At 48.4% G+C, this 71,662-nt stretch overlaps 3 protein-coding genes and 1 long non-coding RNA gene across 5 annotated transcripts; all 4 read left to right on the forward strand.

Annotated features, from left to right (window-relative positions):
• Positions 1-26,259: 26,259 nt before the first annotated feature.
• On the forward strand, positions 26,260-28,153 carry LOC127293029 (chitinase CLP-like). The gene is made up of 2 exons (XM_051322580.2): positions 26,260-26,704; positions 26,977-28,153. Exons 1-2 carry the CDS (start codon positions 26,379-26,381, stop codon positions 27,965-27,967), a joined length of 1,317 nt encoding a protein of 438 aa, XP_051178540.1. The 5' UTR covers positions 26,260-26,378; the 3' UTR covers positions 27,968-28,153.
• Positions 28,154-29,621: 1,468 nt separating this feature from the next.
• On the forward strand, positions 29,622-30,904 carry LOC127346923 (chitinase CLP-like). Its single transcript, XM_051373165.2, has 2 exons — positions 29,622-29,672; positions 29,829-30,904. Exons 1-2 carry the CDS (start codon positions 29,622-29,624, stop codon positions 30,771-30,773), a joined length of 996 nt encoding a protein of 331 aa, XP_051229125.1. The 3' UTR covers positions 30,774-30,904.
• Positions 30,905-44,991: 14,087 nt separating this feature from the next.
• LOC127293030 (uncharacterized) lies at positions 44,992-47,694 on the forward strand. Of its 2 annotated transcripts, none has more exons than XR_007845556.1 (5): positions 44,992-45,641; positions 46,145-46,318; positions 46,400-46,517; positions 46,846-46,974; positions 47,396-47,694. It is a non-coding gene; the product is annotated as an uncharacterized lncRNA (long non-coding RNA). The 2 variants fall into 2 exon arrangements; XR_007845555.1 differs by having other exon boundaries at positions 46,400-46,512.
• A 518-nt stretch (positions 47,695-48,212) lies between these two features.
• On the forward strand, positions 48,213-56,070 carry LOC127346924 (chitinase CLP-like; the record flags this gene model as incomplete). Its single annotated transcript, XM_071829032.1, has 2 exons — positions 48,213-48,785; positions 55,697-56,070. Coding segments are annotated over 2 exons (906 nt in total), but the record flags the coding sequence as incomplete, so codon positions are not given.
• Positions 56,071-71,662: the final 15,592 nt, after the last annotated feature.

Consider the following 71,662-nt stretch of genomic DNA (forward strand, 5'->3'; position numbering starts at 1 on the left):
CAGAGATTCCGGCGCCAACGTGGAACCTGCACAACACAACCAAAGTACTTTGCCCCAACGAAACAGTGAGGTTGTCAATCTCACCGGCTTGCTGTAACAAAGGATTAGATGTATAGTGTGGATGATGATTGTTTGCAGAAAACGATGAGAACAAGATGTGCAGAGATTGTATTTCAGTATAGAGAATTGGACCGGGGTCCACAGTTCACTAGAGGTGTCTCTCCCATAAGATAAACAGCATGTTGGGTGAACAAATTACAGTTGGGCAATTGACAAATAAAGAGGGCATGACCATGCACATACATATTATGATGAGTATTGTGAGATTTAATTGGGCATTACGACAAAGTACATAGACCGCTATCCAGCATGCATCTATGCCTAAAAAGTCCACCTTCAGGTTATCATCCGAACCCCCTCCAGTATTAAGTTGCTAACAACAGACAATTGCATTAAGTATTGCGCGTAATGTAATCAGTGACTACATCCTTGAACATAGCACCAATGTTTTATCCCTAGTGGCAACAGCACATCCATAACCTTAGAGGTTCTTGTCACCCCTCCAGATTCACGGAGACATGAACCCACTATCGAGCATAAATACTCCCTCTTGGAGTTACTAGCATCAACTTGGCCAGAGCATCTACTAATAACGGAGAGCATGCAAGATCATAAACAACACATAGACATAACTTTGATAATCAACATAACAAGTATTCTCTATTCATCGGATCCCAACAAACGCAACATATAGAATTACAGATAGATGATCTTGATCATGTTAGGCAGCTCACAAGATCCGACAATGAAGCACAATGGGGAGAAGACAACCATCTAGCTACAGCTATGGACCCATAGTCCAGGGGTAGACTACTCACACATCACTCCGGAGGCGACCATGGCGGCGTAGAGTCCTCCGGGAGATGAATCCCCTCTCCGGCAGGGTGCCGGAGGCGATCTCCTGAATCCCCCGAGATGGGATTGGCGGCGGCGTCTCAGTAAGGTTTTCCGTATCGTGGCTCTCGGTACTGGGGGTTTCGCGACGGAGGCTTTAAGTAGGCGGAAGGGCAGGCCAGGAAGGGGCACGAGGGCCCCACACCACAGGTCGGCGCGGCCAAGGCCTGGGCCGCGCCGCCCTAGGGTTTGGGCGCCTCGTGGCCCCACTTCGTCTCCTCTTCGGTCTTCTGGAAGCTTCGTGGCAAAATAGGACCCTGGGCGTTGATTTCGTCCAATTCCGAGAATATTTCGTTACTAGGATTTCTGAAACCAAAAACAGCAGAAAACAAAGAATCGGCACTTCGGCATCTTGTTAATAGGTTAGTTCCAGAAAATGCACGAATATGACATAAAGTGTGCATAAAACATGTAGATAACATCAATAATGTGGCATGGAACATAAGAAATTATCGATACGTTGGAGACGTATCAGCATCCCCAAGCTTAGTTCTGCTCGTCCCGAGCAGGTAAAACGATAACAAAGATAATTTCTGGAGTGACATGCCATCATAACCTTGATCATACTATTTGTAAAGCATATGTAGCGAATGCAGCGATCAAAACAATGTATATGTCATGAGTAAACAAGTGAATCATATAGCAAAGACTTTTCATGAATAGTACTTCAAGACAAGCATCAATAAGTCTTGCATAAGAGTTAACTCATAAAGCAATAATTCAAAGTAAAGGTATTGAAGCAACACAAAGGAAGATTAAGTTTCAGCGGTTGCTTTCAACTTGTAACATGTATATCTCATGGATATTGTCAACATAGAGTAATATAATAAGTGCAATATGCAAATATGTAGGAATCAATGCACAGTTTACACAAGTGTTTGCTTCTTGAGGTGGAGAGAAATAGGTGAACTGACTCAACAATGAAAGTAAAAGAATGGTCCTCCATAGAGGAAAAGCATCGATTGCTATATTTGTGCTAGAGCTTTGATTTTGAAAACATGAAACAATTTTGTCAACGGTAGTAATAAAGCATATGTATCATGTAAATTATATCTTACAAGTTGCAAGCCTCATGCATAGTATACTAATAGTGCCCGCACCTTGTCCTAATTAGCTTGGACTACCGGATCATCACAATGCACATGTTTTAACCAAGTGTCACAAAGGGGTACCTCTATGCCGCCTGTACAAAGGTCTAAGGAGAAAGCTCGCATTGGATTTCTCGCTGTTGATTATTCTTAACTTAGACATCCATACCGGGACAACATAGACAACAGATAATGGACTCCTCTTTTATGCATAAGCATGTAACAACAATTAATAATTTTCTCATATGAGATTGAGGATATATGTCCAAAACTAAAACTTCCACCATGGATCATGGCTTTAGTTAGCGGCCCAATGTTCTTCTCTAACAATATGCATGCTTAACCATAAGGTGGTAGATCTCTCTTACTTCAGACAAGACGAACATGCATAGCAACTCACATGATATTCAACAAAGAATAGTTGATGGCGTCCCCAGAAACATGGTTATCGCACAACAAGCAACTTAATAAGAGATAAAGTGCATAAGTACATATTCAATACCACAATAGTTTTTAAGCTATTTGTCCCATGAGCTATATATTGCAAAGGTGAATGATGGAATTTTAAAGGTAGCACTCAAGCAATTTACTTTGGAATGGCGGAGAAATACCATGTAGTAGGTAGGTATGGTGGACACAAATGGCATAGTGGTTGGCTCAAGTATTTTTGATGCATGAGAAGTATTCCCTCTCGATACAAGGCTTAGGCTAGCAAGGTTATTTGAAACAAACACAAGGATGAACCGGTGCAGCAAAACTCACATAAAAGACACATTGTAAACATTATAAGAATTTACATCGTCTTCCTTGTTGTTCAAAACTCAATACTAGAAATTATCTAGACCTTAGAGAGACCTGTTGCGGTCAAAACCCACCGGCGGGCACCGACGGGCAACACAGTAGAGCCGGGAACAACTTAGGGCTGCGGCTGGCCCTGGTCCCTCCGAGCGACGGCCCGCAAAGCCTCTGGTACACACGTCCGATGCTGATGCAAGGGCGTGCCACCTGACCTATACCTGGTCAGGAAGGTGATGGAGATGCCTCGCTTAATTTCCTGCATGGCATACACGTAAACATTAAATACGAGCCTCGATCGGCTCTCAGGTTATCCTGTGAATCGGCTCAAGGAGCCGATCCACCCATGATTCGTACGAGGTGCACGAATATATGGTGGTCCTGCTTGATCAAGATAAAGCTAAAACGATCTACGACGATTTAGGGTTTTCACCGCATAATCGGATCATCCTACTCACGATTGGGCCTCGCGGCCACGCACGGTGATCGTAAGCCGATCCTAGACAAGGCCTAAAAACCAACACGAGGTTGATCCCCGGAACATCCTGTCTAGGACTAGCAAACGACACCCTACGTGCCGCTGGATCCTCCAACCCTTTGTAAGGCCTAACTATTGCAGATATTAAACTAATCCTTGAGGAACAAGGAGCAACCGTAACGGATCGGATCTACTAAATAAAGATCAAGCGGGGTGCCGCCCCCACACCTAAGATAGGTGTGAGGGCGGCTAGATATGCAAGGGTTGCACTACGATAACATATGATACGAAGAACAATGCTAACCCTAACATACCTAAGATAACTACGTTGCTCGCCATCAAAAAGGCTTCAGTACGAGCAATGCATGAACAACGTAAAGCTTGTGCTGCCTAGATCGCAAGATGCGATCTAGGCAGCATGATGCTTACCGGTAGAAACCCTCGAGACGAAGGAGTTGGCGATGCGCCGAGATTGATTTGTGGTTGAACGTTGGTTGTTGTTTATTTCATAAACCCTAGATACATATTTATAGTCCGTAGACTTTCTAACGTGGGAATAATCCCAACCGTGCACGAGGCAAACTCTAACTAACCGACACGTATCCTACTATGTTACAGATACACGGGCCAACTAGCCCAAACTTTGCATATAAAGGCCGATTCACGTATTCCTTCATGTATATTCTTCAACTTCATCTTGATCGTGGCCCACATCTGACTCGGTCAAATTCTGGTGATAACACATGCCCCCCTGGTTTTGGAATTGGTAATTCCAAAATCACTCTGCTTTTTCTTCGTCGGGTCATGTCGTGGCAGAACCGTCGCAGTATCCTTCATCATGATGCCTTGCCTTCTCAACTTCTCCGCGTGACCTGGCAGTTTTCTTTTTTAGGCACCACTTCCTCGGAAACTGCTGTGGCATTGAATTTCCACTATATCTCCTTTTATTTAACCGCTCCGAACAGTTTAGTTTCGCATCTCTTTCGCATTAGCACTCCAAAAGCCCTCCTGCGCCACCATGCCTTCTTCTTCCTCTGCTTCATCGGATCTTTCCACCCAGTCCTCTTCCTCTCGCGAGCCGACGCCGGAGCCGAACCCGGCAGAGGTCCACGCAGCCAATACCCGCCGCGCCATCGAGGCCGGGGAGGAGTCTAGCCATGACTTCTCCATCTGGTCGGAGGACGACAAGTCCCTGACCGACGGGGAAAGCGACCTCCGCTTCCTCGCCGATGGGGAAACGGAGGAGGAGAGCGATGACGATCGCTTCTCCTGCGACGACTTTACCTCTCCCGAGGAGGAGGAAGAGGAGAAGGAGGAGGAGGAGGAGGAGGACGATACCCCCTCCGACGAGCCGCCGGCCAAGCGCTTCTGCCCCTGGCCGGGGAACCTCAGCGACTTCGACAGCGACGACGACGACGCTGACGAGGAGGACGAGGACAACGAAGGCCCGGTCGGCGGCCACTGGAGCAGCGACGAAGAGCCTGCCGGGAGTAGCGCCGACAGCGGGGACGACGGCGACGACGAGGGCAGCGACGGCCCGTAGATAGGACCTTTAGCATAGGATCAGTAGTAGTAGATGGGGCAATGTATCCCCTAGTACTTCCTTTTGAGGGCAATCAGCTCTTTATGTAAGAAATCTTGCTTATCAATGAAGAACTTATCCCAATTTGATTTTGCCGATTCCTTTGAGCTTAATTTAGCCGATTTCCCTTCATACTGATTTTGCCGATCTGTCCCCTTAGCCAATGCGTAATGAGCCGATAGCAACACATCGGTCCTTTACAATTCATCCTTCAATTCTTCAACTGACGACCTTGAGATCTGGTGGACAACGTAGAGTTTTCAAGAGAGCCTTTGAATTCCTCCAACCAGGCCTAATGGTCTTCTTCAAGCACTCATCATTTTGTGAAGAAGGTTGCGACGAAGGATCAGCCGATGGTATCCCCAATCGGCTCCTAAACAAAGTACCTACCAGGCCTGCTGCCCCCCGAGCCTTGCCCAAGGCGAAAATATCAGTGAGGATGCACCAAGCCGATCACCTTTCTTCCCTCGAAAGCCGATGTATCTCTTCTGACAGCACTGCTGAACTAGCACCAAGGGTTGAAAATCCTCGACAAAAAGGTTCAGGCCCCATAATCGGCTCAAGGCAGCTGAGGAAGCTCTCATTGTTTTACTCCCTCGAGGAAGCGGAAGGCCTCACAGCTGAACTGTACTTGGTGAAGATCCGTGCTTTGAACACGTAGCCAGCAGATCCTGCGTAGTTATACCAGAGTCGATGGTTGTGCATCGGCTTTGTGTCATAAATTTTTTTTTACTGGCCGACTCTTTCTATCGGCCCCCAATGTTTCACTGCACACAGGTTCATCTGCACCTGTTCATCTGATTAGATGCCCCCCGAGCCAAATCTGCCAGGTGACTGCAGATATCGGCTTTGTGGTTAGCCAAGGCACTGTATTTGCACGTCGGCTCCGCTAGGGTTCGTGTTGACTCTCATCCGCCGACGTGACCGCTGCCCAAAAGATCAATGTTGAACGTAAGCAGAACCTGTGGTGAAGATAATTTTGGCCGATTGCTGAAAATCGGCCTCCATATTGATCGAAACGCTCAATGAAGGTCTTGTAACTTTCCTTCATAGATTTTTTGGGGCCGATCACAAGGATCAGCCTCGCCACGTTTGCTCATTGGTTTGCTCCAGTTACATGGTCAGGCCGGTGGATAAGACCAGCCTAACCCTTCCCTTCGTCACGTCAATGCGTTCGCAGTCGTCCAAATTGATACCTGAGAGGGGCTCTTGGCCTGCTGCTTCCCACGCGTTCATGCCAGCCGTTGAAATTTCGGCTGAGTCATCGGCCTGGACGACCTCTACCTCATCTCCATCCCACTGTATTATGCATTGGTGCATCGTGGAGGGAATACAACAGTTGGCGTGGATCCAATCTCTTCCTAGCAGAACAGCATAGGTGCTCTTGCTGTCGACGACGAAGAACGTTGTAGGGATAGTTTTCCTTCCTACGGTCAGATCCACGTTCAGAACACCTTGTGCGTCAGACGCTTGGCCGTTGAAATCGCTCAATGTCACGTTGGTCTTGATTAGATCCGAGCTAGAGCGTCCCAACCGACGTAGCATAGAGTATGGCATAATATTGACTGCCGCTCCGGTGTCCACCAGCATCTTATTGACAGGCCTCCCATCGATATAACCTCGCAAGTACAGGGCCTTCAGATGTCTGTAGCTTCTTTCTCGTGGCTTCTCAAAGATAACCGGCCGTGGGCCGCAGTCAAGTTGTGCCACAGGTGCCTCGTCTAATCCTGGAGCACTGAACTCCGAAGGGAGGATGAACACCATGTTTGTGCCAGCCGATGTTTCATCATCGGCTTTCCTTTGCTTGGGGCGCCACTCCATTTTCCGTGGTCGACCCTCCTCATCCAGGGTCCGCTGGACCTTGGCGGCCAGATCATGCCGCGCTTTCCTTAGCGTGTGCAGGTATAGCCTTTCGGCTTCCTCCAAGCCACGCAGTCGCTGAACCCTGCGCTTTTGAGAACGGCTGAGTCCATCAGGGCACCACCTTGGACGGTGGTACCTGTCTTCTTCTTCTTCTCCCTCGTCTTCCGAATCCTCGAGATCTTCCATCCGAGGGGACTCAGCGCGTTTGCTTTGTGGTGGGAGAGGCCCTAGACGTTTGAACACGGACACGTTGGCTGCCTCCTTCTTATTCTGGTTGCATTCTGGGCAATTGCCGATTGTAGGCAATCGGCTCATTCCTGAATCCCAGCAGTGTCTGAAGAAGGGGCAGTCCCAGTGCCTATCCTCGTCGTCTCGCTCCCTCGACTTTTCCTTGGCACGGCGCTCGTACTCCTCCTCATCGCAATCATGCCAGCGATGTCTTCTGGCTTCTCTAGCCAGACGCTCCCTTTCATCATCATCGCTGGATCGTCGGCGTTGGTCATACTGACTCACGTACTTGTTGAGGAGGTGATCAGAGAGAGGTCGCTGATATCTTACATTCCTCACTTCTCCCTCTGTGATGTAGCGCTTGCCGTCGTGCCGGAGCCGATCGCGTGGAGCGGCTTCCTCTGTGTCCTTGCTACGAGAGCAGCTGCCCTCGTCTCCGTCCTTGCCAGTGTGGTGTCCAGGTTCTACCATGTTGATGCTGAACGAGGATCCCGGCTGGCAACCTTCAGGGTAAGTGCACTCCACCATGTTAACGGCGGGGAAGGGGTGGGTATCGACCTTCATGGCGTACTGGTTGAAAATCAGACGTCCTTGTTCTATCGCCATTTGGATCTGCTGACGCCACACCCTGCAGTCGTTGGTGGCATGGGAGACCGAGTTATGCCATTTGCAGTATGGCTTTCCGTTCAGCTCCTGTACCGTGGGGATTTTGAGGCCTTCGGGTATCTTCAACTGCTTCTCCTTGAGTAGGAGGTCGAAGATTTGCTCAGTTTTGGTCACGTCAAAATCAAAGCCTCTGGGCGGACCTGGTGGCTTAACCCATTTGCAGGACACGGGGGTTGCCCCCCGAATCCATTCAGCCATTGCTACTTCTTGATCTCCCACAGAGCCTTTATCTTCGTCTGCCTCAACCAGGACTACCGCACGCTTGAATTTATCCTGGTACAAGTCCGGGTGGCGCTGTTCATATGCCGACAGTTTCTGAACCATGTGCGCCAGTGAAGGGTAGTCTGCTTGAGAGGCCATGTCCTTGATTTGTGATGCAAGGCCCACCACTGCCAATTCGACTGCTTCCTTTTCAGTCACACGAACCGAATAACATCGGTTCCTAAGATTTCTGAAGCGCTGGATGTATTCTGTCACAGTTTCTCCACGCTTCTGACGTATTTGTGCTAGATCGGCAAGGCCAGACTCGGAAGCGTCTGAGTGATACTGCATGTGGAACTGTTCTTCCAACTGCTTCCAAGTCCGGATCGAGTCTGGTGGCAATGAAGTGTACCACCCGAAAGCCGATCCCGTGAGGGACTGTGCGAAGAACCTCACGCGTAGTGGATCCGACGCCGAGGCCGTTCCTAGCTGTGCCAAATATCGGCTCACATGCTCGATGGAGCTGGAACCATCTGATCCACTGAATTTGGAGAAATCAGGGAGCCGATATTTGGGTGGTAGCGGGATCAACTCGTACTCGTCAGGGTACGGCTTGGAATAGCCGATTGTCCTCCTTTTCGGCACCATGCCGAACTGGTCTCTCAGTATGGTACTGATTTGATCCGCTGTGCTGGCTGTAGGAGTAGAACTCTGAAGATTCGCCGGGGTGGCGTACTTAGCCAGCCATGCTTGCTTTTCCAGCTCTGAGCCAACTGCAGGAGCTGAGATCTGGAGGTTCGTCGGGGTGGCATATTTAGCTAGCCACGTCTGCTTCTCAAGATCTGTCGCTGACGTTCCTCCTGTTTTCCCAGAAGTCCCTGATGTTGCGGCCTGGTTCGTGAGTGCCCAGTTACCGCAGTCTGGCACATATGTGCACATGTATCCGTGAGGGATCTCCTTAGGCGCCTCCTGCAAGAACTGGCAGTCACTAGGGTCACCACCGATCTTGTAGACGATGAATGCCGGTGAATTCGGCACTTCTGGTGCTGCCCACGCACATGGCAGCGGTGGACGGGACTGGAGTGGCATCTCTCCTTGATGCGTCCCGAGAGCTGGTCCTGACGGAGAGTATTGACGACTCATGATTTCCTGGATCACTCGAAGAGCAACACGCTCCAAAGTGTTCACCAGGTTCTCAGAGTGGCGGTGTAGCGAGTGAGCCACCATGTAGTTAATCTCCTGACGAAGGGACCTGGTGCGTTCTTCTGATGGGGCAGACAGGTCTATTCCATCGAGCGCACCTTGAGGTGAGAACCCTTTCCACCTGATGCCATGTGAACGGGTCCTGTGAAAGGAGCCGATGAGGTCGGCTTCGAGGATTGCTTTGACCTCGTCATACTTCTTCTTGAGCTCGTCGGTCAGATCCTCGTACGTGACTGGGGTGTCGTCCGCCATCTGAGATGTAGATGGCGATGTGGTTGATGTAGAAGCTCGTCCCACCGGGCGTGCCAGAATGTGTTGCGGTCAAAACCCACCGGCGGGCAGCGACGGGCAACACAGTAGAGCCGGGAACAACTTAGGGCTGCGGCTGGCCCTGGTCCCTCCGAGCGACGGCCCGCAAAGCCTCTGGTACACACGTCCGATGCTGATGCAAGGGTGTGCCACCTGACCTATACCTGGTCAGGAAGGTGATGGAGATGCCTCGCTTAATTTCCTGCATGGCATACACGTAAACATTAAATACGAGCCTCGATCGGCTCTCAGGTTATCCTGTGAATCGGCTCAAGGAGCCGATCCACCCATGATTCGTACGAGGTGCACGAATATATGGTGGTCCTGCTTGATCAAGATAAAGCTAAAACGATCTACGACGATTTAGGGTTTTCACCGCATAATCGGATCATCCTACTCACGATTGGGCCTCGCGGCCACGCACGGTGATCGTAAGCCGATCCTAGACAAGGCCTAAAAACCAACACGAGGTTGATCCCCGGAACATCCTGTCTAGGACTAGCAAACGACACCCTACATGCCGCTGGATCCTCCAACCCTTTGTAAGGCCTAACTATTGCAGATATTAAACTAATCCTTGAGGAACAAGGAGCAACCGTAACGGATCGGATCTACTAAATAAAGATCAAGCGGGGTGCCGCCCCCACACCTAAGATAGGTGTGAGGGCGGCTAGATATGCAAGGGTTGCACTACGATAGCATATGATACGAAGAACAATGCTAACCCTAACATACCTAAGATAACTACGTTGCTCGCCATCAAAAAGGCTTCAGTACGAGCAACGCATGAACAACGTAAAGCTTGTGCTGCCTAGATCGCAAGATGCGATCTAGGCAGCATGATGCTTACCGGTAGAAACCCTCGAGACGAAGGAGTTGGCGATGCGCCGAGATTGATTTGTGGTTGAACGTTGGTTGTTGTTTATTTCATAAACCCTAGATACATATTTATAGTCCGTAGACTTTCTAACGTGGGAATAATCCCAACCGTGCACGAGGCAAACTCTAACTAACCGACACGTATCCTACTATGTTACAGATACACGGGCCAACTAGCCCAAACTTTGCATATAAAGGCCGATTCACGTATTCCTTCATGTATATTCTTCAACTTCATCTTGATCGCGGCCCACCTCTGACTCAGTCAAATTCTGGTGATAACAAGACCAAATATGCAAACCAAATTTAGCATGCTCTATGTATTTCTTCATTAATGGGTGCAAAGTATATGATGCAAGAGCTTAAACATGAGCACAACAATTTCCAAGTATCACATTACCCAAGACATTTATAGCAATTACTACATGTATCATTTTCCAATTCCAACCATATAACAATTTAACGAAGAAGAAACTTCGCCATGAATACTATGAGTAGAGCCTAAGGACATACTTGTCCATATGCTACAGCGGAGCGTGTCTCTCTCCCATAAAGTGAATGCTAGGATCCATTTTATTCAAACAAAACAAAAACAAAAACAAACCGACGCTCCAAGCAAAGCACATAAGATGTGATGGAATAAAAATATAGTTTCAGGGGAGGAACCTGATAATGTTGTCGATGAAGAAGGGGATGCCTTGGGCATCCCCATGCTTAGACGCTTGAGTCTTCTTGATATATGCAGGGGTGAACCACCGGGGCATCCCCAAGCTTAGAGCTTTCACTCTCCTTGATCATGTTGCATCATACTCCTCTCTTGATCCTTGAAAACTTCCTCCACACCAAACTCGAAACAACTCATTAGAGGGTTAGTGCACAATAAAAATTAACATGTTCAGAGGTGACACAATCATTCTTAACACTTTTGAACATTGCATAAAGCTACTGGACATTAATGGATCAAAGAAATTCATCCATCATAGCAAAAGAGGCAATGCGAAATAAAAGGCAGAATTTGTCAAAACAGAACAGTTCGTATTGACGAATTTTAAAATGGTACCAGACTTGCTCAAATGAAAATGCCCAAATTTAATGAAAGTTGCGTACATATCTGAGGATCACTCACGTAAATTGGCTTAATTTTCTGAGTTACCTACAGAGAATTTTGCCAAGATTCGTGACAGAAAAGAAATTTGAAACTGCGCAGTAATCCAAATCTAGTATGAACTTTTCTATCAACGACTTTACTTGGCACAACAAAACACTAAACTAAGATAAGGAGAGGTTGCTACAGTAGTAAACAACTTCCAAGACACAAAATAAAAACAAAGTACTGTAGGTAAAAACCATGGGTTGTCTCCCATAAGCGCTTTTCTTTAACGCCTTTCAGCTAGGCGCAGAAAGTGTGTATCAAGTATTATCAAGAGATGATGCATTGGCATCATAATTTCCCCCATCTGTAGTGGTGCTAAGGGCTTTGTCAATTTTAGGCCTATAATAATTTTTCTTTGGTTTAGGCACTTTAGAGACATACATAAACTTTTGCTCCTTACCCACATAAGCTTTTTCTCCGAACTTTATAGATGAAAAGGTTGAACCCAAGGTTCCCATGGCTTTTTCAAGCTCACCAATCCTATTGATTTGATCATCATGGACAGCACAAGTTCCTAGGACACTAATTCTTTCATCAATTCCTCCTAAGGATTTATCAAGTGCATCAGTTTTATCAAGTAACACCTCCAATTTAGTTTCTACACTCGGAAATTTTTTCTCTATGGTTTCCAATTTTTTCATAACATCCTCAAGAGAGATTTCAATTTTAGTTCCATTAACATGTGGTGTTCCAAATAAACTCTCAATAATACAACTAACTTCTAAAGCGGGAGCACCTAGGAAGTTACCTCCCGCGAGACAATCAAGAACATATCTATTCCAGCTAGAGATACCAACATAAAAATTCCTGAGTAGGATAGTGGTGGAATGTTTTTTAGTGCACCTATTATGGGCATCACTGATTCTATACCAAGCATCTTTTAAACATTCTCCCCCTTGTTGCTTAAATGAACGAACTTCAACTTCAGGATTACTCATTTCAGCAGTAGTGACTAAAGCAAACTAGGTAAAGTAAATGCAAGTAACTAATTTTTTTTTGATATAGCAAACAAGATAGCAAATAAAGTAAAACTAGCAACTAATTTTTTTGTATTTTGATTTAGTGCAGCAAACAAAGTAGTAAATAAAACTAAGCAAGACAAAAACAAAGTAAAGAGATTGGGAAGTGGAGACTCCCCTTGCAGCGTGTCTTGATCTCCCCGGCAACGGCGCCAGAAATTTGCTTGATGCGTGTAGTTGACACGTTCGTTGGGAACCCCAAGAGGAAGGTGTGATGCGCACAGCGGCAAGTTTCCCTCAGTAAGAAACCAAGGTTTAATCGAACCAGTAGGAGTCAAGAAGCACGTTGAAGGTTGATGGCGGCGGGATGTAGTGCGGCGCAACACCAGAGATTCCGGCGCCAACGTGGAACCTGCACAACACAACCAAAGTACTTTGCCCCAACGAAACAGTGAGGTTGTCAATCTCACCGGCTTGCTGTAACAAAAGGATTAGATGTATAGTGTGGATGATGATTGTTTGCAGAAAACAGTAGAACAGTATTGCAGTAGATTGTATTTCAGTATAGAGAATTGGACCGGGGTCCATAGTTCACTAGAGGTGTCTCTCCCATAAGATAAACAGCATGTTGGGTGAACAAATTACAGTTGGGCAATTGACAAATAAAGAGGGCATGACCATGCACATACATATTATGATGAGTATTGTGAGATTTAATTGGGCATTACGACAAAGTACATAGACCGCTATCCAGCATGCATCTATGCCTAAAAAGTCCACCTTCAGGTTATCATCCGAACCCCCTCCAGTATTAAGTTGCTAACAACAGACAATTGCATTAAGTATTGCGCGTAATGTAATCAGTGACTACATCCTTGAACATATCACCAATGTTTTATCCCTAGTGGCAACAGCACATCCATAACCTTAGAGGTTCTTGTCACCCCTCCAGATTCACGGAGACATGAACCCACTATCGAGCATAAATACTCCCTCTTGGAGTTACTAGCATCAACTTGGCCAGAGCATCTACTAATAACGGAGAGCATGCAAGATTATAAACAACACATAGACATAACTTTGATAATCAACATAACAAGTATTCTCTATTCATCGGATCCCAACAAACGCAACATATAGAATTACAGATAGATGATCTTGATCATGTTAGGCAGCTCACAAGATCCGACAATGAAGCACAATGGGGAGAAGACAACCATCTAGCTATAGCTATGGACCCATAGTCCAGGGGTAGACTACTCACACATCACTCCGGAGGCGACCATGGCGGCGTAGAGTCCTCCGGGAGATGAATCCCCTCTCCGGCAGGGTGCCGGAGGCGATCTCCTGAATCCCCCGAGATGGGATTGGCGGTGGCGTCTCATTAAGGTTTTCCGTATCGTGGCTCTCGGTACTGGGGGTTTCGCGACGGAGGCTTTAAGTAGGCGGAAGGGCAGGTCAGGAAGGGGCACGAGGGCCCCACACCACAGGTCGGCGCGGCCAAGGCCTGGGCCGCGCCGCCCTAGGGTTTGGGCACCTCGTGGCCCCACTTCGTCTCCTCTTCGGTCTTCTGGAAGCTTCGTGGCAAAATAGGACCCTGGGCGTTGATTTCGTCCAATTCTGAGAATATTTCGTTACTAGGATTTCTGAAACCAAAAACAGCAGAAAAGAATCGGCACTTCGGCATCTTGTTAATAGGTTAGTTCCAGAAAATGCACGAATATGACATAAAGTGTGCATAAAACATGTAGATAACATCAATAATGTGGCATGGAACATAAGAAATTATCGATACGTTGGAGACGTATCAGAGGATCAGAGAGAGGAGGGAAGCTTGTTGGTGTGAAGAATTTAAGCGCGGGGGCTCTCCTTATATAGGGGCGCGAGGTGCTTTGGGGGTGCGGGTGAGGTCGACGGTGGCGATGGCGTTCTAGGGTGTGAAAGGGCAAGGCGGCGGGGGCGTGCGCTTCCTGGCATCATGGCGAGCACGACGCGCATGCTGGGGCAGCGAAGGGAGGACGAGGGAGTGCGGGCGTCGTTGCCATCCTTGCAGTACGGGTGCAGCAGGTTTTTTGATCATGGCATCGTCTACGGCGCAGGCGACGGCCAATGGGGTTGTCTGGCAGTGTCCTGGTAGAGCATTGAGTGATCGTGCGCGAGGAGAGAGGGAGAGGAGGACGATGGCGACGAGGCGAGGCAGAGCTCTGGCGTGTACCGTGGCATGCCAGTGCACGCCCTGGCGTGTCTGTGCATGGTGATCACGATGAGGCTAGGGTTTTGGAGGCACCTCCTTGGCAAGGGATCATGTCTAGCGTGTTCAGGGTGTAAAGTTAGAGCTATGTGACAATGTGTTGTGGAGAGGAGAGGGCCAGGGTAGGGTTTGACATTGTGGTGATCATAGGGTCGGCATGGAGTGGCATGGGGATGGTGCAGGGCTGTCCTTGGGCTAAATCCTGCATGGTTGTGATCAGTAGGATGAGGCAAGACTAAGGGACAAGGTGAGAGTGACCAGAGAGGTAGAGTGGCAGGGTTTGGCATGGTGGTGTCCAATTCAATGGCATGGGCTTGGCATGATCCATTGGTGCTCAATTTTGGTGTAACCATGGTGCTGCAAGTTTGAGTGTGGTGAGTTGAGTGTGTATGACATGGAGCACAAGGTTGGAGAGGTTAAATGTGTGCACAATGAAATAATTCCAAAAGTGTATGTGGTACATGTGATGAGTGGCAATCATGAGCATGGTGATCATGGCTAAGGTGGTGTCACTTCTTTGATGTGCTTTCAGAGTACATGGGTACTATCAAGGGGTACAAGGGAGAGAGAGGGAAAAGCATAAAGTGAGGGTAAAGTGCATTGTACCTTGATTCCCCTTTATGTGTACCTCCCATTTCTAAAGTAATGAACTCCCTTGTATTTTCTTTTGATCAAAATTCTGCATGGATATGCTCTAAATGATGTTGGACAACTATGTGTGGCATTGGTTTGAAATTTGGAGAGGTTTTGTGAAAATTCAAATAGTGGAGGGAATCTAGAATTTGTTTCAAGGTGGCATCTTGGGTTGACTAAATAGAGCAATGGTCAAAGCTTTGGTCAAAGTGGTCAACACGAAAAATGTTCATCTTGATGAGGTGCAAAGAGTTGGCAGGGTTTGGTTTGAAAATTTCTTAATACAAGGGCTCAAAGTGGGTACGATATTAAAAAGGTCAAAAGTGACCATTATCACATGCCACATGCAATTTTCATTTCTTTGATTTTTGATTTGATTTCTCTTGACCCAATTGATGTTGTTGAGTGTTGAAATGGTATAGAGGAGTGATCCAACCATTCACCACAAGTCTTAGGGTCAAGATCCTCAAATTCACAAATTTGCTATTTACTCTCATATGCCTCTATGGCATTTTTATTTTCTTTTTAATTTATTTTGTTTTCACCTTGGATTTGATTTGTTGAGCACTAGGTAGGGTTGATTAATGTTTTCAAAACATCTACACAAGGTAGAAAGGTCTAAGTAAAAGTTTCACAAAAATAGCCATAGGCACATAGGCCCTTTTCTTATTTAATTTCTTTTTATTTTGTTTTTATCTTGGATGGTTAAAAGAGGGGTGAGGTTTAGGGATTAAGATCATTTCAAATACTAACTAAACAATCATGGCAAAAGCACAAGAATTAAGCATGCTCACTATGTATCTAACTAAATTTAATAAAAGTTTTTGTTGGTTCCAAAATTTGGAAAATAGGGAAATTCATTTTCTTTGTTTTGAAATTTTTGGGATGTTACAAACCCTTCCCCCTTAAACAAATCTCGTCCCGAGATTTTAAGAAAATTTAGGTTCCTAAGAGAGATTGAGAAATTGGATTAATAGGAAAACATACTTGGCATGGCCTACGGTGCTTCCTGAGCTTCGGTGTCACTCATGTGGTAGAGACGGCCGTTGTTGTTCTGGTTCCTTCTACCTGCGAAGCGGCGTTGTTGCTGGGCAGGTGCAGCAGTATTGGGGGCAGTCTTGGCAAATTTCTTGGGGCATTCATTTGAGTAGTGGCCTACAGTGCCACATTCATAACAGGTGATTGTTGTCTTGTCCTTTGGGGTGATGGGGGTAGCATTGCTCCCAGTCCTTGGGGCTGTATTGGTGTGGTTGTTGTTCCCATTGTTGTTGTTGATGTTGTGGTGGTTGTTGTTGTTGTGGCTGTTGTTGTTGTTGCCTCCGGGCTTCGGGGGTCCTCCGTTGTTGTTGGTGTAGTTGGGACGATAACTCTGAGCAGTTGGCTTGTTGTGTCTTGGGGTGAATCCTCCAGAGGAGTTGTTGCGGTACTTCTGGGTATGGTGGGGTCCACTCTGGTTCATCATCCTGCGCTTGCGGTTCTCATTGGCCTGATGCAGCTTTCCTTCCATCTGTATGGCTAAGTCCACGAGGGCTTCGAGGTCAGCGAACGGAATGTTCACTAACACAGTTTGCATTTCATCATGCAGTCCATTCAGAAATCTTTCCATTCTCTTCTCATTGGTGTCGGTCTCATCCGGGGCGTACCTTGACAGAGTAAGAAACCTGTCGCGGTATTCCACCACGGACATTCTTCCTTGCTTGAGTTCACGGAACTCGTCTCTCATCTTCTTAATCAGTCCTTGGGGCACATGGTACTTGCTAAACTTCAGCTTGAAGTCTTCCTAGGTCATCATCTGTCCCGCATTCATTGTACGGGCGCTTGTCCACCAGGCTCTTGCAGGTCCTGACAGGTAGTGAGTGGCGAACAGTACTTTTTCTGCGGCTTCAACTCCGCAACTTCGAGGTTGTTCTCCATGGTCTGGAGCCAGTCATCAGCATCTAGGGTTTCTTCAGTCTTGCTGAACATGGGTGGGTTGGTGTTCTGAAAATTCTTCAGTTTCGATCCTGGGTGATCGTGGTTTCCATGGCCTTGATTGTTCTTAGCTATCTGCTGTAGTGTAGCAATATTGGCTTGGCGTTCAGCTCTCTCGGCTTCTCGGTCTGCCATCATCATCTGGAGCATCTGCATCATTGCGTCTTGGTTGGTGCTGCGGGTTGGTGGGGCCATCTGAATATTGAGGTAGATGATAAGATAAGAGGGAAATTTCTATGGTTTGTTTTGTTAAAGTTTTAAAAAGTTCATAACTTGAAAACTTGAGTAGTGTTGTGGGGGTAAAAACCAACAACACTTTTTCATTTATACTAAACATCACACATTACAAATCTAACACACCGTTGGTTTTAAGAACCATTCATTCGTTCTATGATACAAGGGGATCCTGATACAAACTCACACCTACGAAAGTGCTTTTAATGATACTACTCTTCATGGTGGTTTCTTCATCTTCAGGGGTAATGTGCTTGACGGGCGTTGTCCAACTCCTTGCGGGTCTTGTATAGCAGGAAGTCCAGACAGGCGACATAGTAGTTCATCTCCGGGTGCGGTGGCATAGTTATTGGTCTTCCCATGGGGTCATGTCTTGCGTAGTAGAAGAAGCGAGTGTTCTTGATCTTGTTCTCATTTTGTCCACACAAACGGGCAATTGCTTCCTGCATGGCTTTGGCTATTCCATCCTTCCAGGTATTTCCCATTACAGAAAACCAGATGGTTTCCCATATTAGGGCTCCAAGCTTTCCTCTCAGATCTGCAGTAACTTCCCACCGAGGTGGTCCTCCGGGCTGATTATTGAGTGGTACTCCGAAGAACTCAGGGTACGGGTGTCCTAAATACTCAACTAGTTGCTTCAAATCCTTCTCGAACATCAGGTTTCCTCCATGACCAAGTTGATAGGACTCACATTGGTACTCCATCTGTGAGCAATTAAGATGAGTAAGTTAGAGAAGTGGTCAAGTGTGCAAAATTTTATGTAATAGTACCCGGAAAAGTAGAGCATGAATTTCTCATTTGAAAAAGATCTCAAGGATAAGAGTGAGAATAAGTTTTCACAAATATTCACTTCATTGGTTTTGAAACTAAGTTTTTCAGACGTCCATTCTAACTAGGGTCTCCTAAGGTCAACAATGGCTCCGATACCAACTTGTCAACATCCGGATTTTTAAGTCCAGATGCCTATTATGCCATTCCTCGCAATCCCAGGAATATTGTTTTTGCGAGACATAATAGATTGATATCACAACACATCATTCATTACATACCATAATTGTCTTACAAATAAAGGATCACATGATCCAGTCTCATTACAATAATAGATGATCTATTGATCAATTACAAAACACATAGCGGAAGCGAAGTAGCGTAGTAGTAGTCCATCTATTCCACAGGCAACTGTTGACGTCAGGAGTGATCCTAGTTGTCGTAGACGTCCTGCTGTCCTTCTCCCGAGTTCTGATATTCCTCTTCATAGTCTGGCCATTTGAATAGCCAGGGACACAGCCATGAGTACTTTAAAGTACTTGCAAACTAATACTAAGGTAACTACTATCATTTATAGTAAGGGGGTTCTAAGCTCTAGTTTCATTTGCATAAAGCCAGTTTTATTTCATAAACACTTTAATAATCAAAGCCTCTTCATTTGCCTAACTCAAGTGGGAACATTAGTGTCATTCCCACAACTCAGTTGTGATTCAAGTCAAAATCACCTTTCAATTCAAGTCACAAGTCACCATTCATATTTTTAGAAAAATTCTGATGACGGAACAGTATGGCCTTTCCAACTGTCCATGACCGCGGACGCGGCTATTCGAATAGGTTAAACTCTGCAGAGGTTGTACACTTGCGCCACAACAATTGCAATAGTCCGTCAGGGGTAACTAGCCCTGATTTATTGCACTCAGTGCGCGAACTATCAATCCTAACCTTTCATTTACATACTCTAGTATAGGCACCTCTCCCCATGAGTTTGGCCTCCCGGTGAAAACAAACCGTCAACCCGGGAACTGCACAGGGCTTGGGTAGGACATTCACCTCATTTCACGTCATTTCACTTTCAAGGGAGGCAGCCTCGGCATAACCCCTATGACGCTTGTTCAGAGGGAACCCATACTAAAATACATAAGTTTCCAGTTAAGCCTTACCCAGATTCAGGTATTGTGGGGATACTTAAGAATTGGAATGATATCGCATCCGAACCCAACCATCAGTTTTTGGTAAATTTCACCAAGTCATTCACAAGTCATAATCACCTTCAAAATCTTTCAATAGAATGACTCATCATTCCAAGGTTTTCAAAGTCATTGGTTTTCACAAGTTCCCATCGAGAGTAGTCAATTTTAGTTTGAAATGGGTCAGGACGAGGGGAGACGAGCTGGGCTGGCCCAGTAACGCTTCAGCGCGCCACGGGCCAACTGACAGGGTGGGGTCTACATGCCAGCGACTATTTAAAATCGAAGCGGTATGGACTAAGGTGAGGCGTAGGATTAGAATCGAGATCGACGGTCGTGGTTCGTCGTGTACCGTGGCGAGAGCCAGGGTTACGGCGGCGCGGCTAGGGGGTCGGAGGGTCACCTGGACTCCGGCGAGGCTCGGCGAGAGTGTGCGGCGGTGTTGTCGAGGATGAGGAAGCGAGTGGTGGTCGTGGGAGGAGCGGGGGTGGCCGAAATCGAAGACGTCGATGAGCTACTGGCGCGGCGGACTCCGATCAAATTCTGGCGAAATGGGGGCTAATTGAGGAGGGGAAGACGGTGAGGAGGAACAGAGAGAGGAGGGAAGCTTGTTGGTGTGAAGAATTTAAGCGCGGGGCTCCCCTTATATAGGGGCGCGAGGTGCTGCAGGGGTGCGGGTGAGGTCGACGGTGGCGATGGCGTTCTAGGGTGCGAAAGGGCAAGGCGACGGGGGCGTGCGCTTCCTGGCATCATGGCGAGCACGACGCGCATGCTGGGGCAGCGAAGGGAGGACGAGGGAGTGCGAGCATCGTCGCCGTCCTTGCAGTACGGGTGCGGCAGGTTTTTTGATCATGGCATCGTCTACGGCGCAGGCGACGGCCAATGGGGTTGTGTGGCAGTGTCTTGGTAGAGCATTGAGTGATCGTGCGCGAGGAGAGAGGGAGAGGAGGACGATGGCGACGAGGCGAGGCAGAGCTCTGGCGTGTACCGTGGCATGCCAGTGCACGCCCTGGCGTGTCTGTGCGTGGTGATCACGATGAGGCTAGCGTTTTGGAGGCACCTCCTTGGCAAGGGATCATGTCTAGCGTGTTCAGGGTGTAAAGTTAGAGCTATGTGACAAGGTGCTGTGGAGAGGAGAGGGCCAGGGTAGGGTTTGACATTGTGGTGATCATAGGGTCGGCATGGAGTGGCATGGGGATGGTGCAGGGCTGTCCTTGGGCTAAATCCTGCATGGTTGTGATCAGTAGGATGAGGCAAGACTAAGGGACAAGGTGAGAGTGACCAGAGAGGTAGAGTGGCAGGGTTTGGCATGGTGGTGTCCAATTCAATGGCATGGGCTTGGCATGATCCATTGGTGCTCAATTTTGGTGTAACCATGGTGCTGCAAGTTTGAGTGTGGTGAGTTGAGTGTGTATGACATGGAGCACAAGGTTGGAGAGGCTAAATGTGTGCACAATGAAATAATTCCAAAAGTGTATGTGGTACATGTGATGAGTGGCAATCATGAGCATGGTGATCATGGCTAAGGTGGTGTCACTTCTTTAATGTGCTTTCAGAGTACATGGTGTACTATCAAGGGGTACAAGGGAGAGAGAGGGAAAAACATAAAGTGAGGGTAAAGTGCATTGTACCTTGATTCCCCTTTATGTGTACCTCCCATTTGTAAAGTAATGAACTCCCTTGTATTTTCTTTTGATCAAAATTCTGCATGGATATGATCTAAATGGTGTTGGACAACTATGTGTGGCATTGGTTTGAAATTTGGAGAGGTTTTGTGAAAATTCAAATAGTGGAGGGAATCTAGAATTTGTTTCAAGGTGGCGTCTTGGGTTGACTAAATAGAGCAATGGTTAAAGCTTTGGTCAAAGTGGTCAACACGAAAAATGTTCATCTTGATGAGGTGCAAAGAGTTGGCAGGGTTTGGTTTGAAAATTTCTTAATACAAGGGCTCAAAGTGGGTAAGATATTAAAAAGGTCAAAAGTGACCATTATCACATGCCACATGCAATTTTCATTTCTTTGATTTTTGATTTGATTTCTCTTGACCCAATTGATGTTGTTGAGTGTTTAAATGGTATAGAGGAGTGATCCAACCATTCACCACAAGACTTAGGGTCAAGATCCTCAAATTCACAAATTTGCTATTTACTCTCATATGCCTCTATGGCATTTTTATTTTCTTTTTAATTTATTTTGTTTTCACCTTGGATTTGATTTGTTGAGCACTAGGTAGGGTTGATTAATGTTTTCAAAACATCTACACAAGGTAGAAAGGTCTAAGTAAAAGTTTCACAAAATAGCCATAGGCACATAGGCCCTTTTCTTATTTAATTTCTTTTTATTTTTTTTATCTTGGATGGTGAAAAGAGGGGTGAGGTTTAGGGCTTAAGATCATTTCAAATACTAACTAAACAATCATGGCAAAAGCACAAGAATTAAGCATGCTCACTATGTATCTAACTAAATTTAATAAAAGTTTTTGTTGGTTCCAAAATTTGGAAAATAGGGAAATTCATTTTCTTTGTTTTGAAATTTTTGGGGTGTTACACTCGTCATCGGCGACCCAACGCGCGTCCTGCCGCTCCTCCTCCTCCGTCCGCAGGAACCTGGCCCGGGCGGTGAGGGAGAGCTTGGACCACGTGGTCTGCAGGGAGCGCGGCATGGCGATGGAGGTGGAGAGGGCGCAGGAGAAGGTAGAGGGGGGAGAGGACGGAGGAGCGGGTGTGAGGTCTGCGACGCCGGCGCCGTCTTTTATAGCCGGCGGCCTTGGCGGGAAACATGGGCGCGAGCGCGCGCCCATGGCCTTTTCGCGCGCACGGGAACCCTTGTGCGTGCGGGAAGTTTCCCGCGCGTTCTCCCGCCCACCATTGCTGTCCCGTTGAGGCCTGCCATGGCGCACCGCCGTCCAGGGAAGACGAACCACGTGGCGGCTTTTTGGATCGCCGCGTTGGGTGCAGTGTGCGACCCAAACGAACACGCGGACGCGGGCCGCTGTCCGGGTGTCCGCGCGGCCACCCAAACTGCCCAAAACGGATGGCCAACGCGTCCGTTTGGATCGCCACGTTGAAGATGCCCTTAGAGTAGCTTCAGGGACGGCGAAAGCGCTCGCCGGAAACTTTATTAGTTATGTTCGATTCAAAGGATTTCAAAAGCACATAAATATGAAAAACGTAGGAATAGTATGCCATGATTTGTGAAACTCTATAGGAATCAAAAATATACTAATTAGTTGTAGCGTTTGGTTGCACCACAGGAAAAACGCTGAAAAATTCTATAAAAATTGAGTACATGCCATAGGTGTCATAGACATATAGGATTTTTTTTCAAGAGTTATAACCTCTTGCTAGAAATCCTATGTGATTCTAGTATAGGAAAGCAATTTATATTTTTTTATTGTAGTATTAGATCCTTTTGAATTAAATGACCTTGATAGGAAAACTTCAAAAAATTCTAAGAAATATTTAAATAAATTCTTTTAAAAATCCTTTGAATCAAAACAATCCCTAAACTGCATCCTGTTCTCTTCGGTGCGAGCACCCGTGCAGTTAGGGCATCTCCAACGGGGCGACGCATTTTGGACGCTCAAATTGTTCGCGGGCGTCCGTTTGCATCGCCAAGCGGACGCAAAATGACCGCGAGGCGCGAATTATCCGTTTACGTCTGCTTGTGACGGTAAAGCACACGTCCGTAGGGAACCCCAAGAGGAAGGTATGATGAGTACATCAGCGAGTTTTCCCTCAGTAAGAAACCAAGGTTATCGAACCAGTAGGAGATGAAGATCACGTGAAGGTTGTTGGTGAAGGAGTATAGTGCGGCGCAACACCAGGGATTCCGGTGCCAACGTGGAACCTGCACAACGCAATCAAACTACTTTGCCCCAACTTAACAGTGAGGTTGTCAATCTCACCGGCTTGCTGAAAACGAAGGATTAAACGTATGGTGTGGAAAATGATGTTTGCTTGCAGAAAACAAAAAAGAACAATGATTGCAGTAGGTTGTATTTCAGATGTAAAAGAATGGACCGGGGTCCACAGTTCACTAGTGGTCTCTCCAATAAGATAAATAACATGTTGGGTAAACAAATTACAGTTGGGCAATTGACAAATAGAGAGGGCATAACAATGCACATACATATCATGATGACTACTATGAGATTTACTTAGGGCATTACGACAAAGAACATAGACCGCCATCCAGCATGCATCTATGCCTAAAAAGTCCACCTTCGGGTTAGCATCCGCACCCCTTCCAGTATTAAGTTGCAAGCAACAGACAATTGCATTAAGTACTGTGCGTAATGTAAACAATACAAATATCCTTAGACAAAGCATTGATGTTTTATCCCTAGTGGCAACAGCACATCCACAACCTTAGGGGTTGCTGTCACTCCCCCAGATTCAATGGAGACATGAATCCACTATCTAGCATAAATACTCTCTCTTGGAGTTACAAGTATCAACTTGGCCAGAGCTTCTACTAGCAACGGAGAGCATGCAAGATCATAAACAACACATATATGATAGATCAATAATCAACTTGACATAGTATTCCATATTCATCGGATCCCAACAAACACAACATATAGCATTACAATAAGATGATCTTGATCATGATAGGCAGCTCACAAGATCTAGACATGATGGCACAATAGGAGAAGACAACCATCTAGCTACTGCTATGGACCCGTAGTCCAAGGATGAACTACTCACGCATCAGTCCGGAGGCGGGCATGGTGATGTATAGCCCTCCGGTGATGATTCCCTCTCCGGCAGGGTGCCGGAGGAGATCTTCTGACCCCCCCCCCCCCCCGAGTTAGGGTTGACGGCGGCGGCGTCTCTGGAACTGTTTTGGTATTTTGGCTTCGGTACTAGGGTTTTCGGGGACGAAGGAATAAATAGGCGAAGGGGCAGCGTCGGGGGAGCCAGGGGCTCCCTCCCCACGTCTCGGCGCGGCAATGGGGCCCCCCGCGCCGCCATATGGGGAGGGCCCCCTGCTGGCCTTCCTCGACTCCTCTTCGGTCTTCTGGAATACTCCGTGGAAAATAGGGCCGTGGGCTTTTGTTTCGTCCAATTCCGAGAATATTTGTAAAACAACTTTTCTGAAATCAAAAACAGCAGAAAACAGGAACTGGCACTGTGGCATCTTGTTAATAGGTTAGTCCCAGAAAATGCATAAAAACATTATAAAGTGTGAATAAAACATGTATGTATTGTCATAAAACTGGCATGAAACATAAAAAATTATAGATACGTTGGAGACGTATCAACGTCGGGGGCCAAGCCCAGCAGTCCGACGCATTTTGGACACCCCACTGTTTTGTTTTGCTGCTTCTTCTTTTCCTTTTGTTGAAGAACTCTCCAATTTCTAAGTTGTACTTAATGAATCTTTGAAAGAGCAAGTTCAACCGCGAAAACAAGTTATACTGATTATAAACTAATTAGTTCAAACATATTTAACATACAAACTAGAGAATAAATTTGAAAACAAAGAAATTATAAACTAATTTTTGGCCTTCTTGTTAGAAGGCCCTGCCTCGTCGTCCTCACGGACGCGCCTCTTGCTTGTCACCTCCTCCTCGGAAGAGGAACCACCGGACGACGCGTCTGTGGAGCTTGATGAGGTCCAGTCGGACGACTGGTCAGTGGCGTCTTCGTCGTCGTCGTCGGTGAACGGACGACGATGCTCCTCCTGCGCCCGCGCCCGCGCCTGCGCCCGCGCTCGGGCCCTTGCCTCCTTCCTTGCTGCCGCCTCCTCGTCCGCCGCCTCCAACCGCGCGAACTTGGCGTCGGAGTCCTCCTTCTCCTCCTGGTCGTCGCTGCCAATGGCGCCTCCGTCCTCCTCGACCTCCCTCGGCGGGGAGCCAGGGTCGCTGGGCGTTGCAGGCGTTTCCCACCAATGCCGCCATCCCGACGGCTTGCCCTCGCTCTTCAAGTCCTATGGCAAAGACAAGTTGCTCATGGCGCCTGGCTAGCCGGTGTTGGAGAAGAAGAAGAAGATTGGCAGCCGGTTCGACGTGAATTACAGCAGGCGCAGGGGTTATATTCTGCGGGGATTAATGGTGGTGTGTATAACGAAGAGGCATGCGGTTGCTCTTCCGTGGCGGTTGGCGGGTTGATCGGCGTGGTTGCCACTCCGACGGTTGACATTGGCGCGATTGTTGTGCTTTAATTCGAGGAGCCAGGGTCGCTGCCAGACGGGCTCATGGGGGAAGCGAGCGGACGCTAGGTAGCGTCCGTGGAGACGCAAACATGCCGCGTATTTGCGCCGCATTTGCGTTGTTGCGGACGACCCGAACACGATGTGTCGCCCGCCGGAGCAGGGGGTGCAGGCGCATTTCCAATCCGCGCGGACGCGCAGCGTCCGTTTGCGTCGACTCACCGTTGGAGATAGCCTTATACAAGATCATCGAGCTAGGGCATGGTCACAGTAAATGCACGGCATGAACAGTAGTACTATCCATTCAACACAGGGCCGTTGACAAAAGTGCACGTTGGCATCCTTGGTATTCGCCACGATCAAATCACGGTGTCGGCGCGGAGTCGCGGACGCACTGCCAAGCACGAGGGCTATCTTGGATCCCTCCACTCTTCCAAGCCAGCCTCGGGAAGACGCACCAAGTGTTAATCAGAAGTTGACACCGCCCTCCCGCCGCCCGTGGCTACTCCATGGCCGCTGGCCGGCCTTGTTCGAGGCGGTTTCGTCAAAACTGGAACATATTCAGCGTTCCTCCTGTACGGCGGGCTGTACCTCCCGGTCCTCCCCCACTTGCTTCCCAGCCAGTCTCCCAAGCTATAGCTCTGCATCGAGCTCAAGTTGGCCTCCACCCCAATAGATACAGAGCCAAAATTATTGTTATCACTCGCACTCTACCGCTATATAACAAGCACATCGACGTTCATCAAAGCAATGCATCCAATAGCTACTCTTTAATTAGGTCAGAAAGTTCTACTACCAACTAGTGCTCGCGCCAGAAGCTATGTCGCTACACCGCAGCTCGGCGGCTGCGCTCGCCGCGCTGCTCGCGATCTCGGTGCTGCTGTGCTCGCCCCCGTGCGCGACCGCCACCGATGATCACAAGCCCATCGTAGCGCGTGTCAGAAAGGACGCTGCCACCTCCCTCTACACCATCGTCATCAAGGTCGGCGGGGTGCCGCTGCTCCTCGATCTCGCTGGCCCACTGCTCTGGCTAGCCAACTGCCCCACCCCGCACCGCACCATCCCGTGCGGCACCGATGTCTGCGAGGGCGTCAATTACATGAACCACCCGACCAAAGGGAATTGTTGGAATCAACGTATGTCGAGGTAACTCTCTATCTTGGTCTCTTTTCTTTTTTTAATCTATGCTTAGGATTGTTATAACTCTCTATCTTCGTTCTCCGTTAGTAAATAATGTTATTAAATCTCAGTTGTAACTCATGGTGCGACTAACTCACCATATGCACGAATCACGATGCAATTTAATGGTTAAAACTTGACTGAGCATAAACTTAGTTCTCGGTTAGTTGAGAACTAGCAAATCTCGCTACTCCGCCATTATACATATGTTGAGTCAGGGTTCACATGTGTTATCGCAGCCCATTCGACGCCTGCAGAGATGGCGGGGTCTGCACCACCTACCCGTACAACCCGGTCAACGGGCGGTGCACCCAGGATGATGCCACCACGATCACGCTCGCTGCCAACACCACGGACGGCGAGAACCCTCTGTCGGAGGTCTCCTTCCGCGCGGTAGGCTCCTGCGCGCCGGGGGACCTCCTGGCGTCGCTCCCGGCCGGCGCGGCAGGCGTCGCGGGGCTCTCCAGGCTGCCGTTGTCGCTGCCGACCCAGTTCGGCACCATTCTGAAGGTGGCCAAGCAGTTCGCACTCTGCCTCCCCGGTGGCGGAAGCGACGGCGTGGCCGTCTTCGGCGGCGGCCCGTTCCAGCTCCTGGCCGCGCCGCCGGTGGAGCTCGCCGACGCCCTGCGCCAGAACCAGCTCCCGCTCCTCAAGAACCCCAGGTCGGACACTGGCGCGTACTACTTCCGCATCACCGGCATCGCCGTGAACCAACAGCAGGTGCCCACGCCGCCCGGCGCCTTCAAACTCGACGGTGGGAGCGGCACGGGCGGTGCCATCTTCAGCACCGTCACGCCCTACACCGCGCTGCGCCCGGACATCTACCGCCCGCTCCACGACGCGTTCGACGCGGCCACCAGCGGCATCGCGCGCGCTGCGCCGGTGGCGCCCTTCGACATGTGCTACCAGGCCTCCGCGCTCAACATGACCAGGCTGGGCTACGGCGTCGCGAACATCGACCTGATGCTTGACGGCGGCCAGACCTGGACGCTGCCCGGTGGCAGCTCGCTGGTGCAGGTCAACGACCAGACGGTGTGCTTCGCGTTCGTCCAGATGGCGCCGTCGATGCCGGCGGCGGCCGACTCACCGGCGGTCATCTTCGGCGGGTTCCAGATGGAGAACCACCTGCTCATCTTCGATCTGGAGAAGGAGACTTTCGCGTTCAGTGGGCTCCTCTTCGGAATCCGCACTACATGCAGCAACTTCAACTTCACCATGGGGAGTTCTTAGAACTTAGAACAGTGCTGCTACCGCGCGACGCAGGGTACAAGAACATGATATGCATGTTTGCATGATCTTGCCGCCACCCGCAAGTGTGCCACCATCACCTTGTCCTTTCGGTAGTATTCGATGTAGGAGTACCGTTTTAACGAGAATAAATTTTCAACTTCTGAATGAAATTGAGTTTTTCATGGATATATACATCACGGTAAGGTTACTCTATAAACTTGGGAGTGCCCAACTGTCACTGCATCTAGCTGAAAATGCAATTTGGCATAAGTCGGATTTTGCCCATGCTAGCTAGTAGTACTCATTTTCTTCATTTGTCATTCACGTTTCGCTTCCGTCATCATTCCGATCACGATCTTCTCTTCGCTTTTTCAGTTCGCCCCAGTAATGAAGACATGGCCTAAAAAAACCTGTTATGGATACATTAGGCCATCTCGGGCCTTACAAAACAAACAAACAACAAAACGGTGGGCCTCCTTATCTACCAACTAACACCACATTAGCCTTCTCTTTTCTTCCTCCTCACACAAAGACACACCCCATCTCGCAGCAACGGCCACCAAAAGCAGAAAGCATAGAAAGACGAGACGAGGAAGAACATCAGACCAAGAAAGAGGGGTAGATCCGCAGAAAAAAGAAGGGATCCACTATGGAGGGGAATGAGAAAACCTAGTGTGAGCCGAAGAATGCAGAATCCGATGGGCATTCTTAGCTCATCCACTCTCTACATAGTTTCTTCAACCTTGCACCACTGCTTTCCACTACATATATCCGCATCATTCTTGATCTATAATTGTAGCCTCTCCTAAATTTATTTATCTGCAAAAAGAATCGACGATGGTGCTATCGAAAAATACAAAAACCCTAATGATTAAGTAAAGGAAAACTTGTAACTAGGCATCTTAGCTGAGAATCTGTGCAACATAATGGTAGAGGGTAGGAGAAATTAGACTATATAAGGAACTAAAATCTGTAGTACAGAGAAACTTAGGAAGAATTATATTATAACTGAAAATTATAAAAAAAAACCATAGTACAAAGAAACTATAGTATAGCTATAGGTGACTATGAAATTAGGTCTGCTTAACTCTGAGAATCACCAGTAAAAACTAGATGGTTTGACATACCTGTCTGATGTGGGCATTACCCTTCAGGTAACCTACATTAGGATACCTCCACTGGCCCAATCAGGGGCCCATGAAGTTTGCCGGATATTAGAAGAAAGCCTACGCGTCGACATCGAAGGAAAGGACTCATACGAAGGAAGATACTTGAAGGACAAGGAAACAAAACTACGAAACAATGAAACTTTAGACTATGACTTTTTGTATTCTAGTCGAATCCGGACAGATCTCTCGGGACCTGGCCTAGTATATAAATGCCAGGAGAGGATCTGCCGAATCACAACTTACACGCATAGAACCATCGCAATGCAACGCTTAGAGCTTAGAACTCTAGCCTCTATGTGAATCCATCATAGTCCTTCGGCTACCCCATTATAATCCGATATACTTTTGGATAATCAAGATCGGACAAGCAGGAAGTAAGGGTTTTACCTCAACGAGGGCCCCGAACCTGGGTAAATCTCTCCCCATTTGTTTGATCACCGATATCTCGTGCTAGCCTGCAGGATTCCGTCAACTCTAAGCCCCTCATGGTGGGCATTGCCGGGGAGCACCCCCGACACTGTCATTTCCTCTATTGTGTCTGTATCCAAATCTTATCCTACCATGTACAACAACTCTTCCAATTAGTGTTGCTTAGCCTGACAGAAATTAGGACACATATCAATGAAAATGAACACAGATAAACCAGAGAAAAGGAAAAACATATCAATGAAAATGAACACAGATGAACACAGTACAACCCGGTCAACGGGCGGTGCACCCAGGATGATGCCACCACGATCACGCTCGCTGCCAACACCACGGACGGCGAGAACCCTCTGTCGGAGGTCTCCTTCCGCGCGGTAGGCTCCTGCGCGCCGGGGGACCTCCAGGCGTCGCTCCCGGCCGGCGCGGCAGGCGTCGCGGGGCTCTCCAGGCTGCCGTTGTCGCTGCCGACCCAGTTCGGCACCATTCTGAAGGTGGCCAAGCAGTTCGCGCTCTGCCTCCCCGGTGGCGGAAGCGACGGCGTGGCCGTCTTCGGCGGCGGCCCGTTCCAGCTCCTGGCCGCGCCGCCGGTGGAGCTCGCCGACGGCCTGCGCCAGAACCAGCTCCCGCTCCTCAAGAACCCCAGGTCGGACACTGGCGCGTACTACTTCCGCATCACCGGCATCGCCGTGAACCAACAGCAGGTGCCCACGCCGCCCGGCGCCTTCGACCTCGACGGTGGGAGCGGCACGGGCGGCGCCATCTTCAGCACCGTCACGCCCTACACCGCGCTGCGCCCGGAAATCTACCGCCCGCTCCACGACGCGTTCGACGCGGCCACCAGCGGCATCGCGCGCGCCGCGCCGGTCGCGCCCTTCGACATGTGCTACCAGGCCTCCGCGCTCACCATGACCAGGCTGGGCTACGGCGTCGCAAACATCGACCTGACGCTGGACGGCGGGCGGACCTGGACGCTGCCCGGTGGCAGCTCGCTGGTGCAGGTCAACGACCAGACGGTGTGCTTCGCGTTCGTCCAGATTGCGCCGTCAATGCCGGCGGCGGCCGACTCGCCGGCGGTCATCTTCGGTGGGTTCCAGATGGAGAACCACCTTCTCATCTTCGATCTGGAGAAGGAGACTTTCGCTTTCAGTGGGCTTCTCTTCGGAATCCGCACTACATGCAGCAACTTCAACTTCACCGTGGGGAGTTCTTAGAACTTAATTAGAAGAGTGCTGTCGCGCGACGCGAGGGTACAAAAACAACATGAGATGCATGTTTGCATATGATCTTGCAAGTATGCCACCATCACCCTGTCCTTTTGGTAGTATTGGATGTAGGAGTACCCTTTTGATGCAACTTAGCTATGTGTTAGTATCGAGAATAAATTTTCAACTCTTGAATGAAATTGAGTTTTTTTCATGGATATATACATCACGGGAAAGGTATTCTATAAAATAGCACCTTACCGTGATGTATACTACCTCCATCCCAATGCTTAAGGCTTATATTTTTTTTGAAAAATCAAAGCAAGTAAAGTTTGAGCAAAATTTTAAAATAATCTATCAATAAATATAATATTTTGTAGATAGCACATGAAAATATATTTTATTATCTATCTAATAATATCAATTATGTATTTGACATGTTAATGGTTTTTTATAAAAATTTAGTCAAACTTGACTTTCTAAAAAAAAAAATAGGCCTTAAGCCTTGGGATGGAGGTAGTATATATCCTTGAAAAACTCAATTTCATTCAGGAGTTGAAAATTTATTCTCGTTACTAACACATGACCTGCACGATGACACCTACTTCTTCTCCCCCTCATGAGGATCCCTCCTCCGGGGTACCGTCGATTAGGCAACGACAGTTGGCGCCCACCGTGGGGCCAGCGGCGTCTGGAGGCCGGAACCGGGAGGGTTCCACATCATCATCTGCGGAACCGTCGATTTCGACGGAAACACATCGGTAAGTTCCGCACGGACCGCCATCGAGCCGGAGACGAGCTTCGTGGAGATCTGATCCGAGCAGGATCCGCCCATGGCTGGAACCGCTCTATATCAGGAATTTCCGATGCATGGACCGCTTGTAAGCAGGATACGTCCGCGGAAAAGAATTTGAGCCGGAACCTCCTAAGGATGGATCCGCCTTATAAGTTTTGAAAATCCGTCTTGCAAGCCCAGCGGCAGCGCAGGCTAGGCCGGATCCATCTTGCCAAATGCATGCTGCGTGTACGAGTACCAAGCACCACATCGATGATCAATTTGGAGTCTCTAAAAGAAAAAGGGGAAATCATCTTTCGTACTACATCACGTGAAGATCCAGTCTGAAGAGTACACGTACATGCTCCGCAAAATCCATGCAAGCACATGTGCTTCCGACATGGCTACTCCTGCACATAAAGCAAAGAACAATTAAGATTCCGCTATGGCTGGCTATGCCGCCCCGGTGTGTTTTGATTCCGCCATGGTATGACGTTGGTCTGTTTCCGACTCTGTCTAGCTGGCTTTGCCGCTGCGGATTGTTTTGATTCCGCTTGAGCTGGCTTTGCCGCCGCGTTTGTTTCCGACCACGTATTGACCGGCTCTGCCGCCGCGGTTCGGTTAGAATCAGTTGCATGACACACATGACATGGACAGAGGCGGAAGGCGTATCCCAAGGCGGAAACGAGCGGGCTTGGTCACTTTTTGCTGGAGCACGTCGCATGAATAAAAAGACAACTACAGCAATTCCACGTAGCGAAGAAGCTATGCATGTAATTTGCATCTTCACGTCAAGTGGTTATTGACTGAATAGTGCCTATGCATGCAATTTGCACGCTAGCCGCAATCCATACATGCAAGATGACATTTGATCGATTCCGGCTCCTTGCTACGGCAACAGCTAGCTACAGTCGACCTGTGCATGTTTTCTTGAGAAGAGAAAATGATTGAATGAAGCGGAAAAAGTCAAGGCTTCACGTATGGATCACCGCGTGTATGAATTTCTCGGCCAGGATGCCATACTTTCCGACCGATCGAAGATTCAACGTGTGAGGATTCTGCGTAAAGCAGCTCCGGATCGTTACATCTACGCCGATTTTTTCGGCTTTACTTCGCGATGAGCTGTCACGGCCAGATTCCAGGACTGTTAAGTCCGCACTTTTGCTGTGGCCGGTTTCATTCCACCTTGGCTTCCGACGCAGCTACATTTAAACAGCTAAGTTCCTATTTATATTTAATATTTTAATATTTTATGATCATGAGATTAAGATTGGTTCACTCATATCCTGAGTCTTTTACCGCTTTCGTTGTTGGTCATATCTTTTCCACGATTTGCCTCGCGCTCGTGAGAAACTTTGTACTGTTTTTGCCGCTTAAGGCTCCAGTACGCTACAAAATTTCCGCCTTCGTGCGTTAGCTTGAGTTTTCTGGCCTACACGTTTTCTGTTGTTTATATGTGGATTCCTTAGTAGTGACATTTCGGTACTTAAAACCGGCCTCTGTTTCTGAGGTTCTTGATTGTTTCGCTATTAAGCGCTATCGCCTCAGCAGATGTTCTGTGTTTAAAGTTTGCCATCTCGCGAAAAGTCAAGCATATAAACCAGAAGAACGGATAAACCAGCACTTGCTTAAAACATATAAATTACATTAACTGTTCAAGATAGTCGAGTTTTTTCCGCCTTGACAGTTTTATGTTGTTCAACTGCTGCATAGTTTCAGCTTTAAAACATTTGTTCAAAGGCCGTTTTTGTTCCGCCTTACATTTGTTCGTTGAACATGATCAAAGAAACAATTTAATACAAATATGTTTTTATGTTTATGTTTCAGGTACATGACACTTGGACGTACAACAGTCCCCCGAGGTTAGGCGGATCCATGGCGTGCACAGCTGGAAAAGCAACTTGAGTATTGATTCCGCTATGCTTAGCCGGAACCAACCCTCGGGGGCTGCGGTTTGATCTTAGGTGAAAAGTGTGTTTCCTTTCGGGTATCAGTGCTGGAAATTTCCGCCTAGATGCTTGGGGTTTACGCTATTCCTAAGTCACATATAAAGATAAAGCTACTCTAAGAGCTCCAAGCCGGATTTTAAGTAAATTCACCTTGGCGCTCGGGGGCTACATCGATGAAGTTCTCTTTGGAGCAACAAGCCGAAAAATTTCCACCTTGACGCTTGGGGGCTAAGTTTCTGAGCATCGAGTCTCCTTGGAGCAAGCCGACTCAACGCTCGGGGGCTACATGCATATGGCTATGTCAAGAAAATTTTCAAAGATGGCGAAAATCTGGCTAACTAGTCGGATCCGCACCTAATCTTTTGTTAGTCGGATCCGCACCTATATTTTTGGTAGCCGGATCCGCAACTAATTTTTGGTAGCCGGATCCGCACCTAATTTTTTGGTAGTCGGATCCGCACCTATATTTTGGCTAGTCGGATCCATACCGAAGATTACGTTGGATGGTGTCTCTGAAGAATCTGACCATTGGATCATGAAGTTTCCAGCCAATACTTGGTTGGAGATATGAAGTTTGGAGTCCTTCAAGATTCTCTATTATTCGTTCCAGCCAAAGGATGAAGATACATGCGCAAGCTGAGCTGGACGGAAGGACGGTGAATCTTGGAGAACTCCGGGGGCTACTGTTGTGGATATACTTCATAGGTATACCATCGACATGGTCCGATTCCGGCAAGCCCGGGTGGCCCACAGATGGTGGTGATGGCATATGGCCCACCGGGCGGCCCAGTTGTTGTCCAACCCAGGAACAAGGAGCCGGATCTGAACCGCCCTAAGAAGGTAGCCGGATCCGAACCGCCCTACGAAGGTAGCCGGATCCGAACCGCCCTACAGAGGTACCCGGATCCTAACCGCCCTAGGAAGGTAGCCGGATCCGAACCGCCTTACAGAGGTACCCGGATCCGAACCGACCTACAGAGGTACCCGGATCCGAAGAGGTCTATGCCAGGAGTCAGATCCGTGAAGGCCCATGAAGGAAGCCGGATCCGTGGAGGCCCATAAGGAACCCGGATCCAGTACGACGTAGATGGAAGGCGGATCCTTGACGTACACGGCAAGACATTGTACCGTAGTTAGGCAACCTGTAATCCGGCTAGGACTCTCCATGTATACCCTAGATCCGTGCGCCTATATAAGCCGGATCCCGGGAGCCCTGAGGGGAGATCTCGAGCTAGAAGCAAGACAACCACAACTCATTGTAACAACGCGAAAGCGCCCAGATAATTCCAGACAAGCAGCAGTAGGCCCTGTCATCGTGCAGGTGTTCCGAAGCTGGGTAACTCGCGTACCACCGTCCCGAGAGCACTCCGCCCTATGGCCCCTACTTCTTCTCCCCCTCGTGAGGATCCCTCCTCCGGGGTACCGTCGATTAGGCAACGACATCTACCTTTAGAAACTTTACCCCGGAGTGTATCCGGAAGACTTTGTATTATGATTTGCTATGATCAATAAAGTGCTGTATTCCCTCAAATAAAAACACCACATTAGCCTTCTCTTCTCTTCCTCCTCACACAAAGACACACCCCATCTCGCAGCGATGGCCACCAAAAGCAGAAAGCATAGAAAGACGAGACGAGGAAGAACATCAGACCAAGAAAGAGGGGTAGATACGCAGAAAAAAGAAGGGATCCACTATGGAGGGGAATGAGAAAACCTAGTGTGAGCCGAAGAATGCAGAATCCGATGGGCATTCTTAGCTCATCCACTCTCTGCATAGTTTCTTCAACCCTGCACCCCTTCTTTCCACTACATGTATCCGCATCATTCTTGATCTGTAATTGTAGCCTCTCTTAAATTTATTTATCTGCAAAAGGGAATCGACGATGGTGCTGTCGAAAAATACAAAAACTCTAATGATTAAGTAAAGGAAAGGTTGTAACTAGGCATCTTAGCTGAGAATCTGTGCAACAGAATGGTAGAGGGTAGGAGAAATTAGACTATATAAGGAACTAAAAACTGTAGTACAGAGAAACTTAGAAAGAATTATATTATAACTGAAAATGATAGAAAAATCATAGTACAACGAAACTATAGTATAGCTATAGGTGACTATGAAATTAGGTCTGCTTAACCCTGAGAATCACTAATAAAAACTAGATGGTTTGACATACATGTCTGATGTGGGCATTACCCTTCGGGTAACCTACATTAGGATACCTTCACTGGCCTAATCAGGGGCCCATGAAGTTTGTCGAATATTAGAAGAAATCCTACACGTCGACGTCGAAGGAAATGACTCATACAAAGGAAGATACTTGAAGGACAAGGAAACAAAACTACGAAACAAGGAAACTTTAGACTATGACTTTTTGTATTCTAGTCGAATCCTGACCGATCTCTCTAGACATGGCCTAGTATACAAAGGCCAGGAGAGGATCTGCTGAATCACAACTTACACGCATAGAACCATCGCAACGCAACGCTTAGAGCTTAGAACCCTAGCCTCTAGGAAAATCCATCGTAGTCCTTCGGCTACCCCATTGTAACCCGATATACTTTTGGATAATCAAGATCAGACAAGTAGGAAGTAAGGGTTTTACCTCATCGAGGGCCCCGAACACAGGTAAATCTCCTCCCCATTTGTTCGATCACCGATGTCTCGTGCTAGCCTTCAGGATTTCGACAACCCTAAGCTCCTCATGGTGGGCATTGCCGGGGAGCAACCCCGACACTGTCATTTCCTCTATTGTGTTTGTGTCCAAATCTTATCCTACCATGTACAACAACTCTTCCAATTAGTGTTGCTTAGCCTGACAGAAATTAGGACACATATCAATGAAAATGAACACAAATAAACCAGAGAAAAGAAAAACATATATGGCGTACCTCATTCTTAGCAGCTCGAGGCAAAAAGGAATCTATCATAACCCAAAGCTAGCAATCACATGGCGACGCGCATGTTATGACATGCTTCCGTTGAGGATGGCGATGCCATGTGGGATTGAATGATATATTGATGTTTGGTCTGAATCTTCATGGGTGCAAAATAAAATTACGGTAGTCGGTCCAGTGCCAACAATGAGCTGTCAAACACTGAACCATGCATCACGCCTAAGGGTGTCAAGTGGGATCCCACTTTTGTCCCACTTATAGTATAATTTGACTTTTTTAGTACAAATTTTGACATCAAAATTTGAACTACATAGTACAAAATGACATCCCACTGGGATCCCACCTTGACACCCTAATCACGCCCTTAGTCACAGACCTTTCCAAGGTGATAAAGGTTAAAAGGCCGAAAGATATAAATGAAAGGGAAAATTGGTTCTATACCATCAAAAGATCTCGACTCTAGAAAAATACCACTGAAATTTATGTGTTTAGAAAAATGGTGTGAATATTTCTCAACTGAGAACTAACTTCGTTCTCATCAAATTTCACTTACAACTTATGTTATAACTTATAACTAGAACGAATCACGATGTAAATCAAATGGTATAGAACTTGACTGGGCACGAAGCTGAGAACTAGCAAATCCCTTAGAAAAATACCATCCAAAGATTGCTCGTGGGTTGATATATTGATGTTTGGTCTGAATCTTCATGGGCGCAAAATAAAATTACGGTAGTCGGGTCCAGTGCCAACAATGAGCCGTCAAACACTGAACCATGCATCACGCCCTTAGTCACAGACCTTGCCAAGGTGATAAAGGTTAAAAGGCCGAAAGATATAAATGAAAGGGAAAAATAGTTCTATACCATCAAAAGATCTCGACTTTAGAAAAATACCACTGAAATTTATGTGTTTAGAAAAATGGTGTGACTATTTCTCAGTCGACTGAGAACTAACGAACTGAGAACTAACTTCGTTCTCAGGACTGAGAACTAACTTCGTTCTCAGTCCGAGGGCGGAGGAGGGGTAGGCGCCGTACGAAGCTGCGGCGGTTTAGGGTTGCGACCCCGGTAGTTGGGACTTGGACGCCAGCTCGATGGTTGAGGAGGAGCCATTGGTGGAGGTGGCTGTGTCGGCGGTGGCGCGGGCGGGCGAGGAGCAGCAGTGAAGAGCTGCGGACGGGAGTCCTTGGTAGTTTGAGCTCGGTCGGCCCACTGGAGCATCGAGCGAACCTCGGCGAACGAGGGGCGCGGGCGCATCATAGGGATGAAGGAGGCCGGTGTGGAGGTACATCTTGCCGTGCGCCTCGAAAATCACATCCACAATCCACCGCCAGCAGCCGCGGGCAGCCTCCCGTAGATGCAGCGAGGCAGCCTCGTCGAACACCTTGATCTACGGGGCGATCTGGAGGTGCGCCGGCAGGATGCACGCTAGCTTGCCCTATGGTGAGTTCATACATTATAAACCATGAGCCTTGACGCAGCAACATCACTCTCGGGTCAAAAACTCGAACCAAATCGACGGGAAAAACAGGGTAAAGCCGCAAAGGCCGGAGAAGCTAGTCCCGGCTCCATCCGGCCGGATTTTCTCGTCAAGCGCTGCTGCCGCCGGCTTAATATTTTCTTGCAGTGCCGCCCACTTAATAAGAAGATGAAACCCCAACTTCTATTCCTAATTGCGTATGCACAAGAATCACTCAAAAAAACAAAACAAACAAATCTAGGAGTCTTCACCATCCATCCCCATGGAGAATTAACTCACGGAGCCAAAGTACAAAACGAAAATAGAAAGAGCTAGGATCCATTGATTACCTGATACAGCAAGGATGGACGGAGGGCCGGCCACACTCGCCTCGCCAAGTACATCCGCACGCCAACCGACATGGCCGTCACCATCTCCATCTCTCCAATGGACGGCCGCTCTACTTGCTGGCAGCGTGGCCATCTCCTCTCCTCTCCTCTCCTCGACAAAGTCAAAGTCTAAGTCACACGCGCAACCCGCACGCGGTCTGTGACCAAGGGCATGTATTTGTAGAGCAAGAGCTAGGTTGGTGGGAAGATAGAGAGTAGTTGGCTTTGAAGTTTGAAACGGGAATGAAACAAATGAACCAAGAGGATGGACGGTAGAGATGCACAAAGCACACGGATTGCTGACTTGTCAAGCACTTTGTGAGACGTGGTTAGTGTTTTGTGGGATCCTATGGGTCATCTGCAACATAATAACTGCCTCCATCGATTTTTGCATTTCCCTCCCCAACTAATAGCGTGAGCTACCTGCTTGGATCCCGGAGCCAGTTGATTGATCCGTATTTCTAGGGGTACAAGTATGGAATTTTTACGTCTCTTTTGATCCTACAGATGTGACTAAATCTATTCATTTGTTTTTTTCATAAAGCATAGTTGATAGATTTGTGTTTCAAGGGTTACGACTCTAGACGACTTTTTACGTCCCTTTGATTCTTAGAGAAGCGACTGAATTTGTTTCTCTTCCTTTGCTTTGCTTCAAACTTTTTAACGCCCTCACACCATCAATCAAAGTTCACTTTTGTTTTCTTCAGGAACGAATCTATTATGCTTCCATGCTGAATTTTAAGCTTCATACTATACAGCTATAGAATTGTTTGTTTGAACCAAATAAGACATAAATGTTATCTCATTGACTTCATTATACATACGTGCATGATAGGTTTCAACAAAAAAGAATAATTAAGTTTACACATGCTATCTATACCACCCGTATTGATTTGATTACCACACATCAACGTGGAAACCATGAGTACATAGAACAAGCAACATGAAAAAAAAAGCGCTCTCACAAGGATAAACAACACATTTCAAGCAACCACCTAGATTAAACATCATAGTGCTAAGAAGAGCTAATGAGCAGGAAGATCAGCACTACAGCTCCTCTTCCTCACCAACGGCCACCTAGGCCCAGGCTCTTCGGCAACAACCCGTAGATGTTGGACACAAATCACTTAGGGTCTAGGTTCTTCTCCATGAGCGCCGACGTAAGCCACTAGCCTTGTCATCTGCTTCAGGCCTTCCTCCTGTGTGTGTGCACATCATGTTAAGAGAAATGGATCAAAAACCTCACAAGGTCTAGAATGTCAAATGTACATGTGTCCATGATCGAAAGACCTGATGTACAACTTCTTAATTATGATGCTACTCCACTAGTTCGACGAGGCCAGACAATTGGTCTAGCTGTGGTAAAATAAGATGAAATAGTGCACAAATCAGTTGAAGATGCTCCAGGACTAACCTATGTAAGTGCCCAGTTGAATATAAAATACTCTACGTATATGCTTCAAACACTTGACACCATGCTTACTACTAGTACCTTTTTAAACCAACTGCAAGACTAGTTGAAGAAATACACACAAGAAAGCATGTTCGTCCAAGTTCAGTTGATCAAAGTCCAAGCACCTTTTTTAACCAACCGCACCATCAGTTGAACAAAGTCGGCTGTTTCGTCCATCACATGCACGCCACCAGACCACGAAAGTTCAACTCCACCAACACAGCATAAGAAAATATTACCCACCAACACACAAAAAAGATACAATAGAACTACCACAATGATAAAAAGGACGACATGAGTCAAATAACAATTTTTGTTGAACATCATATGGAAAAAAGAATCAGCATAATCTGCAAGGGATAAAGCTCAGAAGCACAACACACAAGATGATGATAACCCAAAGATAAGCTACAACAGTAATTGGGCTTTCTAAACCTGAAGAAATTGGATGTGCTAGAAAAGTACCAGAATTATGGGTCAGCAGGTTGCTTCGAAAGGTACCAAAACTATGAGAGAGGAAATGAAAGTAGGATGGAGGATAGGATACGATATCCCGCAGTTGAATAAGGAACTCCAGGAGCGATAAGGGAGGCTACCAATCTCTCTAATAATCACGTCTGGGCTACTTGCACAAAGTAAAGTCCTTATAGAAAAAAGAGAGCTAGGCAGAGAAGAAGTAGTAGTATTGTAGTGTTCATATGGCTATTTAGTGTTGTTGTGTGAAATGGTAGTGTTGGTGTGTTCATTAGGCTATTGTAGAGAAAGAAAGAGTGGAGTTGTTATGTTGTTATTAAGACTAACGTGTTGTTGCAATTATAATACTAAGAATTCTCTGAAAGTTTATTGCCAAGTGAAAATTAATGGCATGACTCCATTATCTCCTTATTCAGACAAGCACGGATTAAAAGACCACATACAGAGAGCACTAGAAGCAAAACTTGAGACCTATGGAAGACAATTACATTCCAGCAATCCCAAAATATAAAAGAGAAGTTGAAGCAATGAAAATATTGCTGTTAGATGTCATTAGATAGGATGGCATTGCTCAAAACTAGTGGGCATAGAAAAAAGCATTGCACAATTTGCATAATGCTCCAGGCTAGACTAACTGCAGAACTCGACCCCATTCTCACTAGTACCTTGAAAAATGGGTAGAAAAATACATGCATAGGCAGGGACGACACTGAAGGTTTCAGCTACATCAGCGTCTGAGGAAATATGTACATGTAGTTATTATTCTCCATGATATTTAAGAAATTAATTAAAACATGCTAAGAGCTGGAACAAAAATAAACGTCTTGGATATTATTGGTAGCATAAACAGGAAACAACTTGGAGATTGGAAATATGCATAAGAGCCTAAGACTTTTGGTGTTACTCCCTCCGATCCATATTACTTGATGTTAAAATGGATGTATCTACAAATAAAATGTGTCTAGATACATCTATATTAGCATCAAGTAATATGAATCGAAGGGAGTATATACAAGTGGATAAACACACATCTACTCTTCAGGCATTCATTTACTCATAACCCAGCATACAAAAACACTTGAACAAAACATGTGATGATGGCAAAACATATGTACTCGACCTAGAGCTGCACCAGTGCCAACGCCCAAATCCTACCAAGACAGGAGCACGAGCACAACTCTCTTCTTATCAGATTGATAGAAAAAAAGCTTGAGGAAAATCTCCAACCACAATAAAAGTCGTATTAGGCAAACCAAACAACATATTCTTCTAACACACAACATGAGCATATATTGGTTCTTGTTCTAAGCAATCAAGAAACTTACAACACGACACATGTTTCATCAAACTTAATTCTTGGTTAAAATGTCAGAGCTACATGAAAGTATTTTTTTCACTAGCTACATGCATAGGGCTATGCAAGCATTCACTAAAGAATGCTAACCGTGGGCTCTGAGAAATAAATAAAAATGTATGAGAAAGGGTGACTGAATCATGACATATATCTGTCGCAAACATCAAAATATTGAACAGAAAACATGGGCAATAGATACGATCTTGGGCATGTGTGTGTATATACCTATGCATTGTCGTCTTCGTTGGTGTGGAGGAGGCAGACCATGCCACCCTTGGCTTCAGTGATGGATTTGTCCTCACCGACCTTGTAGAGGCCCCTCGAGTGGTGCTTGGCAGCAGGCTGGAGCTGCAACTCGGGGAAGATGCCGACTTTTTGACCGGGTGCACGTCAGCAGCAGCAGCGCGGGGAGTACAGTGTTGCCTTTAACGCAAAAGAGCCAGAGGCTCAACCTAGCATTTCGACAACCGTAAGAATCAACCTCCATACTGTTCGACTAAAAATAGGCAACAAGATCCTCAATTCTCGGAGGAGAATTCCTTACAACATAGAACCTGAACACATATAATTTGACAAGTTAGGTAAATGCGATGACTATGAGAACATTGTTAGAACTAGTGCATGGTCATGTCATCACTTACACTTTAGAGAATCAACCTCCATATTGTTCGACTGAAAATAGGCAACAAGATCCTCAATTCTCGGAGGAGAATTCCTTACAACATAGAACCTGCGATGACTATGAGAACATTGTTAGAACTAGTGCATGGTCATGTCATCACTTAGACTTTAGAGTGTCTGTTAAAACAATTACAAGAAAGGTTCAGCCTTTTAGCAAATCTAACACACTTATTTATGGACAAAGGGAGTACTAAAGATAGACCGAATCTGCACTGATAATAATGTTATCCTGTTGTACCAAGAAAGATGAAAAACAAATACGCATCCTTTTGATCAAATAGGAAAAAAACAAATGCTTCAACTAAAAGTTAGAATTAATGTCCAATAAATTAATTGCACATATCAGTATACGAAAAAGTATAAGCTGGATAGCCTCAATCCTTAACTTGGAGAGGTTAGGCATAAAAACTAACTGCTACGAATAAGTACATGATTCTAAATAATTGGGCAAGGAAATAGTTGCACTGAAACCTATCTGAACCAAGTAAAAAAACACCTTATGGCTCAATCTACAAAAATGAGCTCCTAGGATCCAACCATAATTAGGAAAATCCTATTTATTAAAATACTATGGGCATTGCGATGCAAGATCAGGGATAGTGGGTTCTTAATCTTCAAAATGGGATCACCATAATGTGCTGCTTTGCATATTCAACTTGGGTAAAATGCAGGTAAAAATGCTTGTAAATTCATTTCTAAAAAAATCCTAGCGGGTGATCCTTAATGTAATTCTCAAAGCCAAACACAAGGTTACCCAGTTACAATTCTAAATAGAGCTGCTAAATCTGCGTGCAAGTAAAGAAGCTAGTGCTACTGCAATACTTCTATAATTTATCAAAAGGCTGATACTATTAAGCCACTGATGAAACAACCCTTGTGTTTGTATTGTAAATATTCTTTACACTTAGGTTTAATAATTTAACTTTTTGTAACAAAAGGAGTTGTGCTAATTAACTCAGATCAATCACCTATCTAGGACTACTGCTAGTTGCTTGCCCGTATGCATGCAAGCACGCTCAAGTGCTAGTACCTCTTCCGTTATCTCTGCTAGTCCCGTTTCCATGACACTGCAACTGATATATTTGCCCCAAACACAAATAAAGAATATAATTCACTTCTTCAATTAACTGAGCATCCGGAACAAGATCAAGAGATTAAGGCGGTTCCACAACAAACTGAGAAACAACGGGATTCAAAAGAGTCTGCAAACAACAAAGATATAGCGAAATTGTTAGTATAATTTTCTGGTAGCTGGGAAAAGCATGCTATGTATGCAAGTGAATTGGTACGGACATGTAAGATGAAGACCAGTGCAGGGGCTCAGGGAGAAAGCTTGTTAGGTTGCAGTACTCTGAATATTCAGAAAAGGGAGGGAATTTCTAAGCATACGCTCCATGGAAGGAAAAGCAAAGAAACTATAAAAAATGCACGGCCGAATCCCTAAGCAAGAACACACGTGGGAACATCGACATGCATGAACACACGTGAGGTATTTGACATGCACAATGCATCTAACATAGTATTTCATCTTTTATGCAGGTTATCCCTTTGGTCACTCATTGGATCCATATGTGGTCCTTCCTGCAGCCGGTGGAGGAACATCGGGACATGGATATTGGGTACAACCGTTTGGCGATGGTCGCACGGGATTTCTACAGCCAGTGCGGTTGGCGGTCTAAGAAAAGGCTCACATCATGATGCTCCATCGCTTTTTTCTTCTAGCTTTTTTTAGGTGACCTATCCATGTTGAGACTCTAAGTGATCCATGAGCTGTAATAATTGTGTAATGCTACTACTTTTTTGGTGTGACTTAATTTAATAAAGAGCCGTATCCATCAATTGATGCAGAGGCAGTGGTACCCCATTTCGAGAAAAAAATCAAGATTTGCAAATTGCTAGACAGAAAACAGACATAAAGCTGGGGTGTCAAGCCAGTTGATTAATTGCTTTGCCAAAAAGATGCAAGTCTTTCTGTAGCTTTACAAATTCTTCTTGTCAGACTAAAACACACAAGTACTCACTAAACAAATGGATTTTCATTCTTTATACACATTGAGACAAAACTGCCATGAGTTTCCAAATATATTCAGTGGCATATGTGTTTCCAGAACTATAGCTAAGCCAAACGAGAAGAAGATAGCTGTAAGCAGCATTAATACTAATTGTTCAGGATGCCGCTAGCATCAGCCAAATATGAATCAAGTCCGATACTACTACCGCACTTGGTCAACACATATATTCAACATGATGAAGAAGCTCCAGCGCTGCATCCATCAGGTGCAAAACAACAGACCAAGAAATCTAAGATAAAATAGTGCAAAAAAAATTCCTACATCACATGAATCTTGCCTTCGTGCGTTAGCTTGAGCATACATGCAACCACACGTACACTAGCATGTTTTTGAAACAAAGTTTTGTTTTGGTTCGAAGAATAATTTGTTTGTCCAAACTAAACGTGCTGCCATGCAGCATGTAATCGAACTGATAAGATGGCCTGGTCTTTTTTGGACTTGCTTTGCAGCTCCACGAGGCTAGCTAGGATCGATCACCACTCAAAGGATAGAAAAAAAGAGAAGAAGCTTTACTATCAAGGTGGTAGCTAGCTTAGCAGTAGTATGGATGGAGACAGCTGACGTGTGATCGATCGATGGGTCCTTTTGTCTGAACCATCTAGCATTTGTGCAGCATTTGACGGGCCAGACTACCGAAATTTGATTTGGATTCAAATTCTAGGTTTCAAGCCGACTGGGAATATTTTGCCCAATCTAAAATTTGAGCGAGACTAGATTTGGGCTGAACAAAACCCCATCGACCTCACGACCTCTTCATTTCCCGTTTCCCTTTCCGACCGCCTCCGTCACCTGCAGATCCCCGCTGTCTCCGGCGAGCCCTCGCGCCGCCGACCACCGCCCTAGCACCATCTCCTACTCCTCTCTCGCCGACCGTCGCCTAGCATCTCCGAATCGCTGCGCCCCACCAGAAACCCTATCCGCATTGGATCCACATTGTCCCCTGCGGCGCTGCCCGCCGGCATGTCTCCCCCGGCGCCGCCTCGTCGCCCACACCACGGGCCCTTACTCCCCTTCTCCTCTTGGCGTGGGAGCTGCTCTACCGCATCAGCTCGAGCGCTCCATCTCTCCCCTGCAGCTACTCAACCCGCCACCGCCCCCCGTCTTCCCCACCGCAGCTCCTCCACTGCTGCTCCTCACCCACAAGAACCCGGGCGGCCGTCTCACTCACCGGCAGGAAAGGGGGAGGGGAGATGAAGAGAAAAAATTACCCTCCTTTTCTGCCAGATTTAACCGGCGCGTGACTGGTTGCTTCCGTCGGCGCCACCGCATGAAGGGCTGCAGCTCTACTTCGAGCAGGAAGGAGTGCTCAGCCGGGTGCTGCAGCGTTCGTGCCTGGGTCGTGGTCGTCCGAGGCCGTTCAGGGCTTGCAGTTTCCAGGTACGTAGTCCTTTCCGGCTGTACCTAACTTGATGCTGTTCCGATCTGTACAGGATGATTAGCGATTAGCTGCAATTCTACATGCTACCCCTGTGTTGCTGCTGCATCCTAAGAACCATTGGTTCCTATACACGTTCAGATGGGTTCCACGCCCAGCTGTGCGCTAGAGCAAGAATAGGACCAACAACTGATACTATGAATTTCTGTAGGCAGACCAATAGGAAGGGGAAGAATATGCTTTTTTTTTTTGTTTCTTAGGATGCTAGTGCTTTTCATGTTTGATTGTTTTGGTTGCAGATGTATACTGCAACCCCTAGTATCAAAATCAAATCTATCTGTACCGACATAATTTGCACGTATTTTTTCCTGTCAGATTGGTCCTATTATGCTGATGTTTTTCCTTCTGCTATAAATCTTGAATAGTTCATTGTGCCATTTTATTCTTTTGCTGATGCTGGTGTGAGTTATTTTGTTCCTGCTAAGCCTGGTTCAGTTTCCTGCAGGTGTTCATATTTGGCTAGGGATTTACCTCTCTGGTCGCATGGTTGCTACTTCCCTGCCGCTAGGGTCTACGTGTCTGCTGATGCGGCTTTGCGCTGGATGCCGCGCCAGTGAAAGAGCAAGACCTTGTCTCGCATGCCGGTGCCACCGGGTAAGGTTGCCTCCCGGACCACAAGGTACTCTGCTCTGTGCTCTGCTCGTGACCGACAATTGGCAGTTACATATATTGTTGTGCTGATGCAAAATGCAATATGCAGGGAGCTCATCAAGCTCGGGTTCCGAGTCTGTTTTGCCATGTGGAGCAAGGAGAGGGCGTCTTTCTATGTGGACCGGCTGAAGCTGGGCGAACAAGCAGCGCCGCTGGTCCAAGGTAGGGTGGGTAGTTTTGTCTATCTCCATCTTGTCTTTGAACTTAACATAGTTCGTATTTATGACCTTGACACAAGTCTGCTGTTGAGAAAATTAGCTCTGAAAGGTGTTAATCCATATTCTGTGATAACACAGTACAACTAGTAGGAATGGCAACCGATTCAGTCAAAGTAATCAGAAGCAAGCAAACTGATTTGATTTGTGGCCATTCTTTTTAATTCCACCATCTGGTTTATATGTGAATTTTGAGTTGCAATAGTGTGCTTCAGATTAGTATATAGAAATCATGGAATTTTTTGGTGTTAGCTAACTGACCTTATATTCACTTGATTAGGTAAAACTGTTGCCTAGAATGTGAACAAGGTGGCATGCTGTTTCTGAATGATAGAGATCAGCACCTGCAGCCAGAAGAGGCCGACCTGTGTGCCAAGAGGAGTGTGCTGAAGCTAGCGAGCGAACTTAGGTGAGTTCTCGATTCCTCCCTTGAACCAGAAGGAGCAAGTGACATGTGCTTGTGGGCTTGGTTTGGTTGGCTGTACATTGTTGCTTAACTTTTGGGCGACTTTCAAAATGTTGCTAGCTTTTACCAGTTGTCCTCGATTTAGTAGGAAGAAAGAAGTTTGGTGGCAAACGAGGTACTGGATGTTTTAACTTAGGGTTGAAAATTCTGACTAGATGTAGTAGTACCTTGAATGCTTGACATTGTGCATTATCAGATAGACGAGTAGCCTTGTACCATTGAAAATGCTACTTGTAGGTGTAGGCCAAAATGCACGCCCCCTGTTTTGATTGATTGATTATTGAATGTGTTGATTCAATGGATGAAAAGCAAGCAGTTGTGGGTTAAGTCGAAATATTATCTGAACTTTGTGTTACCTGCGCAGGTGTGGTTGCGCTTTCCGGCCTCGTGTGGCTCCGTGGCTGACTGGACATGCGATTCTAGTCTGCAGGCTCCGCCGTAAAGATGTTTTTGTAGTAATACTCATGATGTTTGGTGTCTCCACATATTCTTTATGTAATCGTAAGCTTGCATTTGTTTCTAGTTGAAGGTGGTGTGGTGTTGTTGAATGGTATGCATATTAGTAAACTGTCTGTAGAGCTATCCCTTCATAGATCGCTGTGTGATGTAAATGTTGGGAAAAGTAGCACCTTTTCTGCTGTCAAAAAATAAGTGTTCTTGATATGCCTAGATTCGCATTATGTGTATTTTTATACAGTAGAACGCGTCTACTCTGGAGGGAATGAGTAGTAAATTAAGTTGATGCCAAAATTTCGAAGCTTAATTAGTATGCCTTGGGTATATTTTTGTTTTGTTGAAGACAATTTGGAAAATCTCCCATCCTTTTTGGTCGGCTTTGCAGTGGGTTCCAAAAGATAATCATTGGAAGCAGCTAATTAATTGCGCGCGCGGCTAGTGAATCGCGAGCCGAAACGCCCCTCAATTTAACCAACGGGGCAGCCCGTCAAATTAATCCTGCGCGCGTTTAAATGGGGACGGGTATTTACTACTACTCACGGCTGCGCTTCGAGACTGCCCCACCCGTTGGAAGTGTGAGCCACCCGGCGCCTAGGACACCACCACGACGTCCCGCAGCTGCCCCACCCCGCACCGCACCTTCCCGTGCGGCACCGACGTCAATTACATGAACCACCCATACGCGTGTGCCGCGGTCTGCACCGCCTACACGTACAACCCGGTCAACCACGATCACGCTCGCTGCCAACACCACGGACGGCGAGAACCCTCTGTCGGAGGTCTCCTTCCGCGCGGTAGGCTCCTGCGCGTCGGGGGACCTCCTGGCGTCGCTCCCGGCCGGCGCGGCAGGCGTCGCGGGGCTCTCCAGGCTGCCGTTGTCGCTGCCGACCCAGTTCGGCACCATTCTGAAGGTGGCCAAGCAGTTCGCACTCTGCCTCCCCGGTGGCGGCAGCGACGGCGTGGCCGTCTTCGGAGGCGGCCCGTTCCAGCTCCTGGCCGCGCCACCCGTGGAGCTCGCCGACGGCCTGCGCCAGAACCAGCTCCCGCTCCTCAAGAACCCCAGGTCGGACACTGGCGCGTACTACTTCCGCATCACCGGCATCGCCGTGAACCAACAGCAGGTGCCCACGCCGCCCGGCGCCTTCGACCTCGACGGTGGGAGCGGCACGGGCGGCGCCATCTTCAGCACCGTCACGCCCTACACCGCGCTGCGCCCGGACATCTACCGCCCGCTCCACGACGCGTTCGACGCGGCCACCAGCGGCATCGCGCGCGCGCCGCCGGTGGCGCCCTTCGACATGTGCTACCCCTCGTGAGGATCCCTCCTCCGGGGTACCGTCGATTAGGCAACGACAGTTGGCGCCCACCGTGGGGCCAGCGGCGTCTGGAGGCCGGAACTGGGAGGGTTCCACATCATCATCTGCGGAACCGTCGATTTCGACGGAAACACATCGGTAAGTTCCGCACGGACCGCCATCGAGCCGGAGACGAGCTTCGTGGAGATCTGATCCGGCCGGGGGATCCGCCCATGGCTGGAACCGCTCTATATCAGGAATTTCCGATGCATGGACCGCTTGTAAGCAGGATACGTCCGCGGAAAAGAATTTGAGCCGGAACCTCCTAAGGATGGATCCGCCTTATAAGTTTTGAAAATCCGTCTTGCAAGCCCAGCGGCAGCGCAGGCTAGGCCGGATCCATCTTGCCAAATGCATGCTGCGTGTACGAGTACCAAGCACCACATCGATGATCAATTTGGAGTCTCTAAAAGAAAAAGGGGAAATCATCTTTCGTACTACATCACGTGAAGATCCAGTCTGAAGAGTACACGTACATGCTCCGCAAAATCCATGCAAGCACATGTGCTTCCGACATGGCTACTCCTGCACATAAAGCAAAGAACAATTAAGATTCCGCTATGGCTGGCTATGCCGCCCCGGTGTGTTTTGATTCCGCCATGGTATGACGTTGGTCTGTTTCCGACTCTGTCTAGCTGGCTTTGCCGCTGCGGATTGTTTTGATTCCGCTTGAGCTGGCTTTGCCGCCGCGTTTGTTTCCGACCACGTATTGACCGGCTCTGCCGCCGCGGTTCGGTTAGAATCAGTTGCATGACACACATGACATGGACAGAGGCGGAAGGCGTATCCCAAGGCGGAAACGAGCGGGCTTGGTCACTTTTTGCTGGAGCACGTCGCATGAATAAAAAGATAACTACAGCAATTCCACGTAGCGAAGAAGCTATGCATGTAATTTGCATCTTCACGTCAAGTGGTTATTGACTGAATAGTGCCTATGCATGCAATTTGCACGCTAGCCGCAATCCATACATGCAAGATGACATTTGATCGATTCCGGCTCCTTGCTACGGCAACAGCTAGCTACAGTCGACCTGTGCATGTTTTCTTGAGAAGAGAAAATGATTGAATGAAGCGGAAAAAGTCAAGGCTTCACGTATGGATCACCGCGTGTATGAATTTCTCGGCCAGGATGCCATACTTTCCGACCGATCGAAGATTCAACGTGTGAGGATTCTGCGTAAAGCAGCTCCGGATCGTTACATCTACGCCGATTTTTTCGGCTTTACTTCGCGATGAGCTGTCACGGCCAGATTCCAGGACTGTTAAGTACGCACTTTTGCTGTGGCCGGTTTCATTCCACCTTGGCTTCCGACGCAGCTACATTTAAACAGCTAAGTTCCTATTTATATTTAATATTTTAATATTTTATGATCATGAGATTAAGATTGGTTCACTCATATCCTGAGTCTTTTACCGCTTTCGTTGTTGGTCATATCTTTTCCACGATTTGCCTCGCGCTCGTGAGAAACTTTGTACTGTTTTTGCCGCTTAAGGCTCCAGTACGCTACAAAATTTCCGCCTTCGTGCGTTAGCTTGAGTTTTCTGGCCTACACGTTTTCTGTTGTTTATATGTGGATTCCTTAGTAGTGACATTTCGGTACTTAAAACCGGCCTCTGTTTCTGAGGTTCTTGATTGTTTCGCTATTAAGCGCTATCGCCTCAGCAGATGTTCTGTGTTTAAAGTTTGCCATCTCGCGAAAAGTCAAGCATATAAACCAGAAGAACGGATAAACCAGCACTTGCTTAAAACATATAAATTACATTAACTGTTCAAGATAGTCGAGTTTTTTCGCCTTGACAGTTTTATGTTGTTCAACTGCTGCATAGTTTCAGCTTTAAAACATTTGTTCAAAGGCCGTTTTTGTTCCGCCTTACATTTGTTCGTTGAACATGATCAAAGAAACAATTTAATACAAATATGTTTTTATGTTTATGTTTCAGGTACATGACACTTGGACGTACAACAGTCCCCCGAGGTTAGGCGGATCCATGGCGTGCACAGCTGGAAAAGCAACTTGAGTATTGATTCCGCTATGCTTAGCCGGAACCAACCCTCGGGGGCTGCGGTTTGATCTTAGGTGAAAAGTGTGTTTCCTTTCGGGTATCAGTGCTGGAAATTTCCGCCTAGATGCTTGGGGTTTACGCTATTCCTAAGTCACATATAAAGATAAAGCTACTCTAAGAGCTCCAAGCCGGATTTTAAGTAAATTCACCTTGGCGCTCGGGGGCTACATCGATGAAGTTCTCTTTGGAGCAACAAGCCGAAAAATTTCCACCTTGACGCTTGGGGGCTAAGTTTCTGAGCATCGAGTCTCCTTGGAGCAAGCCGACTCAACGCTCGGGGGCTACATGCATATGGCTATGTCAAGAAAATTTTCAAAGATGGCGAAAATCTGGCTAACTAGTCGGATCCGCACCTAATCTTTTGTTAGTCGGATCCGCACCTATATTTTTGGTAGCCGGATCCGCAACTAATTTTTGGTAGCCGGATCCGCACCTAATTTTTTGGTAGTCGGATCCGCACCTATATTTTGGCTAGTCGGATCCATACCGAAGATTACGTTGGATGGTGTCTCTGAAGAATCTGACCATTGGATCATGAAGTTTCCAGCCAATACTTGGTTGGAGATATGAAGTTTGGAGTCCTTCAAGATTCTCTATTATTCGTTCCAGCCAAAGGATGAAGATACATGCGCAAGCTGAGCTGGACGGAAGGACGGTGAATCTTGGAGAACTCCGGGGGCTACTGTTGTGGATATACTTCATAGGTATACCATCGACATGGTCCGATTCCGGCAAGCCCGGGTGGCCCACAGATGGTGGTGATGGCATATGGCCCACCGGGCGGCCCAGTTGTTGTCCAACCCAGGAACAAGGAGCCGGATCTGAACCGCCCTAAGAAGGTAGCCGGATCCGAACCGCCCTACGAAGGTAGCCGGATCCGAACCGCCCTACAGAGGTACCCGGATCCTAACCGCCCTAGGAAGGTAGCCGGATCCGAACCGCCTTACAGAGGTACCCGGATCCGAACCGACCTACAGAGGTACCCGGATCCGAAGAGGTCTATGCCAGGAGTCAGATCCGTGAAGGCCCATGAAGGAAGCCGGATCCGTGGAGGCCCATAAGGAACCCGGATCCAGTACGACGTAGATGGAAGGCGGATCCTTGACGTACACGGCAAGACATTGTACCGTAGTTAGGCAACCTGTAATCCGGCTAGGACTCTCCATGTATACCCTAGATCCGTGCGCCTATATAAGCCGGATCCCGGGAGCCCTGAGGGGAGATCTCGAGCTAGAAGCAAGACAACCACAACTCATTGTAACAACGCGAAAGCGCCCAGATAATTCCAGACAAGCAGCAGTAGGCCCTGTCATCGTGCAGGTGTTCCGAAGCTGGGTAACTCGCGTACCACCGTCCCGAGAGCACTCCGCCCTATGGCCCCTACTTCTTCTCCCCCTCGTGAGGATCCCTCCTCCGGGGTACCGTCGATTAGGCAACGACATCTACCTTTAGAAACTTTACCCCGGAGTGTATCCGGAAGACTTTGTATTATGATTTGCTATGATCAATAAAGTGCTGTATTCCCTCAAATAAAAACACCACATTAGCCTTCTCTTCTCTTCCTCCTCACACAAAGACACACCCCATCTCGCAGCGATGGCCACCAAAAGCAGAAAGCATAGAAAGACGAGACGAGGAAGAACATCAGACCAAGAAAGAGGGGTAGATACGCAGAAAAAAGAAGGGATCCACTATGGAGGGGAATGAGAAAACCTAGTGTGAGCCGAAGAATGCAGAATCCGATGGGCATTCTTAGCTCATCCACTCTCTGCATAGTTTCTTCAACCCTGCACCCCTTCTTTCCACTACATGTATCCGCATCATTCTTGATCTGTAATTGTAGCCTCTCTTAAATTTATTTATCTGCAAAAGGGAATCGACGATGGTGCTGTCGAAAAATACAAAAACTCTAATGATTAAGTAAAGGAAAGGTTGTAACTAGGCATCTTAGCTGAGAATCTGTGCAACAGAATGGTAGAGGGTAGGAGAAATTAGACTATATAAGGAACTAAAAACTGTAGTACAGAGAAACTTAGAAAGAATTATATTATAACTGAAAATGATAGAAAAATCATAGTACAACGAAACTATAGTATAGCTATAGGTGACTATGAAATTAGGTCTGCTTAACCCTGAGAATCACTAATAAAAACTAGATGGTTTGACATACATGTCTGATGTGGGCATTACCCTTCGGGTAACCTACATTAGGATACCTTCACTGGCCTAATCAGGGGCCCATGAAGTTTGTCGAATATTAGAAGAAATCCTACACGTCGACGTCGAAGGAAATGACTCATACAAAGGAAGATACTTGAAGGACAAGGAAACAAAACTACGAAACAAGGAAACTTTAGACTATGACTTTTTGTATTCTAGTCGAATCCTGACCGATCTCTCTAGACATGGCCTAGTATACAAAGGCCAGGAGAGGATCTGCTGAATCACAACTTACACGCATAGAACCATCGCAACGCAACGCTTAGAGCTTAGAACCCTAGCCTCTAGGAAAATCCATCGTAGTCCTTCGGCTACCCCATTGTAACCCGATATACTTTTGGATAATCAAGATCAGACAAGTAGGAAGTAAGGGTTTTACCTCATCGAGGGCCCCGAACCTGGGTAAATCTCCCTCCCCATTTGTTCGATCACCGATGTCTCGTGCTAGCCTTCAGGATTTCGACAACCCTAAGCTCCTCATGGTGGGCATTGCCGGGGAGCAACCCCGACACTGTCATTTCCTCTATTGTGTTTGTGTCCAAATCTTATCCTACCATGTACAACAACTCTTCCAATTAGTGTTGCTTAGCCTGACAGAAATTAGGACACATATCAATGAAAATGAACACAAATAAACCAGAGAAAAGAAAAACATATATGGCGTACCTCATTCTTAGCAGCTCGAGGCAAAAAGGAATCTATCATAACCCAAAGCTAGCAATCACATGGCGACGCGCATGTTATGACATGCTTCCGTTGAGGATGGCGATGCCATGTGGGATTGAATGATATATTGATGTTTGGTCTGAATCTTCATGGGTGCAAAATAAAATTACGGTAGTCGGTCCAGTGCCAACAATGAGCTGTCAAACACTGAACCATGCATCACGCCTAAGGGTGTCAAGTGGGATCCCACTTTTGTCCCACTTATAGTATAATTTGACTTTTTTAGTACAAATTTTGACATCAAAATTTGAACTACATAGTACAAAATGACATCCCACTGGGATCCCACCTTGACACCCTAATCACGCCCTTAGTCACAGACCTTTCCAAGGTGATAAAGGTTAAAAGGCCGAAAGATATAAATGAAAGGGAAAATTGGTTCTATACCATCAAAAGATCTCGACTCTAGAAAAATACCACTGAAATTTATGTGTTTAGAAAAATGGTGTGAATATTTCTCAACTGAGAACTAACTTCGTTCTCATCAAATTTCACTTACAACTTATGTTATAACTTATAACTAGAACGAATCACGATGTAAATCAAATGGTATAGAACTTGACTGGGCACGAAGCTGAGAACTAGCAAATCCCTTAGAAAAATACCATCCAAAGATTGCTCGTGGGTTGTGTGCATCTTATGTGAAGGCTGGGTGTATTCTTAGTTTGTTTTCTTGTTGATGCGTCTTTGATGTGTTTGTAAAAACTCCCTAACGAATAAAAAAGCTGGTGGTTGGCCTTAGATGCACAAAACAATACAGTTTAGCCTCGTCTCATTCCCTTCGAATCTCAAATATGAGACTACTTATAGTGAGTGTAACATAGGTAATAACATATATAACATCCCAAAACATTTAGGTGACATGGTATTGCCAATAAATGAAGAAAAAAGTGATGTGGTAACTAGCTATGTTACCATAACATCACATTTCATCTAATGACATAACCTTGTTATTAATAACATCCAATGTTCATGATCATGAAACTATGATCATCTATTAATCAACAAGCTAGTTATACAAGAGGCTTACTAGGGACTACTTGTTGTTTACATAACACACATGTATCAATGTTTCCGTTAATACAATTATAGCATGGTATGCAAACATTTATCATAAACATAAAGATATATAATAACCACTTTATTATTGCCTCTTGGGCATATCTCCAACAGTCTCCCACTTGCACTAGAGTTAATAATCTAGATTACATTGTAAGGTACCTAACACCCATGGCATTCTGGTGTTGGTCATGCTTTGCCCTAGGGAGAGCTTTAGTCAACGGATCTGCCACATTCAGATCTGTGTGTACCTAGCCATAGAATGCTAGCAGTGGCGCACCACCAAAAAGTGGTGCTCCACCGCTAGCAATGTTACCAGTGGAGCAGCGAGTGAGTAGTGCACCACCACTATGGATGGTCATGGTTTGACTACCACCCCACGCTTAGCAATGGCGCACCAAGCATAGGTAGCCACTACGCTATTTGAGGAAGCAGTGGCGCAAAAGGGGCTCGTCCCCCCATCGAACCGAACGGACCCGACCCAACCCACCCACCCTCCTCCTCTCCCCACCCTCGCATCCGGCGATCGCCGGAGATGTCATGGCTCGCCCGCTCCATAGCCACCTCCCTCAACATCCCCGACGATTCAGCCGCCGACGATGACCCCGACGCCGCTGTCACCCACTCTGCCGCTGCCTCCTCCCCCGCCCCCTCCCCGCACACCCCGTCGCCGCCCCACCAACCGCTACAATCGAGAGCTCGGGTTAGGGTTCGTCGGGGGCTGTAGTTGCATCATCGAAGGGCAAGAGTGCCAACTCCTCGAACGACCGGTGGCGCCCTTCGACATGTGCTACCAGGCGTCCGCGCTCACCATGACCAGGCTCGGCTACGGCGTGGCGAACATCGACCTCATGCTGGACGGCGGCCAGACCTGGACGCTGCCCGGTGGCAGCTCGCTGGTGCAGGTCAACGACCAGACCGTGTGCTTCGCGTTCGTCCAGATAGAGCCGTCGATGCCGGCGGCGGCCGACTCACCGGCGGTCATCCTCGGCGGATTCCAGATGGAGAACCACCTGCTCATGTTCGATCTGGAGAAGGAGACTTTCGCGTTCAGTGGGCTTCTCTTCGGAATCCGCACTACATGCAGCAACTTCAACTTCACCATGGGAAGCTCTTAGAACTTACTAGAAGAGTGCTGCTACCGCGCGAGCGCGAGGGTAAAAAACATGCATCTCATTTGCTTGCATCATCTTGCCGCCACCCACCCGCAAGTGTGCCACCCCCTGTCCTTTTGGTAGTATTCGATGTAAGAGTATCCTTTTGATGCAACGCATGTATACTAGCTTGTGTTAGTAACGAGAATAAATTTTCAACTCTTGAATGAAATTGAGTTTTTTCATGGATATATACATGTGCAGGTTTCGCAGGTTCCGCTTTAGCCGCAAGCCGCCGGTGCAAAATGCAGGATAAGGGCATCTCCAACCGGGCGACCCATCCCGCGCCCGCGCGTCCGGATGGGTCCAGCCGGACAAAAAACCGGCCCAGCGCGCGGACCCATCCCTAAAACGGATGCCCGCGGCGTCCGGATCGACGCAAACCCGGCCCAAATCTTGGCCGGGTTTGCGTGGCCGCGGACGCGAAAGGCTGGTCGCTCGCGTCCGCCCCTTGTCCGCCCCTGGCCCGCGTGTCATAGGCATGAACAATATTTTTCATTAAAAAGAACTCATTACATTTTTTTTGTAGCTACTACTTCTATCCTAAATACGTACGGGGCCGGCGGGCTCGCCGGCGACTCCTCGCCGGCTCGCCGTCGGGGCCGTGGATTTCACTCGACGCGGGCGGCCTGTACGCGTGAGGATTCCACTCCAGCTTACGGGCTGGGTGGCGCGGCGGCGGCGGCGCGGGCGCGGGCGGCGGCAGCGGCGGCAGGCGGAGGCCACCATCCTCCTCCTTTCCGTCCGCGCACCTCGGGCGCGCTCGCGCTCCGCCTCTGCGCGGCGGAATCATCCGCTTCCCGCATAGCTCCACCTCTGCGAGCGGCGCGTTCCACGGCGGTGCGCGCCTCCGGCGGACGCGTCCGGCGGCACAGGCCTCGTGGTTCTCCTGCCGCCGGCGCATGCGCTCTTGCCGGCCGCGCTCCGCCGACTCAGCATCCTCCCGGGCGCGCCGCTCGGGGGACGGCATCTGGATGAGGTGACGGGCTGCTCGCATAGCGAGCAGCTCGTTCTTCTGGCCGAGGAGGTCGCCTAAGGGGCGGCGGCCGGCCCGCCGGATGCCCTCGTGCTCCTTCGTCACGCGCGTGAGGTCGGCGAGTCGCTCCTCGATGGCGGCGTTGATGTTCGCCAGCGCGAGGTCCTCCTCGTTGACGGGCTCCTCCCGCGGCGGCCGCCCTCCTCCCGCGGCCTCGTACCGGCCGTCCGCGGTCTCGTGCCAGCCCTCTGCGCGGCCGCCTCCACCATCTCCGCGTCACCGGCCTTCGTGCCGCCGCCGCCTCGCAGCGACGCGGAGCGCCTCGTCGTCGGCGACCCACCGCGAGTCCGCGCGCTCCTCCTCCACCGTCCGCGGGAACCTGGCCCGGGCGGCGAGGGAGAGCTTGGCCCATGTGGCCTGCAGGGTGCGCGGCATGGCGACGGAGAAGGTGGAGGGGAGAGGATGGTGTTGCGGTCTGTGTGAGACCGCCGCCGTCTTTTATAGCCGGCGGCCTGGCGGGAAACTTGGGCGGTCGCTCGCGCCAATGGCGTTTTCGCGCGCGCGGGAACCTTGGTGCGCGCGGGAACTTTCCCGCGCGTTCCACCGCCCACCATGGCTGTCCCGTCGAGGCCTGCCATGGCGCAGCGCCGCGCAAGGAAGATGAACCACGTGGCGTCTCTTTGGGTCGCCGCGTTGGGCGCAGCGTGCGACCCAAACGGACACGCGGACGCGGGACGCTGTCCGCGTGTCCGGGCGGCGACCCAAACGGCCCAAAACGAACGGTCCAGCGCGTTCGTTTGGGTCGCGCGGTTGGAGATGCCCTAAGCAGGTGCCCGCAGACGCACTTACGCGGACATGTGCAGGTTTCGCAGGTTCCTGCGTCCGCGCGTGTTAGCTATATGTGCGTCCGTGCGTGCTTAAGCATCACCGGTGATCAAACAAACAGCGCGTACACTAGCAGGACGAATTAAAGATGGAAAATGATCCAATCCCCCCGGGGGATAAGCCTAAATTCTTTCCGGCGGACGCGTGCCAAACCGAAGTTCCGAGCGGGCATACCGAACGAGCGCGCTACACGACAGAAAAAACCCACTGGTCTTTATCCCGCCAACCCCTCGTGATTCCAAGTTCCTCTTCCTCTCCGACGGTACTCAGAGCGCCCACACCGGAGGCAGCCGCAACAGTTCTCCCCGCCACCCCCTCTTGGTAGATCAACGCCCCTTCTACTGAGCTGCAACAACGCCGCCCCGACCGGTCTGCGCCGCGCGCCGACCCAACAGATCTCCTCCCCGCCCCAGACCATCTTCTCCACCCGAATCGATCTGGGAGCTCCACCAACCTTGTGCTAGAACTTGGTTGGGACGACGCCTGAGCGGCACGAGCGCCACCCTATCCGGTCTCCACTCCACTGCGCGCCGCCTCAGCAAGTTTCCTTCGTTGGCTGCCCAGGACAGTCTCTTCTGCCCGAATCGATCTGGAGCTCCAAACTGGTGCGGCAATGGCCGGAAAGGCTCCTTTGCCGTGGCGATCCCGGAGGGAACCGCGCCGAGGCTCCCCTCTTTGATCCGCGCATGGGAGGGATCTCCATGGATGGGCCGTGCTCATGATGGTTCTGCGAGAGAGGGGAATAGCCGGGATGATTGCGACGACGCGTCTCCTCGTGCGTCCAGCCATCTCCTTCAGAAGTTCGTCCAGATCCTAAGCGGAACCTTGGGGACGCTTGAGGTTTGGAAGAGACGGAGGGGAGTGGAGAAGAGAAAGGAAATTCGGATCAAAGTTTTCCTTTTTTGTCATATTTATTTGCTTAATTGCGCATGTTAGTTGCCTATTATTTTGTTGCCTTGGTTAATTACATTTAATAAAAGTTGCTCAAATATGTTAGTTTGTTGCCTAAAATTGCCCCAACAATAATTGATTTGTTCGCCGTTGCCAAATTTGCTTATTGCCTTTGTGAAATTCTCTTGTTTTTGCCTATAATTAAGAAAACCGCTTTAGCAAGTTTAGTGCCCAATGACGCAACTTTAGTGTTATACTGCCCAACTTTCGTGCCCACGCAACATTGGTGCACGACTTAGCAAGTTTAATGATTGACAGGGCAATTTTGGTGCGCAAAATTAGACGAATATAGTTGTCTAATCCCTCCACCCTCGCTCCTTGTGTGCCTCGCATCGGAGCAACTTTGGTGCCTCACGACGCAATTTTCGTACCATGTAGAGCAACTATGGAACCCAACGGAGCAACTTTGATGCCCGGAGGAGCAAGTACGATGCCCAGAGGAGCAACTTTAGTGAATGACAAAGCAACTATGGAACCCGACGGCGCAACTTCGGTGCCCACATATCAACTTTGGTGCCTGGAGGCGTTATTCTAGTGCCCAACAAAGCCTGCCCGTTTTTTTTCAAGGTGCATTGCTTCGTGAAGTTACTTCAATGTCTTTTTCCATTGTTTTTTAAAAATAAAACCATTAAAAAATTAGGGTGTTAGACAACAAATTGAAAGAATTAAGCAACTATTATTCTTTTTAGGCAACAACCTAGTAAAAAAAATAAGCAATGTAGTACCTTGTGCTGCTAAAAAGTTGCCTACACGCTGATGTGAAGTTGTCTACAGGTGCAGTCAAGTTGCCTACAACTGCAATGAAGTTGCTCTCTATTCTGAAATTTACTACTGCTTCTACGAAGTTGCCTACCTATCACCGGACTCAAGGTCTTCCACCGGCTTCGAGCTCCTCCTAGTGTAGGACCGCATGATAAGATGGATTCTTCAGGCACCTTGCCCGATTAGGTCCAGACTTCCCTGCGAGTGTCCTACTAGAGCTCGAAAATACATCTTAGGACTTCTCTGAGGGCCATTATGGACTTTCGGAAAATTATCGACCTTCATCAGGTGTGAAGATGGCTATCGGTATTTTTGAAATTGTTATATCATTATTGCGAAGATGGTAAGTAGCTTTGTCAGACAACTTCTCCGTCAAACAACAAAATTGCACTATCAGGCACCAAAGTTGCTCCGACGTGTACCAAAGTTGCTCCGATGAGTACCAAATTTGCTATGTGGGACACCAAAATTGCGCTTCCAGACACGAATGTAGCTTTCTGAGACATAAAAGTTGCTCTGCTGGACACCAAAATTGCACCGCCAGTACCAAAGTTGCGCCACCAGGCACGAACGTAGCTTTATTAGACACCAATGTTGTTCTGTCGAGCACTAAAATTGCACTGCTAGGCACCAAAGTTGCTCCGTCTAGTACGAAAGTTGTTCCTTCCGACACCAAAGTTGCTTCGTCTCGTACCAAAGTTATTCATTTCGGCACCAAAGTTGCTCTGCGGGACAACAATTTTTTCTTATTATAAACAACTACATAGCATCTACACGACAACTTCAATTTTTGGTAACTCTACTGCAGCTAGAAAAAATTACAACTATGGTAATTTTTTGGCCAACAATTATTATATAATTTTAGGCAACAAACTAGCATTTTTAGCAAGTATTATGTATTTTTAGCAACTATTATGTAATCATAGGCAACAAATTGGCACATATATGTGGCTTTTAGGCAACAAACTACGACTAGGCAGGAAGCTATCATTTTTAGCAACAATTATATAATTTTAGGCAACAAAATACTATTAACGTGGCAAATAATAGCTTCTCTTTTACATGGGACCCACCACTCTCCATCTCTCTCCTTTATCTCTTCCTCGTACGCATCCCTCCCAATTTCATCCTATCAATGCTGCCCCCGCTGCCAATTCTGGCCGCCATGGGTTCCAGCCCGAGCTCAAGGCCGGGAGAGGGGCGCGCCACATCGGGAGGTCGCTCCGGAACAGAGCCCATGGCTGGGGAGGGAGTTGCGCCGAGAGGAGCGGGATGGCCACCAGGTTTCCGCGAGCTGCAGGGACATTACAGGTGCGCGGTCGCGTGGGGAAGTTGGCGGTGGGCGGAGGAGGCCGGCGGCGGGGAGCTAGACGCGGAGCTCGCGCGGTGGGAGATGGGGAACCTGGACGGTGGCCTATGCGCGTTGGAGGGAAGCCGGCGGCGGGTGCGTGCGTCTGGAGGTGCGGCTGGCGGCGGGGGCGCTCGTCTAGATGGGAGGCCGGTGGCGACCACGGTTGGCCGGACGATGCGCGTGGCCAGCGGGGACAGTTCTCCTGGCCGGAGAGGAAAATGGAGCAGTGGCCGATTCCGGATAGAGATAGGAGGCAATTCATTTTCTTACCTCTTCCAACGGGGTGGCTGAATCTTTCCTAAAATCAGCGGTGTGCCAGAAACTACCATCGGGCACGCGGCCGCCCGCTAGACGCGCCCGGGGATAAGACGCTCCGCAACGTCCGGCTCCGTGGCCGTCTGATGAGTGGCATCTCCGCACGACGCGTGATGGGGTGGGCTCCACCATGACCTTATCTCTTTGCGTCTTTCTCCCGCAACACTGTCAGCCCACGAGACAGAGAAATCCCCCACCATGGACCTCCGCTGCCGCGCCCCAACCACGGCGCCGCGCTCCGCCACCGCGCCATGCCTCGCCTTCCCTGCCCCGCAGCCACCACCTTCCCCGACCTGCTCCTCCGCCGCGCACCAACCAAGCCACCGCGCTCCGCCGCCGCGCCATGTTTCGCCTTCCCTGCTCCGGTCTCGACGGCGACGGAGGCGCGCCGTGAGCCTCCTAAGGTCCGGCGACCACCAATCCCCGTGCCCTCGACGGTCTCGACGCCGGCGGAGGCGCGCACGCGCTGGCTACGTCGCGAGGAGGAGGCGGCGGGGGAGCGGCGACGCGAGGCTGGGAGCTGGGAGCGGAGGCCGCGGCCGGTGAGGGAGCTGAGGCGGAACCCAGGTGAGGGAGCTGAGACCGGAGCTCGCCCACCTCGCCGCGTGGAGGGCGCCGCCCTTCTCCGCGTCCATGTCGTGGGACGTCCGACCTCGCCGCGCAGCTCCGGCCGTCCCCGACTCCGTCCGATGCTGGTGACACCTAGCGGCGCCCCGCGTGTGCCCCTCCTTCCTTGACCATCTCCTGCCAGTGGTGTGGCGAGGTGCTGCCAGGGGGTAGGTTGGTGTTGCTACCGGCGGTGCACGACGGTGCTGCCATAGTGCACGCTGCTGACAAGGTGGCATGTCATTGCTACAAGCCGGGGCGGAAGGAGCTTTTGCTTACAAGGTGGTACACCTCTGCTTCGTCAGGAGATCGGTTTTGCTATCTTAGGTCTCTAGTACCAGGGGAGGGAAATTTTTTGCTACCGGCGGAGGCCTACTTTGCTACCTTAGGCGTAGGGCGTTGCTACTAGCGGCTTCTGGTGTTGCTGTCTTCGGCGGATGGAGTTGCTGTAACCTCAGATGGTGTTGTTGCCGGCTGTAGACGAGGTCTCAGTTGATGTAAAGTCTTACAGGATTTACAACATATGAATAAATAAATTTGCTACAATTTATTTTGCGGTTTTGCTACATCTGCGTAATATGTTTGCTACGGGGTCTCCGACGAGGTCTCCGGCGAAATTTCGGCGAGTTCACACTTTTTCTTTTATTTAATGGACGAACCGTTTTTTGCTACAATGTAGCAAAAGCGGATTTTTTTTTTTGCTGCCGGGAGATGTTTTTTTGCTACATTCAGTAAAAGCAGATCTGGCCGTTCAAGATGACCGATCCGACGGCTGGTGACCCGGGAGCTGGGAAATCAGATCCCCGGGGACGGCCAGCAGTTTCCATTAAAGATCGGCTCAGCTCAGCACAGCAACTATCAACGAACTGCATACCAGAATCAGACAGGACACCACCTAGCTGCAGTAAACTGGGACTGCATGATTTTCCAGGTAATAAATCACAGAAGCGCACTCTAATCCCCCGTGGAAGCGAGCCACTGACCCGCAGTGTAACTGTGTAAAGATTTGCTACGGCGGGGAGAGGGAGAGGAGCGCTCACCGGGAGAAATCTAGAGGAGTTGAGCCGTCCGCCTGAGCAGCTGGAGCGAAGGGAAGAGATGAGGGGAGGAGAAAGGCAATCGAGCGAGCGAGCGATGGGCGTGTGTGCTTCTGTTATTCTCCTCCGACGCGAATCGAAATCCGTGGCCCAGTTTGAGATTCTGCGTGCACACACGTCGCCGTCAGGGGCCGTGCATGCCACACACATCGCCGGAGTTTGGGATAAGGATGAAAGGTCGGAGGCGCCGACGAGCGCCGGACGGGAAAACTCGAAAAGAGAGCGTCGCGCGTGTGTGTGTGGGCGCGCCTGCCGACCTACCCGGTGCGAAGCTTGGCGATGACGGCGAGCGGAGCCGCCGGCGGCGTAGGTGGGGATGAGCGAGAAGGTCAAGTTAAGTTGGGATGAACGCGTCTGTGTGCGGGCTGGCCAACGGGCCTAGAAGGAGATGCAGGACCTGCCGCAAAGCCCGTTCATTGTTCGCAGGTGGTCCGGGAGGCCACGAAACGTTTTTTTCGTGGCACGGCTTAGCGGGCCTGCGGAAGCCTGCAGCAACCCTCATCCTGGTCTACCAACTACAATATCGAATTCGGACCATGCCACCAAACACAACAGAATTTTCTTAGAAGTCGTTTGGAAGTCAGGTTTTCATTTCGTTTGTAGCATTTTGAAATGAATTACATTGTAATTTCAGAAATGGACACTTGTTTGGTTACCACAGGAATTGCAAATGACAGCAGAATTCAATATTGAATTTGTAAATGGCTTCCATAGAGAATCACAAATGACATGTATCAGCTTGGAATTGTGTTTACTCATGACATCATTTTGCTGGATTTCTTAAATGAAATGACGGCCCAATTCTGTGGCAACCAAACATCCTACCTATGGAATTTCAAAATGAATTCCAGAATTCCATGCCCAAATGATGGATACCAAACGACTTCTTAGAGAAGATGAACTGAAACCTCCACGAATCCACTCCATTCCATATGAAACAATGATGACAATGTTGTCTATTTCCAGATCAAACTCTTGAACAAACTCCGCCCAACCTGTCTCAAACATAATCCTACCATCAGTGGATGTGTAGCACTTTGCTTCCTGCTTGTTATCGTTTGATACTATAGAAAAAATGAACAAACCCTTGTTTGATATGTTCAATGACTTGTTCCCATTAATGTCTTATATTCTAGATTATTCAAGCCTAGCATCAAGAATATAATAATATTATGAATATATAAATACATGAAATACAAGCTTGATAAAATATTGCATCTTAATAACCCATCTCATAAGCAAAAGATCCACCATCCATAATACATAGCAATAACCATAATCATGTAGGGAAACTGATCATATAGTTCTAAAACAACGATAGCGCATAGAGATATTTTGATAAAGATACTTCCACAAACCCATAACTCGGGGTGCACTACTCCCAATTCATCATGGAAACAATGGAGTCGTCGATGGAGACAATGGAGATGCAAAGATGGGATATTTCAACGAGGTTCCCACCTCCAATCTTGCTCCACTGGTGGACTCTTTCTTCTCTATTTTGTTGTTATATGTTGTATCATTGCTATCGTCATTAGATGTTTTTAAGGGGTATATAAAAGGGTCTTTAGGTCAATACAAAGTCGTTGGCCAATGGGTGGTGCAAATGGATGCTCATGTGGAGGTGCCCCCCCCCCCTCTTGGCGTGGGGTAGGGGCAACCCATGCTGGGGACCATCTTGTCCCTTTGTGCAACCTCTCACATGGTTCTAGCGAAAATCCTATTTAACATGAAAATCATGTCTAAAAAATCATGAAACTAAACAATATAAAATTAATTCCATGATTAAATAATAAATAAATGGGATTTGGCGAAAAGTCCCCATAATCAAGGAAAGTACAAGGAAACATTATAATATATTGAACTTCAAAATGCATAGATACTTTATGGATGTATCAATCAATTATGTGATTACCAATTTGGTGCTATATATAAACGTTGACAATGTTGTCTTTCTTCCTTGCATGAAAAGGTGTTTATAAAAACTGAAGTGTTGTCGGTCCATGTTCGATTGGCAAAGAGATTAACAAAATAAATGTTACTGTCTTAAAAAATAGACTATTGTATGTCGTATAAATGACCAAGGTGGATTATGAATCCGTGATTTAGAGTCAAAACATCATTTTACTCGCAGATGGTTGTTTAAACTTCTCATCGCGGGGATGGGTTGTGGCAGAATGTTTTGCGAAAGGTTACAAGGCTATATCTCAAGTGCAATGGCTATCAAGTTTAATTTTGAAAGGCTAAATGGTGGAAGTTCTCCGTTGATTTCTCAATATCCATGTAATACTATAGAGTTGGACATAAAATTGTTACGGTTGGTTTTGGGTTACATGATCAAAAATACATTGGTATGTTGGAATGATTTGTTAGAGTGTCTTGTTGAGGTGGGTTTGACGCCTGCACATGACTTGTTCTATGAAATTTACATGCCAATGAAATCTTATCCGCCAATTTACTGTACCAAACATTAGTCCATGTAAACGCACAAATTAATAATGATAATTTTTTCTCACAAAAAAATAATGATATTTTTTTGGAAAATAAAGGTCTTATTAAATAATAGTATCTTTCCTTGGTATTCAAGACGGGTGTTATTCTAGCAAAGGACAATTTCACAAAACAGAATTGGCATGGTAGTAAACCACGTTGTTTTGTCACCAGGATGTGTATTTCAAATGCAGATTCGCGAGTGCGGCGTAGTCATTCAGGTTGCATCAAATTCGTGCCAACTAAGGTATGTTGCAAATCTGTTTGGCAGTTTGCTACAACAATCCATCAAAATTTTAAAGTATATCCTTGTTCCAACAACAACCTTATGTTGGGCAATGTGACCTCGTATTAATGATGTTCTGTTTGATATAAAAAGGAAAAAATCCTTCCTCCCCTATCAGCTTGCATACCCATTGGATTTGCACTTTGTACCATTTGTAACCGTTGGAATACGAGAAGCTCTTCATGGGTGTATCCAACTGGAGCTGACCATTAAACAGGTCTTACCCGGTGTGGATGGCGGTGGAATTTATGTATCGACCCTCGGTTGCATTAGTATGCTTTTTTTTCGCATGCTAAGAGGTTATGTCTAGTTCAACGTTTTTTGCATGTGGGTTGTGTGCATCTTGTTATGTGAAGTATGGGTGTAACTTCCTTAGTTTGTTCTCTTCTTGATGAGTCTTTGATGAGTTTGTAGAAACTCCCTAACAAAAAATATGCTAGTGGTCGGCCTTACCACGACAGAAGATTGGATGGTGGATATAGGCTCCTCCTCGCATGTCACTGGGAAACAATACACTTGAGCCTCGTCTCATTCCCCTTCGAGCTCAAGTATGAGAATTTTTTTGTTGCCAATGGTTCTTGTCTAGCGGTACACACTCCTCATTCTCACCCATTGTAACTTGTTAATGTTCCGGCAAGTTACAATGGGCGAGAGATCTGACCAATCCTGCATTGATTAACTTGATTCCATCGCGGCGAGGCGCAAGCCACGGACTCGCCGTGGCGTAGCGGCGTAGCAACATCCGCTCAATAACGCAGGCAGGACAGGATCGTGTCCGGCAAGAAAAGAGCAGAGCCCGGCCGGCGACAGCACGGCGGCAAGCGCGTATTCTCAGGTAGCAGCATATGCTCTGGATGCCTGGTCGCCGTCCCCGCTTAATCACTGGCAGGCTACCTGAGAACGCTACTGTTAGACTTTGTATAGCTGCCTTTGTATTATACGTGTATATGTACGCCTTACCCCTATATATATATGAGATATGCCACCCCTAGAGGGTTGAGCAAGTTCCCACAACAACGTTGTTTTACATGGTATCAGCCTAACATCGATCCGCCTACCCCTAACCCTAGCGCCGCCGCCGCCTTAAACCCTAAGCGCCGCGCCGCCGCCTCTCCCCACCATGACCGCTTCCGCATCGGGCACCACGAGCTCCGGGCTTCTTCCCGCATCGCTCGCTGCCCTCCTCAACGCGCCTCCGTCCCCGCTTGCTCCCCAGGCGCCGCAGTTCTTCGGCACCACCGCCGTTGGCTCCATGTACTCGGCACCGCCTCCGCCGCCGAGCACCGTTGCCGCGGCCACTCTTCTCGCCGCCTCGTCTGCGGCCTCCACGGCGTCTCTCGGCGCCGCCACAGCGGGAACATCCGCCACAGCGGGTTCACCCGCCACCGCCCTCCCGATGTTGGACACGGGGGTCGCCACAACTGCCCTCTCCGTCGTGCCGACGGCGTCGGGGGGCTCCGCTGCCTCGGCCTCGCCCGGGATGCAGCCTCCTCCACCCATGCCCGCGCCCTTGGCGCCGGCCCCCGCTGTCGCGCCTACCGTGTACGCCACGGCTGCACCGGGGTCGGCCGCGGTACCGGCGGCGCCGTTTCACTTCGCCAACCAGATCACCATCCGGCTAACCCCGGACAACTATTTGTTCTGGCGTGCTAAGGTGTTGCCGCTGCTCCGCAGCCATGAGCTTCTTGGGTATGTTGATGGTTCTCTTCCATGTCCTCCTCAGGTGATCATGACCGTGCAAGGCCCCGCCATCAATCCAGACCACCGCGTTTGGGTTCAGCAGGACCAGGCGATCCTCTCCGCCATCCAGGGCTCCCTAGGTGAGGGAGTCGCTGGCCTTGTCCTCTTTGCCGCCACCTCCAGGGACGCATGGACGACGCTGGAGCACGCGTTCGCCAACGTCTCCACCTCCCGCACCATGGCCCTTCGTCGGCAGCTCGGTGAAATCAAGAAGCTCGACTCCTCTGCCTCCACCTACTTCAACAAGATCAAGGTGGTGGCGGATACGCTTGCCTCGCTTGGTCAGCCACTCCGCGATGAGGAGTTCGCCTGCTTCATCATCCAAGGGCTCGACTCCGACTACGACAACCTGGCGGAAGCAGTCAATGGCGCCACGACGCCGCTGCCTCCCCACGAGCTTTACTCGCGCCTCATGTTCACGGAGCAGCGTGTCGAGGCCCGTCGCGCCGCTGGTGTCATCACCGACCAGTCCGCGGCGCACTGGGCCAACCGTGGCCAGCGTCCGCCTGCACCTCCCGGCGCTGGCTCGGCGCCCCCGCCGGCGGCCAAACCCGCCCCACCCCCTGCACCGACCACGGGTGGCGGGCGCGCCGGCGACACTCGCGTCTGTCAGCTGTGCGGACGTCCGGGGCACCTCGCCTCCAAGTGCCACCGCCGTTTTCAGCGCAGTTTTCTGGGCATCGGCAACAATGGGCAGGGCAATGAACGTCAGGCTCAGCTCGCCGACTTTGGCCCTCCCCCTGTCGCCCCTGCTGCCTTTGCCGCGACTAAGGGCAAGGAGCATGTCCAGGGGTCCACTCCGTCCTACCCCATCGATCCTGCGTGGTACATGGATACTGGCGCCACCGACCATCTGACGAGTGAGCTTCAAAAGCTTACCACCCACCAGCCCTACTATGGTACCGATAAGGTTCACACCGCCAATGGCGCAGGTATTCCCATCTCTCATATTGGCCAAGCATCTCTTTTGACTAGTCTTCCTAGTAGACAGCTTCATCTTCGCAATGTTTTACGGGTTCCCTCGGTCACTCGTAATTTGTTATCTGTTCCAAAACTCACTCTTGATAATAATGTCCTATGTGAATTTCACCCGTTTGATCTTCTTATTAAGGATCGAGCCACCCGGGACGTTCTGCTTAGTGGTCGCCTCAGCCAAGGGTTGTACCGCCTGGAGGATCCTACTCTCTCTCGTGTCTTCAGCGGGATTCGAGTATCATCATCACAGTGGCACTCTCGCCTTGGTCATCCTGCCACTCCCATAGTGCGCCATATTCTCCACCGTCATGAGCTGCCACTAGAGTCTAGCAATAAAGAGTTAGGTGTGTGTGATGCCTGTCAACAAGGCAAGAGTCATCAGCTACCATTTGTTTCCTCTACTAGAGAAGTAAAGAGTCCTCTTGAGATTGTGTTTTCAGATGTATGGGGTCCTGCCCAAACCTCTGTTAGTGGTCACAACTATTATGTGAGTTTCATTGATGCTTATAGTCGCTTTACTTGGCTTTATCTCATTAAGCGCAAATCTGATGTGTTTGATATATTTGTTCAGTTTCAAAAGCATGTTGAACGACTTCTCCAGCATAAGATTATTCATGTTCAGTCTGATTGGGGGGGCGAGTATCGCAACCTCAACACATTCTTTAGCAAGCTTGGAGTTTCTCATCGTGTCTCATGCCCACATACACATCAGCAGAACGGTGCCGTTGAGCGTAAACATCGTCACATAGTTGAGACTGGGCTTACTCTTCTTGCTCATGCCTCTGTACCTTTTCGGTTTTGGAGTGATGCATTTGCTACTGCATGCTTTCTTATTAACCGTCTACCTACACGAGTGCTTCATATGAAAACCCCCATTGAGCTTCTCTTGCATGAAATTCCTGACTACACATTTCTCAAGGTTTTTGGGTGTGCTTGTTGGCCTCACCTTCGCACCTACAATAGTCGCAAACTTGAGTTTCGATCTAAAAAATGTGTATTCCTTGGGTATAGTTCTCTTCACAAAGGCTACAAGTGCCTTCATGTACCGACTAATCGTGTCTACATATCACGAGATGTTGTTTTTGATGAGAATGTCTTCCCATTTTCTACCATGCCACAACCATCCACTAGCGATACACTCATGCATTCATCCTCCATTCTGCCTGGCCAATTTGAAGATGTTGCATATGCGCCTGTGTTGTTGCCTAATCATGGTGCAGGTATTGGTCGCGGAGCACGCCTGGAGCTTCTTCCCGACTGCGCTGCATCCCCGGTGCCGCACGTCGATCCGGCCATGCATGTGCATGCCCCGGGTCCCGCGCCCGTCATGGCGCCATCGCCCCCTGGTGCTTCCTCACACAGCACGCCTACGGCGTCCGCGCGCACGTGTCCAGCCGGTGTCGCGCTGGCCCGCTCCGCCTCCCCATCGCCCGGGCCGTGCTCGCCTGGGCCTGGGCCCTCGTCGCCCTCGACGCCGCCTCGGGTGGCGACTCCCCCTGCTTCGCCCAGGTCCGCCCAGCATTCGTCGCCGCCCACTACGCCTGGGTCGGCCTCGCCTGCCTCGCCGTCGCCTTCATCAGCAGCGTCTCCACCACCAGCAGCCCCGCCTCCACCTGTACCTGCTGCCTCGCGACCTCATACGCGCAGTCGCAGTGGCATTGTTTGCCCTAAGGAGCGCACCGACGGCACTGTTGCATGGCTGGCAGCCTGCATGGCTCATGTTGTGGATGATCCCACTGCTGAACCTCGCAGTTATCAAGCCGCTATGACCATTCCTCATTGGCGGGCTGCTATGGAGCAGGAGTATCAGGCTCTTCTTCAGAATGAGACCTGGACGCTTGTTCCTCCTCCCCCATGTGTCAACGTCATTGACTCGAAGTGGGTATTCAAAGTGAAGAAACATGCTGACGGCTCTATCGAGCGCTACAAAGCTCGTCTTGTTGCCAAGGGATTCAAACAGCGTCATGGGCTTGACTATGAGGACACCTTCAGTCCCGTTATCAAGCCTACAACCATTCGGCTCCTCCTGTCTTTGGCAGTCTCCCGCGGTTGGTGTCTTCGACAGCTGGATGTTCAGAATGCATTCCTTCATGGTCTTCTTGAGGAAGAAGTCTACATGCGGCAGCCCCCAGGATTTGTTAGTCCTGATCAGCCACATCATCTGTGTCGACTGACTAAGGCTCTGTATGGATTGAAGCAAGCACCGCGTGCTTGGCACGCTCGCCTGGCTTCTGCTCTTCATACTCATGGCTTCATCCCCTCGAAGGCCGACACATCGCTGTTTCTGTTTCAGCGACCTCGTGTGACTATGTACCTACTGGTCTATGTCGATGATATTATCTTGGTCAGTTCCTCACCGACAGCTGCTACTGCTCTCATTTCTGCTCTTGGTGCTGATTTTGCTGTCAAAGATTTGGGTCAATTGCACTTCTTCTTGGGTATTGAGGTTGCTCATCAGTCTACGGGTCTGGCTCTCACTCAGAAGAAGTATTCTCTGGATCTCTTGCGCCGTGCTGGTATGCTCAAGTGTAAGATGTCGCCCACGCCCATGTCTTCTACGGACAAGCTTTCAGCCACTGATGGTGTTCTCCTATCTTCTGAGGATGCCACGGAGTATTGCAGTATTGTTGGTGGCTTGCAGTATCTGACCATCACACGTCCGGACTTGTCCTATGCTGTCAACCGAGTGTGCCAGTATTTACATGCTCCTACTGATATGCATTGGTCTGCTGTCAAACGCATCTTGCGTTATGTCAGTCACACGTCCTCGTTTGGTCTTCATCTCCGGGCTAGTTCATCAGGTGTTCTGTCTGCGTTCTCTGATGCTGATTGGGCTGGGTGTCCAGACGACAGGCGATCCACGGGGGTTATCTTTGTGTTCCTAGGTCCTAATTTGATCGCACGGAGAGCACGCAAGCAAGCCAACTTTGTTTCTCGCGAGCACGATGAAAGCCGAATATAAGGCTGTTGCCGATGCAACTGCTGAGCTCATATGGGTTGAGTCCCTTCTTCAGGAATTGGGTGTCTCTCAACCTCGTCCACCGGTCCTTTGGTGCGACAACATCGGTGCCATGTTTCTTTCATCTAATCCGGTGTTTCATGCACGGACCAAGCACATAGAAATTGATTTTCATTTTGTGAGGGAACGTGTCTCGAAGAAGCT

Source organism: Lolium perenne, chromosome 4 (assembly GCF_019359855.2).
Source record: "Lolium perenne isolate Kyuss_39 chromosome 4, Kyuss_2.0, whole genome shotgun sequence".
NCBI lineage: Eukaryota > Viridiplantae > Streptophyta > Magnoliopsida > Poales > Poaceae > Lolium > Lolium perenne.

What these genes read in the sequence shown, in the direction of transcription:
- LOC127293029 (XM_051322580.2), top strand. Translation starts at nt 26,379, where the DNA reads ATGTCGCTACACCGCAGCTCGGCGGCTGCGCTCGCCGCGCTGCTCGCG. An exon ending in TGGAATCAACGTATGTCGAG is followed by an intron (nt 26,705 to 26,976) that starts GTAACTCTCTAT and finishes GTGTTATCGCAG; the next exon opens with CCCATTCGACGCCTGCAGAG.
- LOC127346923 (XM_051373165.2), top strand. Translation starts at nt 29,622, where the DNA reads ATGGTGGGCATTGCCGGGGAGCACCCCCGACACTGTCATTTCCTCTAT. An exon ending in ACTGTCATTTCCTCTATTGT is followed by an intron (nt 29,673 to 29,828) that starts GTCTGTATCCAA and finishes AGATGAACACAG; the next exon opens with TACAACCCGGTCAACGGGCG.